This window comes from Vigna unguiculata, chromosome 3 (genome assembly GCF_004118075.2).
Source record: "Vigna unguiculata cultivar IT97K-499-35 chromosome 3, ASM411807v1, whole genome shotgun sequence".
Lineage (NCBI taxonomy): Eukaryota > Viridiplantae > Streptophyta > Magnoliopsida > Fabales > Fabaceae > Vigna > Vigna unguiculata.
Genome location: NC_040281.1, coordinates 60,785,967 through 60,849,659, shown reverse-complemented (window position 1 = coordinate 60,849,659; position 63,693 = coordinate 60,785,967). Strand labels below are relative to the sequence as shown.

At 31.5% G+C, this 63,693-nt stretch overlaps 3 protein-coding genes and 1 non-coding gene across 6 annotated transcripts; 3 read left to right on the top strand and 1 right to left on the bottom strand.

Moving 5' to 3' along the window:
- The first annotated feature begins 8,330 nt into the window (after window positions 1-8,330).
- On the top strand, window positions 8,331-13,515 carry LOC114178360 (sucrose synthase). Its single transcript, XM_028064205.1, has 13 exons — window positions 8,331-8,428; window positions 9,420-9,548; window positions 9,913-10,039; window positions 10,146-10,297; window positions 10,387-10,579; window positions 10,808-11,239; window positions 11,326-11,499; window positions 11,588-11,704; window positions 11,794-11,960; window positions 12,035-12,259; window positions 12,353-12,916; window positions 12,995-13,133; window positions 13,233-13,515. Exons 2-13 carry the CDS (start codon window positions 9,451-9,453, stop codon window positions 13,260-13,262), a joined length of 2,418 nt encoding a protein of 805 aa, XP_027920006.1. The 5' UTR covers window positions 8,331-8,428; window positions 9,420-9,450; the 3' UTR covers window positions 13,263-13,515.
- Window positions 13,516-14,628: 1,113 nt separating this feature from the next.
- On the top strand, window positions 14,629-14,700 carry TRNAD-GUC. The gene has a single exon. It is a non-coding gene; the product is annotated as a tRNA-Asp (tRNA).
- Window positions 14,701-20,222: 5,522 nt separating this feature from the next.
- Window positions 20,223-33,974, bottom strand: LOC114175094. 3 transcript variants are annotated; one of them, XM_028059852.1, is made up of 12 exons: window positions 32,991-33,974; window positions 31,755-32,031; window positions 31,398-31,583; window positions 28,795-28,947; window positions 27,962-28,116; window positions 27,658-27,877; window positions 24,174-26,549; window positions 23,850-24,049; window positions 23,607-23,762; window positions 23,023-23,257; window positions 22,015-22,322; window positions 20,223-21,110 (listed from the first exon to the last, which is right to left on the bottom strand). In XM_028059852.1, the coding sequence occupies exons 1-12, from the start codon at window positions 33,680-33,682 to the stop codon at window positions 20,813-20,815; spliced, it is 5,256 nt and encodes a 1,751-aa protein (XP_027915653.1). In that variant the 5' UTR covers window positions 33,683-33,974; the 3' UTR covers window positions 20,223-20,812. The 3 variants fall into 3 exon arrangements, with proteins under 3 accessions (XP_027915653.1, XP_027915652.1, XP_027915654.1); XM_028059851.1 differs by having other exon boundaries at window positions 27,658-28,116; XM_028059853.1 differs by lacking the exon at window positions 32,991-33,974 and adding an exon at window positions 32,136-32,225 and having other exon boundaries at window positions 27,658-28,116.
- A 20,869-nt stretch (window positions 33,975-54,843) lies between these two features.
- Window positions 54,844-55,467, top strand: LOC114179187 (auxin-responsive protein SAUR78-like). Its single transcript, XM_028065428.1, has one exon. The coding sequence runs from the start codon at window positions 54,933-54,935 to the stop codon at window positions 55,296-55,298; it is 366 nt and encodes a 121-aa protein (XP_027921229.1). The 5' UTR covers window positions 54,844-54,932; the 3' UTR covers window positions 55,299-55,467.
- The last annotated feature ends 8,226 nt before the right edge of the window (window positions 55,468-63,693 follow it).

Below are 63,693 nucleotides of genomic sequence, written 5' to 3'. Positions count from 1 at the left end.
ACGACAACTAAAATGTCAGTGAAAAGAGTTTTTTTTTTTTTTATCAATCTGATTTTGCTTTTCTGAAACGCACTGTGCTGTTAACAGCAAGAGTTGAAAAGAGGATGGGTGTTGAAAGGAAGATGAGTGAAGTTTTAAATTTGTTTAGGTTTATATATACATGGTGTGAGATGGAGTAGACACCCTGAATTAATTTCAACATATAGAGCAACACTTTGTTGCAACAAATGTATATAAGAATGGCAACATATATGTGATTTCCTCGATCCTTAAATCTATATAAGTTGAAAATGTACGTGATTCTTCCTCAATCTATAAAAGTATTACTTTAACTCATTTTAACTCACTAGGATGATAAGATTAGCTCTTGTAATAATGTAGTTATGATTTTTGTTGTAATATGATGTATAAAAGTAGTGTAGACTGATTTTATAGGATCGAAGATTTCATATTTAATTAAAAATAAAACTAATTTATAAAATATAAGTATGGCAAATTTTATTAAATAAGTCAATTTTGTGATGGTGAATTAGATTTATCTACAAGACTAATTTTGCAATCAATAAATATTGTAAATCACTTTAACTCAAAATAGTTATTATCTCAAGTCTCAAATATAACTTAACACAAGTTAACTCAAATATCACAATCATTTCAAATAATTATCAGAGAGTCAAAACTCCACCTTAATCCTTAATACAATATATACTATACATATAAATAAACTTGAATGAAGTAGATGTAATTAATTAACTTGACTTATTTTTAATTGAGCATGCCTTTGTAATAATTCCTTGATGGATAGATAAAATCTAACTATCACCTGCATAACCAATATTTCCTCTTTAGTCAAACCAACAATATTATTTCCAAATTTTCAATGTCATAAGAAGAGAAAAAAAGAGAGATTGAATCACAACCATAACATCATCATTTCCATTAATGAATATACATATAACTCAATCCAAATACTAATAAACTGTAATTCATCGTCCATTACATTATAATAATATTCAAATACAATATATCAATATAAATTAAAAATTAAACTAATTTTATTATTTAGAAATATTATGACTTTTTTATTGGAAAATTGACTTATCTTTCAAAGTTTTCAAAGATAAACCATATTATATATCATTTAGAAATATATAATAATTGACTTTTTGTATTTTATATCCTTTGCCAATAATAGATTAATTGGTCCTCAAGATAAATAAAGTCAATTTTATTAAAGAACTAAATTAGTTAAGAAACATTAATAAAAATATTTAACACTCACTGTTATAATAATAATATAAACAATGATTTATTAAAATCTTTCAGTTATTTTTTAAAATAAAAACTAGGAGATAAGATTATTAAAAAATTGAAGTACAATTAAGTTGCACAGAACATTGATACTGTCGATCTAGTACCCAAAATGTTACTATCCTTGGAGACAAAGTGGACCCACCGCAGGTGGGACTGGTCACCACCACAAAATTACCCTCCCACCCACTCCTTCCCCACATCTTCTCTTATTACTCTTCCTACCAATCTTATATTTACAACACTTCTTTTATTAAGTTCTTACAAATCAAGTTTACTAATATTTAAATTTAGAATAAATAATATTCTCATATGAATACTATTAAATTAAATTATTTCACGTCTTATCAAAAAGGTTTATTTTTCTTGTGTTTTTTCATTTCGAAAAGTAATTTTGGTTTAATTATTTTCATTTTTAAAATTTATTTTTAATTTTCACTCCAATAAAAACTCAACTAAAATTTTAAATTAATAAATTCTTTTAAATAAACACTCAAGCAATTTTATAAAATATGCATAATCTGTATATATTATTTCCGTAATAAATATAATATAGTACATTAAATATTATATTATAATAAAGATATATACATATAAAAATATTAAATTAAATAAAATATAATTTGTCAATTAATTATATTAAACAAACATAATTACTATTTTATATTTTTTTCTTAATTTATTCTTTTATGTTTTTATTAATTTGAGGGTCAATAAATTTCTGGAGGTGATTTTTTTCTCATTTTCGAATATATTTTATTTTATTAATTAGAGAATCTTAAAGATCCTGATTAGAGGAAAGAGGGTTAGTCAGGAACATTAAACAATGTGCGGAATTGATGAGCCAAAAGAAAATACAAACAAAGGCAAAGATGGTGTCGGTGGTTAGTGACACGTCAGAATAGAATCTTGGCCACTTCATTAAATTGGGACCCACCAAGACACACGTGTCATATGTGTAAGATGAAGAAGATGGGACATGAGCATATCTAATGCATGGATGTTACTCCAAGGAGAGAATGACACGTCATTGTATTGTATGGAGTATTTTGCAAATTTATTTATTTTTTCATTAATTTAATCAATTTATTATCTCATCATCCTCTCCACTGACTGCATCTACCTTCTTTGAATTCCTTCCATATCTGGTTCAGCTGCCAATTTCAGTAGTTAATGATGATATTTTCAATCGTTCACATTTTCTCAAAAAATTTTATGCAACAATTTGTGTAAAAATTTATTTTCATTCCTATTTTTATATTTTAGTGTTTCACACCGTGGTTGTATATGTATATTTTTATATGTTATTTATTATTATAAATATAAATATTAACTATTTAATTTTAGTTTATGAATGAAAATTAGAAGTACTCGATGAAAAATATATTTAACTCTGTTATCAAGTATTTAATATTTAAATAAAACTTTTTTTTTAATGTTAAATAAAAAAAATGTATAATTATATAAATAGTTAAAATGATTAGAGGTGTATGATAAGAATAAGTAATCAAATTAGATATTTAATATAATATTTTTAATTATTTAATAAAATAAAAATACAGCCTTATTTTTATATTCGATTTTAAAAAATATTATCTATACCTGTACTCATACTCTATTTTTGTTAATGAATACAAATATTAATGAATACAAATAATTTACATAGATCTTGTTCAAAAAAAAAATTATCTACAAGAATGATTGCCATGTGTATATTTTATTAGTTTTTTGCATTCTTATAGTGTTTTATTTATTATTAATTTAATAGTTTTTCACATATAAAATTTATACAAATGTATAATAATAATAATAATTTTGCTTTAATGTTTTACATACTATAAACCATTCACAATAAAATTGAAATAAATGCATGTCTGGTTTCATTTGAATATTCTCATAATCAATTTTTAAAATCAATTTGTGTTAATAAATTATTTAGAGGCATCCAAAATTAATTTTTAAAATCACTTGAAGATGTGAAATTCACATTAAAATATAAATCGTAAAATTCTAGAAAATTATATTTTAAGAGTGATAGTGATTTAAAAATATTGAGACTCGATTATTTTAATATTAAAAATTAGTAGTATAAATAAAATTGTTATAAAAAAGTTTTATTATTTTAAAACACAGTCTATCTAGAAACCACTTTTCTTCTAAAATTCTTTGACTTTTCTCTAGGAGTTTTGTCTCTTTGGTCGCCTGATTGAAAAATCGAGACCATAGAGTTGATTCTCTCGGCGAGCTCTTCAATTTGGACCGATTAGTTTATCTGTTTTGCGAAAATTGAGTTTCCATAATCTTTTTTGTCTATTTCTGTTTTCTGCTGCATGTTAGCTCTCTTATAAGTTTGCATGCGTCTTTTTAATCATCACTATGAGTCCTTTATTGATAAATAATCATAACGGTATGTCGATCGTTCTTGTGATGTTTCTATGTGTAGATAGAGCAACCTATGGAGTTATAAGTGTTTGACATTTATAGAGCTGTTTAAACAAGATAACAATTAAGGGAAGCAAGTTAATTGCACTTTTTTTAAAATACATACATGATTGAATTACTCATTACATTATTGTATTGTGATTTGCTAGCATGATTTAGTCCTATGATGTATTTTACCGGTTGAATTTGGGGTTAAATCTATCGTTAATTGAAAAGGTACTTTTCGTCAACAAGAAGATGTGTTTAGTGAGTGGATTAGAACCTTAAGGTGTTAGCTGACTGATTTATTATAAAAACTTTGTATGTTTTCTATATATGAATATTAATGGAATTTGAATATATGTGAAATTAAACATAACAACACTAGTGCAGATTTGATAATTTACCTCGCCTTATAGGTCTCGGTTATGGCGGAACCGAAACCTATAAGGAGGCGGTGGCAATTTTGCAATTTCAGCAATCTATATTGCTTCGGTTCTACAAACAACCGGTGCCGTAAGCGGCTTTAGGCTCCGGTTCCTTAAGAACCGAAGCCTATTAGGCAGTCCAGAAATGAAAATTTTAAAATTGGCGCCAGCAAGAACACATTTGGCCTCGGTTGCTTTTTGACCGAGGCAATATTGGACAGTTTTAGGCCTCGGTTGAAATAGAACCGAGGCCTATAACCCTGCCCAGAAACCCTAATTTATAAATTTCATCAGCGCCGCAATTCACCCCTCTCTCTCTCTCTCTCTCTCTCTCTCTCTCTCTCTCTCACTTCCTCCCTCACCAATTCGGCCCCCACGACCTCCTCTCGTCTTCCACTCCCCTTCTCTTGGAAACCCACCACAACGCCTTAACTCTTCTCCCAAACCACACCGTCGACGATGACGACGCCCTCTGCAACTCTCCTCCCATGCACCCTACATCGCCTCCCCTTCTGGCGTCGCCCTCCTCGACCGCCACGACAATCTTTACAAAGGCTCTTACTTGGAATTCGCCGCCTTTAATCCCTACCTCGACCCCGTCTAGGCCGCTCTCGTCGCCGCGGGCAGCGGCGACTACCACGACATTGTGGATGCTGTTTTGGTGGAGAAGGAAGACGCCGCCGTTAAACAGGAGCATACGGCGAGGTTTGGGAGCGTGAAGATGAACTCTCGATGGTGATGGCAGCGTGAAAGCGCGGTGGTGATGGTTCAGCTGCAAGCGCTGTGCTGCGGTGGCTGCACGTTGCAGAGAACATGGAAAAGCGGTGGTTGCCGACAATGGTGGAACGTGAACTGCCATGGTTGGTGCGCGAGGAAGCTTCGCGGAGGCTGCAAATTTTTTTTTTTAAATATTGAATCTATGGCTTCGGTCTCTCTGCAACCGAGACAGAAAAGAGATCTATGGCTTCAGGTAATGACCGAGGTCAAAAGAAGTGTCTTTTGGCCTCGCTTTAATATGCCTCAGTTCTTAAACCGAGGTAGAATCTCGAAAATAACCGGGGCCAAAAGGGGGTACTGCACTAGTGCAAAAATACTCGATCTATCTCGCACTTTGTCTTGGGGACTAAGGGATCAACTTGCATGACCGGTCCCACATTGTCATCTCTAATAAAAACCACTTACAAAACTTTTACTAAATAAATTATTTTCATAATATTTAAATGTAAAACACTTAATCATTAAATTAAATTTATTACATGTTTTCTAATATTTAAATGTAAACATTAAGTGCAATGCAAGGTTAGAAGTAAGTTATTCAAATAAAGAATCTGAATTTGAGTTTGACATCTAAAAATATATATTAAGAAAGGAAAACTTATTAATTAACATGGTAATAAGTACAATTCTTCGACAGATTGGTAAACTAATAAAATCAGTAAATATTTTGTAATTATAATTATACAAAAAAATTTACATGATATATTTGTTACCTTTTACACTTATTACTTTAAACGTAAGATAAATTTTATATATGTATATAATACACAGAAACTAAACTCAAACTTTTAAAATTTTGCTGTAAAGGTTAAGAATGTTTTATTAAAGACTGGATAACCATAAATAAAGCTTTTATACGGTAAGTATATGATAATTAAGCTTTATTTTTATCTACAAATGTAAAAGAACGACCATATATACATCTTGTCCAAAAAAAAAAAAAAAGCATTCGTAAACTGACGTATGTCTTTCTATTGATTAATACAAAGGAGAAGAACTTTTATTTAAATGCGTAAGAAATTCATCACTATAACAATTTCTGTATACAACTTTTTAAATGACATTAGTTTACGACACCTTTCTCAATAAAACTTGCCTTCACCAATCTAACTTATTAAATATTTAATTTAATCGCTGTACTGTTTTTGTAGTTTATTGTTTTGACTTAATAAGTAAAAAAAAGTAATTTTTTTTTTCAGAAAAACAAATTTAATGAATTTCAGTCTTCTTGTTAGAACTATTATCAACGGTTACGATTTTCTAGTGGCATAAATTTTGTTTAGGACGTTCTATCCATTCTTACACATAAAGTCAATGAGTAAAGTGTAGAAAAACACAGGAAAAGAATAATAATTCAATCATCATAAAGTTAACCTAATTTCAGAAACGAAATGAATTTTAATTAGAAGTGATTTATTTTTCTAGAAACATTGGTAAGACTTGTCTTTAAATAGCACCATTGATGACACTCGTTTATTATTGTAACATAAACAATCCCATCAGCAGTTTAAAGGATGCGACAAGAGCATTGAGTCAAATACTACAGGAACCACATAATACTAAAGGTGATTAAAGAAATGAATTGTTTATTAGGGCTGCAAAATTAGCACATACTTAGTATAATATAATAAGAACAAAAGAAGTGCTGGGTACGAACGGAGTGGGGAAAAATGGATAAGGATACGAGTTTAAAAACAGAGACGATGAGTCGGAGAGAGAGAGTGCAAGAACGGTAGCTGTGACAGACAAAAGTGGTTTCTGAAAACAACAAATAAACCACACCAAAGTTGGCATGCTAGTAATAATGAATGGTTCTTTTCGAGGCAAACTATAAAATATTATCAAACACTACTGTTTCTTTCAAATGGTAAATTTAGGTGAATTTTGGAACTCGCTAGAACCAACAAATCCTTTTCTTTTCATTTTAACACATTTCTTGTTTTTCTGGCCAAATTCTATTCTTTTCAAATAATAAAAAGCAATAATAACAGCTTTGTTTCCTCCTCCGAGTTCTGGCATTTCAAATGCAAGTTGCCATTTATAAATGGAAACACGTATATTATTTACAACGTCAAAATTTGGTATTTTCGATATTTGCATGAGGTGAATTGTCATATAGTAATCATCACTGGCTACTCATCTGACTTTTTTTTTTTTTAATTCAGAGCATATTCTTCATAAGGTCTACCTCATCATATATAGCTATTTTTATTTTTTTATTTTTAGTTTTATTACAATATTATTTATACACACATATAATCGAAAAGTCTTTTCTATGTTGTGACGAACATCACAATGCACCCACCAATCCACCGTAAGCACCGTTTCAAACTACTCACACCTCACGTGACACTTCATCCTTGCAATCCCACGTGATCCGAGCGCAACTTTTCAATTTTATCCATACCCCAAAATTTTATAATATTCTAAAATTAATCCATTTATTACCAAACAAAAAGGTTTTCACGCTTAATTTTCATTGAATGGAGTAAAACGTATACAACACTCTCATAACATGAGTTATGTTCTCTCATGATTTTTGATTTCTTCATGTCTAAGCACTTATGATGATTAAATAGCTAATATTTGGTCCACAAGATAAAACTTATCAATCACTCGTTTTAATTAATTCCTTGGGCATCAAGAACCAGAGTAAATTACATTTATTCATTATTACCCCTTTTTTTTTTTCTTTTTTAATTTGTAACATTTTACATTTATTTCATTTTAATGGACAGGTGTACGGATCGTAGTTATCGGGGATGCAATAGTACCCTGATTTGTTGCGCACACGGTTTTTTGAAACATGGATTTATGCATTCGAAATACTTATGATCCTGAGACCAACACAAAGCTTGAACTATAATGACATTAATTTGGGCATAATTTATTACACATTTAACGTTCTCATTAAACAGTCACAGCTATGTTCAGTTACTGCACTAACTTTCAAATAAAAATAAATTAAAAAATGTTCTGTTCTCCATAAAAGAACGCCTTATTGCACGGAAAAAAAGCCACATCTCGTACAGTTAAAAGAGTATAATGATTGTACCATAAAATCATTCTGATCCAGCTCAACAGATGAAATATAGCGCAATAATACGATAGTATAAGTAAAAAAATACCATAAAATAAAATAAAAGGCTGACGTGGCACAAAGTAATCCCTGTAAGAATGCATATTCTAATAATTCTATTTATATTTTGCAGCAACACTAAGAATATACCTTTATTATACCCTGTGCATTTTTACTCAACCACCCTCGGTGGAGTAAGAAAGAAGATAGATAAAGTTTTTTTTGACCTTTGGTGAATCTCTTACTTAATTAAAGCTTTTATTTAATTTATTAATTTATTTCGCATATGTGAAATTCCCGTTCTGCTTGGTGCTCCTCTTGTCTATAAATTGACGCAGCCACCACCTCAGTTTCCATTCATTCACTTCTTCTCTTTGTAACCCCCTCTCTATTTTGCGTTCATTTTGTTTTCGTAAGTACTGTTTGTTCTTTTTCTCTTTCTCTTTTCTCTTTCGTGTTCCTTTTTCTTCTTTCTTTTTCTTGTTCTGTCCCTCCCCTGTTTCGGTGCTCTGTTCACCGCTTCCACTTTAGACCGATTTTCATGTTCTTGCATGTTCATTCTATTCTAACCAATGGATCAGACACCATTCTCTGATAAAGGGGTCTCTAATAATGCCATATAATATCATGGGGTGGTGCGGTTACACCAACTCTGTTTCTGGGTCTACTCTGTTCAATTTTACTCAGAAAAACTTGTTCTTAGATTGTATTCGGTTTGTGAGGAAGATGATCCTGTCGGTCTGTTTTTTTGTTATTCCTTAACCTGTTACTAGGATTAAATTCTTGAATGCGTGTTCTGTCTTAAAAAAAACAAAACAAAACAAATGAAGATAACACTGTGTACAGCCTGGCCTCGAACCCAGGATTTCTTTGTTGGTTTCTTATTATTAAAAATTCAAAAGGAAGTCTTCTTTTTTCTTCGGGATGAACGGTTGAGACTTATGAGAGGTTTAAGCTAAGCCTTGAGTGGAATATTCAATTTATGTTTAAAACAATAGTCCAAGCACAGGACTTTCTTTCAACCACTTTGGTGGGTTGTTAATTGCTATTCTTGTTCTAATTAATTAATGTAATTATGATTTAAAAGGACAAGTTGGTGACAGGGGAAAAAGAAAGTGCATCTTGCAATTATTCTTCTGCAGCACTGTTTAAGGTTGAAATCTCAGTAGAAAAAAGTAGAAGATCTGGTATTATATTTTTTTGGACAGTTGGTTGGTGGGGGTGGGTGGTATTGGTCTTGAAATCCAATCCAGTTTTGTAGAATATTTTTTATGTTTTTATTTATTGTTTGATCAATTGTTTGGGGGTATTGACTTTGCGATTACTCGAGATTAATGGTTTTTCGTGATGACATGTTTTGTATATCCTTGATCCGCGTCTTACAATGCTTTTTGTTGTCGCAGTTGAAGTCTTTCCCTGTGATCTTCCAAGCCAATGGCTACCGATCGTTTGACCCGTGTCCACAGTCTCCGTGAGAGGCTCGATGAAACCCTGTCTGCCAACAGGAACGAAATTCTGGCCCTTCTGTCAAGGTAAACTCATCATTTCAGTTTTTGGTTTAAGAGTTCTTTCATGGTCAAAGGGTTTTACGCAGTGAGTTTGTTTAAGGTTGCATAATTTTTGTACGTGTGTTTTTTCTCTCTTTAAAGGTGGTGGAAGGTCTACTAATTATGTTTAGACAATGAGTTTGTTTAAAATTGTTCAATTCGTGTATGTGTGTGTGTTTTCTCTCTAGTGGAAGTTCCACTAACTGTGTTTAGACAGTGAGTTGGTTCAAGGAAAGCTCAAGTTATGTTTGTGTCTGTGTTTGTGTCGTAAAAAGGTGGTGAAAGTTCTACTACGTATGTGTCGGGAAGCAAATCGTGTAACACTAACAAATTTACGGAATTTTGACAGGATCGAAGGCAAGGGCAAGGGGATCTTGCAACACCATCAGGTCATTGCCGAGTTCGAGGAAATCCCCGAGGAGAGCAGACAGAAGCTTACCGATGGTGCTTTTGGAGAAGTCTTGAGATCTACTCAGGTAACCAATTCTTTTGAGTTTTGTACATGAGGTTTTTAGCTATGATGTATGGTGTCTGTTTTGCTGGTTTTCTCATTTCGTTGTTTATTCTCTTTGTATGTTGTAGGAAGCCATAGTTTTGCCACCATGGGTTGCTCTGGCCGTTCGTCCAAGGCCTGGTGTGTGGGAGTATCTGAGAGTGAATGTGCACGCTCTTGTTGTTGAGGTGTTGCAACCTGCTGAGTACCTGCGCTTCAAGGAGGAACTTGTTGATGGAAGGTGAAGAAAATGTTCGGAGTTTGTGTTAAATGGTGTACTTCTTATGTTGCTTACACTATTTGTAAACGTCTTTTTCACTCTTACTGCAGTTCTAATGGCAACTTCGTGCTTGAGTTGGACTTTGAACCCTTTACCGCATCCTTCCCTCGCCCAACTCTTAACAAGTCAATTGGAAATGGCGTGCAGTTCCTCAACCGTCACCTTTCTGCCAAACTCTTCCATGACAAGGAGAGCCTGCACCCGCTTTTGGAATTCCTCAGGCTTCACAGCGTCAAGGGAAAGGTAGGGATCTATTTCTGGCCTTTAATTTAAACTAGAGTGATATGCATTAGGCACATTCTTCAGTAGTTCAATGAGTTGAGTATCTGCATCCATGTTTGTACCATGTCTAGTAACCAGATCTGGAGTTGAAATCTATTATGGTTGTGGAAACAGTTTCTCTAACATGTTAAACACAAGGCATGTAGTTAGTTGGTTGTTTTGCTGACTGATTATGTTGTTGGTATGCAGACTTTGATGTTGAATGACAGAATTCAAAACCCGGATGCTCTTCAACATGTTCTGAGGAAAGCTGAGGAGTATCTGGGCACGGTGCCTCCTGAAACCCCCTACTCAGCATTTGAGCACAAGTTCCAGGAGATTGGTTTGGAGAGAGGGTGGGGTGACAACGCTGAGCGTGTGCTGGAGTCAATTCAACTTCTCTTGGATCTTCTTGAGGCCCCTGATCCGTGCACCCTTGAGACTTTCCTCGGAAGAATCCCTATGGTGTTTAATGTTGTTATTCTTTCTCCCCACGGTTACTTTGCCCAAGATAATGTCTTGGGATACCCCGACACTGGTGGTCAGGTTGTTTACATCTTGGATCAAGTTCGTGCTTTGGAGAATGAGATGCTCCATCGCATTAAGCAACAAGGATTGGACATTGTTCCTCGTATTCTCATCGTACGTCCTAGTATACGTACATTTTTGAAGTCTTATTAGTGCGTGTGGGATATGTTGTTCTTCTAATTGATGCTTGTTAAATGCAGATCACCCGTCTTCTCCCAGATGCAGTAGGTACTACTTGCGGCCAACGTCTTGAGAAGGTGTTTGGAACCGAACACTCTCACATTCTTCGAGTTCCCTTTAGAACTGAGAAGGGAATTGTTCGCCAGTGGATCTCAAGATTCGAAGTCTGGCCATACTTGGAAACTTACACCGAGGTAAACTTTTTACCTCATCATAATTTTAACAGCGGTTATGCATTTTGTTGTGTTTTCACTTCTCTAATCGATTGTCTCTTGTTAACAGGATGTTGCTCATGAGCTTGCCAAAGAGTTGCAGGGCAAGCCAGATCTGATCGTTGGAAACTACAGTGATGGAAACATTGTTGCCTCTTTGTTGGCACATAAATTAGGTGTCACTCAGGTTGGTCCACGATTATCTTGTTAAAGTTGTGATAACTATGGATATATATCGGAACTCAGAGGCCTAAGATTTTATGTTTACCAATGTAGTGTACCATTGCTCATGCACTTGAGAAGACCAAATACCCTGAATCCGACATTTACTGGAAAAAACTGGAAGAGAGATACCACTTCTCTTGCCAATTCACAGCTGATCTTTTTGCCATGAACCACACTGATTTCATTATCACCAGTACATTCCAAGAGATTGCTGGAAGGTGAGTTTGTTGTTTTGTTCTTTCACCCAATTTTCTTACTGATCGACTTACCAAATCTCTTGAATCGTTTACAGCAAGGACACTGTTGGACAGTATGAGTCTCACACAGCCTTCACCCTTCCTGGACTCTACCGTGTTGTGCACGGTATCGATGTGTTCGATCCAAAATTCAACATTGTCTCTCCCGGAGCCGATCAAACCATTTACTTCCCCCCAACCGAAACTAGCCGCAGGTTGACCTCTTTCCACCCCGAAATCGAAGAGCTTCTCTACAGTTCAGTCGAGAACGAAGAACACATGTTAGTGTCTCCTCTCACTTCCTTTGTCTTATCTAATCATTATATGATGCAAGGTTTTAATTAATGAAAGTGTGACGACTTTGAATTGAACAGATGTGTGCTGAAGGACCGCACGAAGCCGATTATCTTCACGATGGCGAGGTTGGACCGCGTGAAGAACATCACAGGACTGGTGGAGTGGTACGGTAAGAACGCGAAGCTGAGGGAGCTGGTGAACCTTGTGGTGGTGGCCGGAGACAGGAGGAAGGAGTCGAAGGACCTGGAAGAGAAGGCGGAGATGAAGAAGATGTATGGCCTGATCGAGACGTACAAGTTGAACGGACAATTCAGATGGATATCGTCTCAGATGAACCGTGTGAGGAACGGAGAATTGTACCGTGTGATCTGTGACACGAGGGGTGCGTTTGTTCAGCCTGCGGTGTATGAGGCATTTGGTTTGACAGTGGTGGAGGCCATGACTTGTGGGTTGCCAACATTCGCAACATGCAATGGTGGACCTGCTGAGATCATTGTTCATGGAAAATCTGGGTTCCACATTGATCCTTACCACGGTGACCGTGCTGCTGATCTCCTTGTTGACTTCTTCGAGAAGTGCAAGGTTGACCCATCTCACTGGGACAAAATCTCTCAAGCTGGTCTCCAACGTATTGAAGAGAAGTAAGCAAAAATTTATGAATCAGAAATCAGAAATCAGAAATCAAAAAGTTAACCTCTTTCTTTGTTCCTCCTCCACAGGTACACATGGCAGATTTACTCCCAGAGGCTTCTCACACTCACTGGTGTTTATGGTTTCTGGAAGCATGTTTCTAACCTCGATCGCCGTGAGAGTCGCCGCTATCTTGAGATGTTCTATGCTCTCAAGTACCGCAAATTGGTATGTTTATTTAGTATGTTACATATTATGTATGGAACATTATGCAATGTCTTTCAACTTGTTAATGTTTATGTTTTCGTTGTTTTTTTACTACCTCAGGCTGAGTCTGTGCCCCTTGCTGTTGAGTAAAAAACTGAGGATGAAGAAATGGAGGAACCGGCTTTTTCTTTCTCATTTGGAGTTTGTCGTACTTGAGTTTCATAAATAATGTCCATCATGTTAATTCTGTGATTAAGTTTCGATAAGAAGAGAGAGAGAGAGAGAGGAAAAAAAAAGCTCTTTTGTTTTTTTTCTTTTTGCATGATTTGGATCTTTGATTGAAAAATCTTGGAATTGGGGTGTTTTGCCCATCAATTCAGTTTTTTTAAGCCGTGCCTTCTTACTTTGTCGTGTACATCTTATCCTTCCCCTAACTTTACTTTCATGCTGTCTTTAATAAACTCAAAACAAAACCATGGAAAAAAAAACATCATCATAATAAGTATAGTATTTTGTAGGACTAAAGAGGGACCCTCGCCTATGAATACGAAAAAAGTGAAAATTGACGTTGGAATTTAAAGATTTACTTGTCCTTGTCAAATCTCATTGTTGCATAAGTATATAATTCTGGAGTAGCAATCGGTGAAGCAACTCCTTTTCAACCGGGCTTATTTTTTTGGTCACGAATATTTTTCGTCATGCGAAGGATCTACCAATTTATGAATAAAATCTTATGAGTTGTTGGGAATGGACGTGAACGTCAAATTTTGTAGCTTTTTTTGGGCCCTCTCATCAACGGGCCTAGTTCAAAAGAAAGTTAAACTTAACCCGTAAATTACTAACTTTTTTGTTTGCTTCCTTCTTGTCTTACACATACAGTGTGAACTATTTTGTCATCAAATTGGATTTTTCTGGAAAAAGATTTGTATTTTTTTTCCAGCGGGAGAAAATGGCACATCAATAGTATTTTTTTATCATCCAAAGAACTTTACTAATCAACGAAGATCAGAAGTAGTGATGACAGACATCACCTTCAGTTATTAGAATATGTGAGAAAGAACAAATTTGTGTAACAACTCCTTGAAGGTGTGAAATATCTATTTAGGATGTTGTATGCTTCCGAATCTTTGTTTGTTTGAATCCCTTGAGAATTAGTTCCTTCACTTTTTTTCTTGTCATTTTCTGAATCCAGGACGAAATATCCATATCTACAGAAGATTGAAGAAAAGAAAAAACATTTTAGTTTTAATCACAATTCAAAAGTAATGCTTTATTACTGCTGACCATCCATCGGCAAAAGGAAGGAAAAAACTAAATGACAGCATGAAAACGACAATTCCTTATAACTAGTTTTAGCGGTAGTTACTTAAACAAAAACTAATCAATAATCTGAACAATTACACAGAAAGCTGTTCAAATTTAAGCAGGTAGCCATTAATGCTCTTCAACGAAACTCACTAAAAACAAGTGTAAGCAATTGTTCATCAAGGTATTTTTCTAACCAATCAACATACAAGTCGTTGTAGTATAGTGGTAAGTATTTCCGCCTGTCACGCGGACGACCCGGGTTCGATCCCCGGCAACGGCGTTTTATGGTTTTCTTTTGGCTTACCGAAATTTGAATCTACGTTAAATTAGCATTTGTTTACGATTATATATAATTATTAAAAATAATATTATATGTTGCCCCCAAATTATGTTTAGACAATATGTGCCTAAATTTTCGATATAATGATTATTTCCGTAGAAAATTGATAAGAGTTGATGACAAAATTTAGAAAGATTATAAGAAAATAAACATTTAAGGACAATAAAAATTGTTATTAATAAGTAATACAAAAATATTTACTTATTTAAATCTTCAACATCATACCTTATTATAATATTATCAAATCTTTACTTATTATAAATCTTATTATTTTTTAAGAATAATTTAGACTATTTTTATCATATTTACTAGTTATAACAAAAGTAAAATAATAAATAATAAATAATATTAATATTGTGAAAATTTATTTTTATTTATATTTTAAACCACTATAATAAAAATAAATTTTATTTCAAATTGTATTGTCAAATTAATTTAAACTTAAAAAAATTGGTGTATTCTAAAACCCTTGTAGATTTTTTATTTAAACTTGAAAGGAGTAACAAACTCAACAGAAAAAACAGAAAATAAACCCATGCACGTAACCATGCCCCATGCATAGGCCCATACACATTGACTTAAATCTCAACATGCCTCCTTAAGTCAAAATCGAACAATTCCCAGAGATTCTCTAAGTTTACAAAATCTAGCGGCCTTCAAAGGCTTTGTAAAGATATCTGCATTCTGATCTTCTGTGTTGCAGTGCTCTACTTCAAGCTTCTTGTCATTAACCTGCTCTCTCAAAAAATGAAACCTCATCTCTATATGTTTGCTTTTGTCATGAGCTGATGGGTGTTTAGCTAAGTCTATTGCAGACTTATTATCAGCAAACAGTATTGGTGGTTGGATCAAATCTGCATTCAGCTCCTTCAACAGCATCCTAAGCCATGCGACTTCACACGCAACCTGCGCAGCAGCTATATACTCTGCTTCACAGGAGGAGAGAGCCACCACGGGTTCCTTGACTGAATTCCAGGATACTGGTCCTTCGCCATAGTAAAAAATGTGACCTGCAGTACTTTTCCTGTCTTCCCTGTCACCACACCAATCTGCATATGCAAATCCCACCAACTTCATCTCACCCCTGGCTTCTTGCATGGAAAGATTATACCCAGGTTACACGTTCCACGCAAATAACGTAAGATTCGCTTCACGACATTCATATGGCTAACTTTCGGGCTCTGCATATGTCTGCTAACAATGCCAACACCATAGCTCAAATCGGGTCTGGTGTTACATAAGTATCTCAGACTCCCAATGATTCTTCGAAACTCTGTGTGATCAACATCTTCTTCCTCAGTGCACCTTTCTAATCTGAGACCCATTTCCGTTGGAGTTACTGCAGCATTGCAATCCTTCATCCCGAACCTGTTGAGAAGATCACGTGAGTATTTCATCTGATACATAATAGTTCTAGCTTCTGTGAACTGGAACTCAATGCCTAGGAAGTAGTTGAGTCTTCCCAAATCGCTCATCTCAAATTCACTAAGCATTTGAGACTTAAATTCTGCAATAGCTTCTGGCTTGCTCCCGGTCACCAACATATCATCCACATAAAGACATACTATTATTTTCTCTTCTCTATCTTGATCTTTCCAGTACTTGGTGTACACCCCTTGTTCAGAAACACATCTCACAAAACCAATCTTCTCCAAGAACTGATTGATCCGATGGTTCCAAGCTCTAGGAGCTTGTTTAAGCCCGTAAAGTGCCTTATTAAGCCTGTACACCTTGTGCTCTTCTCCTTTGACTATGAAACCCAATGGTTGTGTTACATATATTTCCTCCTCCAAATACCCATTCAAGAAGGCAGATTTTACGTCTAGTTGGTGCAAGGACCAACCCTCCCACGTTGCCATTGCAACAATGATTCTAACAGTCTCCAATCGAGCCACGGGAGCATAGATTTCTCCATAGTCAACTCCTGCTTTCTAGAGAAATCCTTTGGTGACCAATCTAGCCTTGTACCTCACAATTTCACCCTTAGGATTGGCTTTTATTTTGTAGACCCATTTCAGAGAGATTGGTCTTCTGTTTGGTGGTGGTTCAACCAGTGTCCACGTCTTGTTTTTCTCTATGGCTTCAATCTCTTCCTCCATGGCTCGCACCCCGAGTGTCTCGAATAGCATCATCGAATTCTATCTGATCTGCCTCAGCTATCAGGGCGAAATGCACGAAATTTCCATTCTCCGTTACCGCTAGATCATTGAAAACTTCATAATCTTTGAAACGTGTAGGTGGTTGAGTAACACGCTGTGATCTTCTAGTTTGTTCATGAGGCTCCTGCTGCCCTGTTACATCACCTACAACATCATCAGTGAGTGAAATTGTTGGTGATGTACCTGATTGAGTTCCTTGACTCGTTTCTTGCCAGTTCCAACACGAGCTTTCGTCAATCACCACATCTCTACATATGATTACCTTTCGAGAGTTTGGATCAAACAATTTATAGCCACATGTTACGTGATAGCCAATCAAGACTGCCATAGCACCTTTGTCATCAAGTTTGCTCTGTGTTTGATCTGGAATGCGATGATAACAAAGAGAGCCAAAAACTCTCATATGAGTTACATCCGGTTTCTGACCAGACCAGGCTTCCTCTGGTGTTATATCATCAAGCTTCTTTGTTGGTGAACGATTCAAAACATAGGCAGCAGTTGAAACCGCTTCTCCCCAGAGATATTTTGGAACACCCTTGCTTTTGAGCATGCACCTTACCATGTTAAGCAGCGTCCGGTTCCTCCTTTCTGCAGTACCATTATGCTGTGGCGTATATGGTGGTGTTGCCTCATGAGCTATTCCATTTTCAGCACAGAAATTCTTGAATTCAAGAGAGTTGAATTCTCCCCCACCATCAACACGAAGCCTCTTCAACTGTTTGCCGCACTGATTTTCAACCAGTGACTTGAACCGCACAAACACTTCAAACGCTTCACTCTTCTTTTGCAAGCAATACACCCATAACATTCTCGTGTAATCATCTGTAAAAGTAATAAAGTACTTGCTACCCCCAGCTGTTTCAACCGGCAATGGACCGCAAATATCGGAATGTATTAGCTCAAGTTTCTCCGAAGTTTTCGAAGGTACCCCTTTCTTGAATTTTCTCCGTGTTTGCTTGCACTCCATACACTCTCTACATACTTCGTCTGGAACACACATATGAGGAATAACCACTACCATTTTCTTCTGTCCAAGTTCTCTCAAGTCCCGCAAGTTAAGATGTCCAAACTTGAGATGCCACAGCCATTCGCACTTGTCACTGACAGCAGCAAAACATTGGTGCTTCAATGTATCCATCTTAACCTGAAAGGTCCGATTAGAGGAAAAACCAGCATGTATAACCAACTTCTGAGTTTGATCAAAGACACGTAAGGATTTATCTTCAAGCGTCATCTTGAAACCTCTTTGCATCAACTGGCCCAAGCTTAGAAGGTTTGATTTCAACCCGGGCACATATAGAACGTTTTCAATTATCACGTCCTTGCCACCACTGTTTCGCAACACAACTCTACCAGTACCTTTTGCTGTGAGAGAACTATCATTAGCAAAACGTATATTTTCTTGACTTACATCCCTTATTTGCACGAACCAATCCTTCTTCCCGGTCATGTGTGTGGAGCACCCAGAGTTCAAGTACCACAAATTTTCCCCGTCAAGCTTCGCTTCTGTCTCAGCCATCAACATGACAACCTCTTCATCAGAGTTTTCTTCCTCTGCAAGATGAACACGCGCATTCTTCTTTGGTCTGTTCTTGGCTCCGTCACCATCCCAGCAGTCTCGTGCATAATGCCCGAACTTTTGGCAATTATAACACTTGACCTTTTTCTTGTCATACTTCTTCTCTTTATCTTCTCCAGAATTTTGTTTTTGGTTATTGTTCTTCTGCTCATCCGACTCTCCCTTCTTCTTTGTCTTAGATCCTTTCTTGGAATCTTTTTTCTGCTTTCCATTTGTTCTTGCATGAAGAACCTGCTCTTGATAGGATCTCCGCTCAGACATGCGCAACTCGTGGGCTTCAAGCGAATGTTGCAGCTCCTGGAAGGTTAGGGCATCCAGATCTTTCGTCTCTTCAATGGTAATTACAAGATGATCGAATCTTAGAGGAAGTGACCACAACACCTTGTTCACGATATGCTGTTCAGACACTTTGTCACCGCAACACCGTTAACAAGTTCTTGAATCTTGTTGAGAAACCCAACCACCGAGTCACTTTCTTCCATGATGAGGAACTCAAATTGCCTTCACAGAGCCTGCAGCTTCACTTTCTTATGTTTATCCCCCGCACCATACGTAGCCACCAAGATATCCCACGCTTCTTTGGCTGTGCCCGCCATGGAAATCCTATTAAAGATCGGTGAGCTAACACATTGATAGATCAAGTACCTTGCCTTGCCATCTAACTTGTGTTGAATCTTGTAAGCCTTCTTATCATCATCAGTAGCCTTCGCACCTGGTGGTGAAACACCATGCTCAACAACTTCAGCCACATCTTGAAAGATGAAGATCGCATTCATCTTAATCTTCCAATCGTTGAACATGCTACCATCAAAGATAGGTAGACCCCCTTGTATCATCCCACCCATATCAGCCATGCTACACCACGAACCAGATCAAGAATGCACAGGAACCTTTCTTGATTACGAACCAAGACACCACTCCTTCCACTTTGCACTCTCACTTAACTGCACTATACACAACTTTTGATTTGGTTGCAGGCACACACAACTCACGTCCTTGGACGGTAAAGAGCTCTTGATACCATGTAAATGGGAGAGCTACTGATAGAGAATGAAGATTTTCTCATGTTATTGAAGTATGAAAACAATGGTGTTTATATACACTGAAAAAGGAGTAACAGACTCAACAGAAAAAACAGAAAATAAACTCATGCACATAACCATGCCCCATGCATAGGCCCATACACATTGACTTAAATCTCAACATCTGAGGAACGAGAATTATTTTCAAGTAGCTTATGCAAACGCAATACCTATGGACCATTATAATGTTTTGTTTTCATGGCACTTATGATGTGGTTTAAGCAATTTCTTAAAAAATTAATTAATTCATCACTAGTACCTTTGGCAAAATTATTTTACTATTAGCGTTTAATTAAGAACTGAATTATCATAGTTTTATAAACAAATTGAATAATATATATATCCTTTTCCTTTCTCATCTAATTGTATATATACCCTTTTATAATAACAAGTCTATATCTACAATTGAAAGAAATTGATACTAATTTTAAGCTTTTTGTTTAAATTTAAAATAGTGTATTACTTTTTTAATTGAAAGGATTTAGATTGAATTTTCAATTCTTTAAACAGTTTTTCTTTAACTCATGCATATAGAAATCATGAAGCAGGAACAAAGTTAAATGTGATTTAGGTTTTTCTAAACCCATGGCAAATGATAATAAAAATAGACATTTATTAGGAAGTGCAGTATAACACGGAAAATGATATTATGACAAGGATACATTTAAATTTTTTCGCAAAATCATTGGATACAAGTATTACAATATGAATATGCCATTGAAAATGGCAGACATAGGAGAAAGAAAACGAAAACAGCACTTATATCTACCCGAGCTATCTATATATATCCTAATTCCTGTGCATCATATTGTGTTGTGATAAAATAGTGATACAACTACCAAAACTTACACTAAACCTACTGTACACTTTGATTGGATGATGGACTACAAAATATAACACAAAACATATGTACAAACTTGTAGCTTTTCTACTTTCATCTTCTACATTATACCTATAATCTATAAATCTAAAACCCACATCATGATTGGTGCCTGCCACTAGGTTCCACATGAGAGTTTTACACGGTACTCAGAATTGAAGCTTTTAAGGTTCCTAAGTTTTATCTTTCTTTGTTGGCCGTCAATTGCTGTCTTCTCATTCTTTACTCTCCAGTTAACAGTACAGATATAGTACAATCGAAAATGGCCATTGGCCACCTCCAATTTTGGCATATTAACACGATAGCATCGCCAAATTCAAAATTGTAGTGATATTACTTCTAAATTCTTTACCTATTCCTGAGCTTCCTTTCTTTGTAAAGTGTGTCTGGGGTAGAGAAGTATAGCCAATGATAAAGAAAATACCAAACCAACTAAACCACTAAACGGTTGAAAAGGACTCCCTATTATCCAGAGAGGAAGGTTGCAGTTATTATGATATGTTAAAAAACCACCATTTTGCAGCACATAAGTGGATGCCGTCATTCCTGTGCGTAGCCCGATGGGGATGAAGAGGCTACCTCCGTTTCTCTGTCGGGCACCTGACAAAGACAAAGCTAAAAGCCAAAGTCCTGGTATTGATTGTAGAGACCTGAATATTCCATAAAAGAGAAGAAAAGATTTTGACAGAATGAGAGTGGATTATACACAAAGCTAGAAAAGAAAAAGGGGATATTTCATTAAAAGGACATATCTCACTTCAAAAAGTGGAGAAGAACTATACATAAGAGGAGAAAGTTTAAGAAAGAATGCTTTGACCCACAGGCACAAATGGAGAAAGTTTAAGAAAGAATGCAGTCACCCTTGGCTCATCTTAATTAGAGTCTTTCGATATATGACTTAAAAAGGGCTTATAAAACTTAGAAAAATTCACCAAATAAACTAGTTTTGTAGATTGAACAAGGACTTAATGTCCATGAGTTTGTCTATGTTTTGTATTGAATGCAATTGGCTGGATTGTTAAGATGTATGATAAACTATTAAATACAGTCTAATGAGACTTGATCCTTAAATAGATTAATTAGGGACCGAGAGCTGAACCAAAAACATAATTAGCTTCCAATACTTCTATGACATTTAGTATATAGAGATGTAGAGGATTATATTGAGTTAGGAGAAAATATTTTGCTGAAATACAAGATCTTGTAATCATTATGAGTGTGGTGCCTTAAGGTACTAGACATCTATCATTACTCTACGGGTAGAGTTTTCTATATATACTTAAGTACTGTTTAGTCAATTCAATAAAGATATTTTTCCCCTCATATAGGTAACCTTTTCCAAGTGATAATAATTCACAAATTGTTCTTGTGCATACAACTTTTCTGTAGTCGTCACTGCTATTTAGCACAAATTGGTTTTCATTCAGGTGCATGAACCTTTTTTTAACAAATTAGACAAATTGCGAATCTATAAATGAATCAGGCCTTACCTGTTTAAAAGATGGAACTTATTAATACAGTACACAAATTTTGATTCCGGAAAAGAAGACATACCTCTGCAAGAAAGAAAATGCCATCCCTGAAATGATAATTCCATGATGGTATCCAAGATCAACTGAAATTTCCTGGGGCAACCATGATCTAAAAAGCAATTCTTCCACCAGTGCAATAGTAGTTGCCATCACAGTTCCTTGAACAACTACCAGACCCATATGTCCATACACTTTTAGCCGAGTTAGGGAATCTAAAGATGTTGGAATATGAGGCCAAGAGAAACTTGCAAAACCAAGAGATGCATTCACAGCATGGATTGAAAAAATGAAGATGGCTCCACCAACCAAACCTTTCAAGAACTCAAATAGCTGCAGCAAGGATTTAAAAATAAGCTTGCTTTAAGAATCAAGTACACAAATAATGCTAATGAATAATATATTCAATAAAATTTCCTATTTCCTGACGCTCTATTCCCATTCAAAAATTGGAGAAAAAAGAATGTGCCAAAGGGGAACCAGAGCATTAATTCCAGCTAGAGACAAGCAACACAGGAAGAATGAAGCCAAATTGACTTTACAGAAGGGAAGAATGTTGCTTACTAGTCTCTTATACATCATGTTTCGCTTTATTCTTATCTCTTATTCTTTTGCAATTTAAAGTAAAATGTAAATGTTGGGCATTAACAATAAATCACATCTAAATTAGAGCAAGTAAGAATCACTGTAAATGTTTCAATGAGTATCATCTTAGTTTACCTATTAAATGCACACAGCAGAACCATTTTCATATCAATTCCCATTTGCTACATTCTAACATGTAGTTATTACAAACGTAACAAGGGTTTCCTCAACTGTCCCCCACCCCTCAAAGCAAATTCTAGCATATTGTTAATTGTCATTTTCTACATCATTGTAAAGATTATCTATGATATTGAATTAATGCTACACGTAATTTCAATTTTAACATATATATTTCAAACAAAAAAGGAAAGCAAAGGTAAAAACAGGAGTGAAAACTTAGAAGTAATATCCAAGGACTTGTCCATTATTTTTTATCTCTAACATTTACCTTTTGTGGTGATTCCAAGTTCAGCCCATACTGCTCAAATGCATTTTCATATCCACGGATTCTTTTCCCCCATAACATAACAAGTATCACTATAGCAGTGTACAGGCCGGCAATGCAAGCAAACTCAGCTATTTTGGATGAAGTCTTTGTGGTCCAGCTCTGAACAATTGTTGGAAGTAATGGAATGGCAACAGGAGACCACAGAACAAGGATCATGCCAACAAACCCAAAAATCCTAGAAGAGAAGAAAAACGCAGAGTTTGAGAGTTATATAAAGATAAAAGTTCACACTCTTAGCTCTTAACCATATAGATAGCAGAACCTAGGGAAGATATACATTCCTACTTGAGTGCATGTTAGAAAGAACTACATTGGATGCTTTTGAAAAAGCTGCAGTGAATAAGAAGGCCTTCTCTAAATTTTATCTTTTCTTTAAATCTGACCCTGTAATTCAACAGGTTATGATATATTAAATCTAAGCAGCTTCCATTTTCAACCAGCAGTAATTCCAAAAATGGAAAGGCTGGAGTTATTAGCACTACTTAGTAACATAGGATGAATTGAACACTTCCAGTTCAAGTTACCTCTGAAATAAAGGGCGTTCAGCAATACGTAAGAATGAGATAAGCCTGTCTGTCAAACTCATTGCTCCACGTATACCACCCCACAGCAAAGCAATCTTTCCAACAAGCCTCAACAATCCACCTCTCTGTCCTAAATCAGCTAGCATCGCAACCAGTCTGTCAACAGAGGGAAGTCATGTTAACTCTGCATAGAACAAGAAAAGCAGTGAAGCACTTGGATGTTGTTAAAACGTGTGTTCAGACCTTTCTTGATCCACTTCACCATCTTCTTTAGTAGGTACAACTGGACCAGCAACTGACATGGCTTTCTCAGCAAGGCTTGTGACTATGTTATTCTGGTTCTTCTCAAAGACTTCCTCCTGAAGCTGATCTGGCTCCTTTTGATGGGGATTTTCCATTTTCAAAGCTGAGCTTTCAGCAGTTACATTTTCTTGTTGGAAATCCTGGAATAGAGCAATTTTAAGTTTGAAACTCTCACAACTCTACTTAAATGAAACTGGCAGTTCAATTTTAAAATAGCAAACTGTTATTCATCCCATTTCCATCTGAACCAATTGAAACTAATACCTTCTGTTGCATAAGTAAAGCAGAAGCCCCAAGAGCAGCAGTAACAGCACCAACCATGACAGTATTTTTGCTTGTATCTGCCGATGCACTTTCTACATCTACTGTCACTGTCTGAATAGGATGGTCCAAACTAGTTTTCTCTTCAAGTTCTCCATCTATCCCTGTTGCACCTCCAATGCCATGGCTCTTTTTGCTAGGTTTTCCCCCATCTTCATGGATCAGAGATCTTCTCTGATCATCATGAAGTGTAGTTACATCAAAATATTTCCTCAAGGAAGCTAAGATGGACCCAACAATAACACCAAGAGGAACAACTTTTCTCAGACAGTTTGTTTTCTGAACAGAGGATGAAATTACGCTAACAATATGCTCCCCGTCAAGAGTACCAACCTTTTCTATAGCACCCTCAACATTTAGACTTTGACTTTCAGTATCTAGTTGTTGCACCATGCAATGAAGAGCAGCCTGTGAAATTGTATTTGCCACATGTTCCAGATCTTCAGCAAGATCTGACTTCATTTCTATCATTTCTGCAGCATTCAGCTTGCGACCAACTTCTCTCTTTAAAGAATGTAATACCTTCTTTTTCACAAATTGTATCAATTCATCTGACCTATCAACACTGGTATCTGTGACTCTGTTCTCAGTATCTGTTGTAATGAACTCTTTGACAGGTTCTTGTTGCTTTTCAGAATCTAATATTACATATGGTTGTTCAATATAATGCTCTGCATTAGAAGATTTTGAAGATGGGGGAGCCTTCAACTTGGGCCCAGCCTCCTCACCAGTTTCAGTATTAGAAGAAGCAATGCCCACGTTTTGTGGTTGTTCAAAGAGTTTCCATTGACCTTCCTCTGGAAAATAATCTAGTAGTAATGCAGTCGTCGTGTTTAAATCAAGTGGTTTGATAGGAATCTTTGAAACTAGATATTTGCTGAGGTTTTCATTGTAAGGAGAGCCCCCGTATGAACCTGCAGCTAGGAACTCTGGCACCCTACCCACCTGTCTGGGTCCAGCCCATTTATCAATAAGTAATCTTTTGTTAACCAGTTGAGTATGTCTGTTACTTTCCTTTTGGACTAGGTGCAGGTTAGACTTACAACTGTGAGAATCAAATACACCGTTCCCACTAATTTCACTGACATTTTGAGGTTGTTGTTCCTCTGTATGACAAGAACCATTATTCAAGTACATTTCATTATGGTGATCATCTACTGAAGGATCAGCAGATGTGTTGGAATCCTTTCTTTGGCTATTAGTCTTTTGTTTTTCTTCTATCTTGTGTTCAACATCTTTTCCATCCTTGACTTCTTCATTCTCTGAACTCTGCTCAAGCTGAGATATCATATTTTCTATCACACCAAAAACACTATTAACAGCCACTTGGGTGGAATCATCTATCCCGGCCAAGGCATCTAATGCTTGAGAAACACTGAAGGCCGGGGCACTAGAATCTAAATTATTGGAGTTGGTCTGAGGTGCAACATGTGCATTCTTGTTATTATTTTTCTCGTTGTCATTACCTTTTCTTTCCATTGCTGGGACCTCAGAGGACATAGAAGGTGAAAGGGGTTCTTCTTTTGCGTCAGTTGAAGTATTTTTACTATGATTGATAGAAAAGTCCTGATTTTTCTGTTCATCCTCCAGGGAATTATTTTCCCCCGACATAGAAGGTGAAAAGGGTGGTTCTTTTGAGTCAGTTGAAGTATTTTTATTATGATTCATAGAAAAACCCTGATTTTTCTGTTCATCCTTTAGGTCTATTTGAGCGATTCCACTGTCTTGGCTATTCTGCTCGCCCACAGATGCTGATTGAAAGCCACCAGCTCCATCAGGATGGCCAGGATTGTAAAGTGTAGAACCTGTTTCAAATTCGTTCTTGCTACAATCAACAATAGGAACAGCTTTTCCTTTCAATTCCTCATTTGGGTCATTATTGTCATTAGACTCATTTTCTTTCCTGGTAGAACTGGAAGAACCAACTTCATCATTTAATGCTTGAGACTGGGCTAAATTTGTAGAATTTGGTGTCTCTATGGGAATAACTTCTGTTTCTGTTCCTTCAGCAAGCTCGCCAATGCTACCTGGAGCATTATCAGAGCCATCCATAGGACTAGCTTTTTTCATCTGATTCACAGAGGGCTGGTCTTCAGCCATAACTTCTGCATCTAATACTCCGGATTTTTCTTGGTTCTTTTGCCCTTGTAATGGTTCAGGAGACTGAGAAACATTCACAATTCTATCTACCTTCAAGTTAGAGCCCTTTACATGCAAAATTCCACTCACTGCATCTGTCAACTTTCCACGGACATCTTCTGGAACAGCATCCTGTAAAGCTTTCATAAGTGTCTGTCCTTGACCCACAGCAGTTAATACCTGGAAGTTTGTAACAAATGACACTATAATTACAAAATTCTAAAACTAGCAAAAGATCCAGATAAAGTATTTCAGATGTTACATAAAAATAGAATAGTGAAAACCAAGTAGTCGCTTACCAAACATTTAAGCATAAATAAAGCCCAAATAGTGAAAATTGTAACTATTATTTTTACATATTCTTAACAACATGAAACAGACACAGTTCACAGAAATTGAGAAGCTAACAACTTATATAGAAAATGAGAGCCTAATTTAGTTGATTCTCAACAATTTAACAAGCTTTGAAATTTCATAAAATAAAAAAGTGGAAAGAGTTTGTTACATGCCCTTCAAACAGTGGCGTAGTACCAAAGTTTTTGTTAAAATGCTTGATAAACAGCAAGAAACAAACTACCGTAGTCATTTAAAATGTATCTGTTATCCGTAAAAGAATCCGTACGCATAAGTTATTTTGACAATATTTTCTTCTAAGCCTTAAAACTTTTACCTGAGGTTACATCTTAGATAAACCTTGCATCTAATCCTGGCTATTTCTCTATTCCATTTCTATAAATATTTACAGGTTTTGAAACCCCACAGAAGCCTTAAAACTTTTACCTGAGGTTACATCTTTTAGATAAACATTGCATCAAATCCTGGCTATTTCTGTATTCCATTTCTATAAATATTTACAGGTTTTGAAACCCCACAAAAAAATTTCTTTAGCAACAGCTGCTACGTGATTTAATGTAAATAGGTACAGACTAATCCAAATTATAAATATTGCATTTTAAAAATTTCTTTCTTGACAAACTGACACAATAAACAAGATTCCTGGAAAATCCCCTCCCCCTTAAAGCAAACATTCACCAGGAGTATAAGAACAAGTTGCTGAGAAATGAATTATAATCCATTTTAGAAAATTGAAATATGCGAAAAAAGCTAGTATTGTAGTCCTCAACCCCACCCCCCGTTCCTGTCACCCACTTGTTGTTGAGGGCATACCTGCAAGTTCTCCCTCTGTCTTGTTCTTTTAGCAGAAAAGTCAATACGACACTAAGAAAGAACAGGAAACGAGATATCCAAACCTGAAAACGACACCTAGCAATAAAACTATATGTTTTACCTTTTTCTTCCTCTCTTCTGTTAGAGTACCAGGCATGGTAACATCCAGCATATTTATTACCACTTGTGCTGTCTGTAGAACTTGAACATTATCTGCTGAGACAACATTCTGCTCTTCAATCAAATCTGCTTCACTGGAGCTAGTCTGCTGTGATGGACCATCTTTTACCTGTAAGCTCATATCATCCTGCTCAAAGTTCCGTTGTAGACGTTGTTGGGACCTAAATTGGAGGCCAGTGTTATTCTTATTTTCTTCAAGCAAGTCACTACTGGGATCAATAGAGTATCCATTAAATGCATCTGACCGAGTAAGATTCAACAGTTTGCCAACTTCAGCATCCTTGTTTGACCTTATTTCCTCTACAACAACTAGTCCTTTAGAAGGATTTATGGTAACATCTATATCTGTCAGAAGAGGATGACGGCCCTTCAAGAGTCCCAACTCTACTGCTGTAAGCCACTACATATATAACTTCTCAGGTTATCACTTGCAAGAATATACTCGAAAATCTCACATTCAACACAAGGGAAACAAAAAATTAATTATGATAAAAGCAACTTCTACCTCACAAATTAAGGGAATTCATACCATGTTAAAAGAGAGAAAAGAGAGGCATAAAGTTGCTCAATCTAAGTGTCTGAACTACACAATAGATTCCATTTTATATAGGCTAATTGCAATAAATGCAAATACCTACAGGAGATTTATTCCTCTGTACATGATATGATTTGCCTATAAATCTTATTCTATTAAGATATGTCTATAATTACAAAGATCCTAATTAGGCAAACAAACCATAATAAAAGAAGAATAAATCTTAAAAGCTCATCTAGGATACTCTGGGGATACTTGGTAGTAAGAATAGAAAGAAGAGAGAGGTGGGTTGTAGATTTGAATCTCTCCACTTAACATTTGGTGATTCCAAAAAATCCTAGGGTACCGCAAAACATTTGATATAAAAAAGATATCATCATATATTTATCATATTTTCTAACAAGTCTAACTGGTCAATCCAGTCTAATTGTTAGAACCTGTAAATAAATGGAATAAATATGGCCCTGACAAAGACTTCCACTTTTAGGATTAAAATTCCCAATTTGAACAGCCACTTCCTTAAATAGATAGAGAAATAGTTACCTCAATTGTTAGAAGCTGGCACCATGACAAAGCAGACATGTCAGTATCCGTAACACTAGGCACCAAACAAGAACATAGGAGCAGACTTGTGAATGGATTTTCAGCAATCAGGTTCCTTGGAACTGAGAATATGGGAACCATCCCATTATCACTCTGATAAAATATACCTCTTATAAGACTTTTTGCATTTGCATGTATGCATAAAGGAATTAATAATAGAAAAAAAACTAATATGAAAATGCCATGATTAGCACATAACATTTATTCGTGTTAAACAGTTAAAACATGTAATGAACGGATGTCTATAGATTATTAGTGATTAAGAATCCTACATAAAAGGGCAAGGGAGCCTAAAGAAGCAGAAGCTAGGCAGTTACCGTATTTGCGGAGACAAATTTATTTAGCTTTGAATAGTGTCACATTCAAGTATATTATCTAAAAAACAAGTCTAAACTTTTATATAAAATAATGACAATCAGAGCCATTCAATCAAATATGCATTGTATCAAGAGCCTAATTTTCTCTCTGCTGCAAATGCAAATGGAATGTCAATGGAATCACTTCTGTTATTTCCTTGTTTGTGATCTCCCTTGTCTGGGTTTTGCCTAGTCTCTATCTGTTGTTTGGGTATTATCTGATCTGAGCAATCTTTTGGACTATACACAAATCTGGTAGAACTTTTTCATTACTTAGAAATTTTTGGTAGTATCTAAATTTTGTGTCACTAGGAATTAGAATTTCATTTTCAATCGGTTGCTACTGAAAGGAATTATGAGGGCATACAGATGTCAATGATCCAGTTCCAACAGAAGACATAAAAATCTGTTCCATGGAAAGTCAAAGACTATTGGATTATTGGGTTAATAATCAATATGTTTTAAATTTACACCTATATGAAACTACAAAAACAATGTGAGAATATTTGAAAAAAGTTTATTAATCAAATGAATTGACTAGATGATTTCAATTGGAGTGTAAAATGGCACACGGGGGAAGCAAGTCTATGTCAGAATATTTCTGGTTTTAAAAATTATGGGCTAAATTTTCAACCATTGGCTGTGTTATCGGTCTGGAAGTATTCTTGTTTTAAAGTCTTATCTGTTCATGGGGTTCGCAAATATGATAAGCTTTTATGAAGCTGCTATGAGATCACCCACAAATACTTAGGATTCCATTCAGATGTCTGGTCCTTCACATGAGGGATGTATCAAATATCACATATTGTTTAAAGATATGACTAAAATGAAGTATATAAGTGCAAACCACATTTTAGGAGCAAGTTCTGCAGGATCGAATTAGGCCTAAACCTATACATTCTAACAGTTGGTAACATCACCTATGACTTTTTTGGCTAAAAAGGAAAAGATACAAGAGTAGAGTTTATTTACAAGAATTATAGTCACATTGCTACAAATTATATCAAGTTATGCAAGCCAGAACATGACAACAAAAGGCAATTTACCCCAAACTCGTCAGACTATTCTTTCCAAGTTACTATTATGTATTGCTATTCCTCAGCTTGTAAGTTTACAGCTAGGACCTCAACTACTTTTACAGTCAACAACAATGTTGTGCCAACAGTTTTTACTACTGATATGGTGCAACAAATGACTATTTTCATTCATCTAAATCTTGGCTTGTTGGTTCTGTGGCACTAAATCTTATGACTAGCTCAGTGAATTTGCTGAAAACCTTAAGAAGCCCATGTCAGATTAAGCAGTCAGCACACATCCAGATAGTCGATGGAACACTATAGAATTACTACTGTCAGAGATATCAATCAAATTACCAACACAATGGACTCCATGAGAATCTTCTCTCAGTTGTACAATTAGGGTACAATAATTCTAATATACATTTTTCTTGTGATAATTGTTTGTATGGAGGAAAAAGTGCCAAATAAAGTGATTACAAAGGAAACTAAAATTGAACTTTTATTTCTGCTGCATATTTCTATGAGCTTAATTTTCATGCATTGTCAATGTAAAAACTTTTACATAATCAAATTAATCAGAAATCATCCCGAGTATGACTAAAGAAATTAATATAGAAGCCTACAGATTTAGCATACGTAGCAACATGTGATGGAATGACAATAATTTTTTTTTTACACTAACAATGTATGCTAATTAAATTCTATGTCTATTCGAAATCATGCTACTTCAACTCGTTCTAGTATACCTAAATTTTCCAAATTGATCTCATTCTAAATTCTATACTTATCTATCTACTGAACAAAAAATACAAACAAACGCAATGATGCCATTCAATCAAAATTGTATCAATGCTTATAATATATTTCTTTTTCTAACCTTAATGCCCAAAGGATTACAAAAATAAGTCATGAGGAACTAAATAGGAACTACACCTGACGTGATTTGCATAGCTATTTTTGTTATCCACTTTAGTATTAATTCAATGATGTTGCAATTGCTTCACTATCCTAGTAGCCATAAGCACAAAAATACGATTGCAGACAATTCTGCAGCGTGTTGTGAGTAACTAGGAGTATACTATTTTCTCCCAAAATAATACAGCTTTTGATAAATTAAAACTTAACAACATGCAAAGGATGCCATTAACTGAGATAGTGGCATGTGTACCTGTATAAAGAGAACAGGGATTTTAACATCCCTGATCATATTTCTTGTACTGGATTTTGAATAAAAATCTTCTATAGCCTCAAACCCAAAAGATACCATAGATATTGCTTCTTCAAAATCACGTACAGACTTTGACAAAAGAGCTTTTTCAACATCAAAACCTTTGGTTTTGCCTTGGAATAGTGCCTACAGAATCATTACGTGCGTAACTAAGTCATAATTGCAGTCATTAAGAGTATTTCAAGTATAACAGATAAAAATATGTATGACCACAAAAACAGATTGCACGCGACATCTTGATGCAAGCTGGGTGAAAAGGAGGCACAGGTGGGTGAAGATTGAAAGCAATTAATCTACCTTATTGGTTTGTAGAATATCTATCAGTCCATTAGTGAGCTTCTGATCGGTAACAATATGATAAGGAGAGGACCTTGTAGCTTCATCTAAATCAAAAGGATTGTCTATACATGTGGCAGCTGTCAATGGTGTGCTTTCTCCAACCTCAGCAAGGTATTTTGTTAGCATGTTTGCACCATATCCCCAGCCAACACCCATCAAGGTTGTCCACGGTCTTGCATTGCTGATATACGTTAGAGATGTGCAGATATCATCACTGTCAGCGGCTGTAAATAACCTACAGAAAATGAAGTAGTTAAGAAGTCGTCACCATTGTCCCACAAATCTGTAAAGAGAAAAAGGCGGTCTGGATGCATTATAAGTCAAACAAATTCCGAATACCAGGATTGGAGAAAGACGAGAAAGAGGGAGAAGTATATAATCCTTTAGTTGGATGGGAATGGAAGATGAAAAGGAAGAGTAGCAGTCCCCTGTCCCTAAGTGTAGATCCTATGAAGGATTTAGCGTCCCTATCACATTGTAAAGTGAGGGTACACTTTATTAAAGGATAATATTAGAGGGGTTATAATTATTGATTAGAAAATCAACCATTACATTTGTGATTGAAACACACATATCTAAAACTATTTAGCGGTTAAAATCCCAATCCGTAATTAACACATTCTTCACTGTTAAGCCTATGAAAAAAACTTTGTTATCTAATAAATGTTAACAACTTAACTCTTTAATACATTCTTTTAAGCATACAAGATCTATGTCACTTACTGAAATTTATTGAAAGTCACAACGACTCTCACTTCATACTTAATGAATCCTATTTATGATTTTTAGTTTGCCATAAGCTTTAAAGTAACATGGAGTATGCCAGAAAGAGCATCAGCGTGAAGTGTGCCCAACACAACAGTGAAGTTGTGTCCTCGTGATCGATTACCAATGGGTTTTGAATAAATAAAAAGTAGCCTCTTTGTATATTTCAGGGCAATGTAGCTTACCATGACTCTCCCACATATCTACGCATAGCGAGAAGAGAAGCCTTATAACACTAGAGTAAGCTAGTTTTTTTCTTTTTACGCAAGAAAGTGCTAGAGTAGAGAGGGTGTTGCTATCACTACTCTTGTTTTCAACCCACTAATTCCTAGATGAACCAGCCTTCCAAATAATATAACTAGAATGAATAATTTCTGAGCAGCCTAACCTAACAATACTTATTTAAGAAAAGAGTGTTGTTAATGTTACCGGGGAGTGGTGAGAGGAGAAGCGGCGCATCCTCTGGGATTCATGACAACAGGGAAGTAGCCCCTCTTCAGAGCTTCCACCACAAACAACCTAACGTCGGCGTCCATACTACCCTGCGGTGTACCGGGAACAAGCAAGAGAGTGGAGTCCAATCCACGCTCCTCTTCCAAGTCCAAGTTATCAGGCCAATCCAACGAAACCACACCTCCATCAGCACCACTCACACACACTCTCTGATACCTCAGCTCCTCCACCAAACCCTCCCTCTCTCTCCCCTTCCGCACCTCAATCCTCCCCCTCACGTAGTGCCTCTCAGTCGCGTCGCTCCCCTCGAACACCAACGACGGGCACCGCAGCAGCACGAAGCGGTTGAACGGAGTCGGGGCCGCGAAGAGGATCCACTCGCCGAGGTCGGAGAGGGAAGAACGGTGACCACCGCCGGCGATGGATTTGGCGCGCGAGGAGAAGAAGAGCGCGGCGCCGGAAGCGAAGCCAAGAGCGGGAGTTATCAAATCCAGCGAATTCACGGAGGGATAGTGCGCGATTAAGCTGCGGAAGAGATTCTCGAAAGGAGCGGGTGAAGGCGGAAGCGAGGAATTGATTTTGAGCCTTCTGCGCCTGTACACGCGAAACGCGCGCCGTGGAAAGGGTTTCGCGGGTACCAACGAAGTAACCGCAAGCACCACCATCATTAACTAGTAATAGTAATAATCATTAATGATGAAATGGGAACGTAACACATATATCATGTAGTTCCGGTGACGGTCATGGTATAGTGTATTTTATTGAACGAGGAGAATTTTGATTACATATGGTTCATTCCGGTGAGCGGCGCCGCAACGGAGGGTTCAACGGTTGAAATTGTGTTGTCGGATAGTGTGTTTATTCCACCGCCGTTACCTATCAGTTGCTATCTCCTAGATTGCTCCATTTTTAAATTTTATTTCATGATAAAGATAACACATGCACTTCTTTAGAAAAATTATGGTTGATGTCATCACTGAAAATCAAATTAGTGCAAGACTCTACTTCATTCATCATAATTAATAAAATATTTGAAAGACTGAAAATGATGGCAATGACGTGGTTTAATTTAACAAGAGTAAGAATGCGAACTCTCATCGTTCTAGAAATGTCCTTTACTTTCTAATAATGTGGCATGATTAGCAAGTAATCATGCTGTCAAAGTCAACCAATGTGGATCGTTAAAAATTGAGTCACTCTAATCTAGTTTTTTTTTTTCCTTTGTGTCTGGATATTTAGGGTTTCTACTTGTCATTGCATGGATCAACATCAAGGAGTGCAAAAAGTAGGAACAAGTTAAACATCATTGGTGTCCACAATTTTGTTTTGTTCATCGTTGGTGTTCACTTTGGAAAAACAATCACAAAAATGTGTTCTGGAAAACAATGCGATCTGAACTTGTGACTTATGACGTGAATACAGCCAAAATGTGTAAAAATCAATCTGGAATGTATCTAAAATGTATTTAACAAAATTTTGAAATGTATACCAGTTATTATCAGTGAAGAAAATTCTGGAAATGCCTTAAGTGTACTCCGAAAATTCAAATCAACGTCAATTGAAAAAGAAGAAGACAAAGAACAGCAGGCGTAATGATTGTAACAGTGAAAGATTCAAGAAGAACAATGAAGAATGAAGGACAAAATTAGAACATCCAAGATGAATACCATTATTGAAAAATAGGAAAAAAAAAATGATAAAGTTTTCCGGAACCTGGAAAGAAGGAAAACAGTAAAGAAATGTGTGTTCATTTTTAGTCTTGTACAATTATTTTGAAATTTTAACTGTGAGAACCCGAGTGAAAATGGTATATTTTTATGTGAATTAAAATTATTGTAGTGTATAACTTTCCCCTTTCATCTTACTATGCTCATTTTAATAAATATTAAAATATTAAAAAAAACAATATTAATAGAAATAGTGTTTCAAAAAAATAATTATGGAAAATATGATTTAAGCCATGAAACATTAGCCACATAGCTGAAGTGAGTGCAGATATTTAACCGTTCTGAAGAATAAAAAAAATAGGAGTATAAGAAATAAATAAATAAAAGTTTCTTATAAAATACCCAAAAGGAGGTGCAAAAAGTACATAAGCCATTACAAGAAAGAAACTGAAAGACCCATTTTTATCTCCAACGTTGCTGGTTGCGGCCCGTCTTAAATTTACGTTTTTCAAATTTGTGAAATCTTAGCCCACCAACACTACGCTTATTTTGTGAGACTATGAATTTGAGTTATAAAGTTGAGTTGAATTAAATTCAACTAGAGGTAAAATAAAGTAATTTGTTATAGTTTTAATTTAAATTTGAAATAAATTATGTTCCTGCGAGAAGAAAAATTATTAAATACAACTAACGTAAATACAGGCGCTACACATTTTTTAAATTTGTATGATATTATATTAGTAGATGATGATGATATAATGTTATTAAGTTAATATACAAATAAAATTATATTTATTATAAATAAAATGAAATATATCAGAAAAGATAAGAGAACAACTGTTGATAAATAAAGAAAAAAAAAGAAACAGAGATAAACGGTGTTATAAAAAATTTATAAAAATAATGGTTAATTTTTAAAAATTTAATAAATCATTATATTTCAAAGGGTAAATTTTATATTTTAAAATATAGACAAAAAAAAAAATATCTGCATATTGAATGAAAGATAAAAGTTGGTTTGAAATTTTGGAACTCAAATTTAAACACGTTTTTATTAATACGGTTGATTAAAAGAATATAAATAATAATAATAATAATAATAATTCTGCCTTAGTTTCACTTTTCTTTCTTATCTAGGTTCGTTGCAATTTCATAAAAAATATAACATCACACTGTTTCATATATTTTTTGCAACACACGTTTTATTATTTATTGAATAATACAGGGATTATGAAATCTTTTTATCTTAATTTTAATATAATTATTATCATATAATTCTTTATGTATTTTAACCAATAATAATTAATGTATTAAAACTATATTAAAGAGTATATTATTAGCTAATATTCTTCTTAGAGTACGTCCCACAAGAACTATATAAACTAACTTACAACTGCAAACTTAGTCGATAGTTAACAGATTTAATTCAAAATTTATTTTTTTCTAAATTAGCTTATTAAATCACATTTATCTGGTAATATTATCTATAACTGATAATTTTTAAGCATATTTTTTAATTAATTTTAAAATATGATAAAAATAAATAAAGATCGAAAATTTTAATTTCATTCGTCGTTTTTAATATTTAATTTTTTTTTTCTAAATATATATTCATCGTAATTATGTATATTCTCTTTGTCCATGATTAAATAAACAATCATTATTTTATTCCTCATCTCATTTGTTAGTTTCCAGTAAAACACATCACTAATCTTTCAAAAAAAAAATGGCATGATTAAAAAATAAACGAGTTCGACTCCACTAAATCGATTTGTAAGGTGAGATTTGCACCTCTATATATTATGAATTGACTTTATCTCTAATCGATATGGACTTTCAATATTTTTTATTATTATTATTATTTTTTAAATATATATATATATATATATATATATATATATATATATATATATATATTATTGAAAATAATCTGCCAATTATACTCGCTACATAAATCAACTGTGTAATCATTTTGAAGATGGAAAAAAACAAAAATTGGAGAAAAAACTCTTAAGATATCATTTTAAGAAATTAAGTAAATTTACAAAATTTAAACAATAACTTTTTTATAACAAGAAAGAGTTTAAATTTTTTTTTTCGTTTTAAAATTTTTTACAATAATGGTTTTTTAAAATAGATAGATCTGATTTTTTTATTATGCAGAATTTTGAGATGGGAAAATTTGTCACGAGGAACTGATTTCAGTGTTAAAGTGACAGCTGTAATATGTGTAATGGTAATGAATGAAATCTTTTTGAAATCTGATTCATCTGAATCCATGGACGACATTAAACTAATTAAGCTCATTAATTTAGCAGTGATCCATGCGCAGATTCCCATTTATGTCTTAATCAAGCACATGCTCTGTTTCAGTCATAATCTCCTGCACAAAACACTTTTTCATATCCTTTTTGTTTTCTTTCTCTTCTCTCTCTCTCTCTCTCTCTCTCTATTACGCATTCCTTGTCTTCTTCATAAATATGCAGTGTTTTTTCACTGCAAACTTCATATCCAGATTCAGAATAGAATGAATCTGCACTGGTCATTGTCTAAACATGGTAATATAAATTTGCTTTGGAATCACAAGAACAAGACAACACCACAACCACCCAAAAAAACAATGTTAAATTATATTACTATGTTGTTTGTCTTATTATCTTCATAATAGTTCTAACTTATCTAAAGCATCCATCTTATCTTAAAAGTGAAGTAAATAATCTCATTCATCGTGAGAAAACCAATAAGAATTTACATTAATTATATCGAAAAGATGTGCTGATCAAAATAAGATTTTACAACAAGAATCAACACCCAACATATTTCTGAAATCTTATTTAAGTATTTTTATTTTTTTTGTGAACGATAAATGTTCAACTACAGCCAACGATCCGTTTCGAATAGTACTGTACATTTTGAAGTATAAAATTCTATCGACTTTTTTTATATATTATATTATAGTGTTAAATATGTTTTTGATTCATTAATTTTCAGTAAATTTTGAAATTAGTCCATATCGAAATTTTGAACCAATTTAGTCTTTCATCTTTTAAAATACGTGAATTTAATCTTTTTAATCATATTTTGTTAAGTTTATTTGACATTTTAAGTGTGTTTCATACTAGTATTTGACTTAATATTAAAGCAAAAATATGTCAAACAGTATAAACAACATAAATACAATCTTGAAATGCGTACGAAACATCAAATAAACTTAAAAAAATTTAATTATAAAAACTAAATCCACGTATTTCAAAAAAATGAAAGACTAAATTGGACCAAAGTTTTGAAAAAACATTTTATCTGTTATAAAAAATCACAAATAGTTATAAAAGAACATTTTATCCGTTATAAAAAATAGTAACGAGGAATCCGATGAAAAGATTTTCTCAACCACTGACATGATATAATGTATGATATAATGCGTATATATAATTAGCATCTTTATATTATGTATAAATATACTCGACTCCAACCATATATAATACATGTTTTTAGAAGCATTATTATATAACTATGGTGCCTCCACAACCCTGATTATTGGAAAATATTTGAATTCATAAAGGTGAATGTGTGCTACCAAGTGAGCATGTTGTAGCTATGCTGATTCTTTGGCAGCATTATCATGCACATGGGAAAGAGATTGCTAATCCAACAATGATCCCAATGTCATGCCAATGGATATGATATGGGTGCATTGAAACCATCAAATTTTCAATATCAGTTAGTCTTTAAAACTGTAATTTATTGAGTTTATGATGCTTAATTATAGTTCTTGATTTAAAATTTTGTTAACCATTTGTGTTAGGTAAGTTTGGCTTTTAGTTTAAAGTTTAAAAAGCCATGCAGATGCACATGATTCGCTCTCTTGGAATGATAGTGCTTAATATTCTTCACTTCTTTTCTTTCTGCATTTTCTTCAAATCCTCATACCTTGTCTCTTTATACAAATACAATGTTTTTAATGTTGGTACCATTGATTAGGACTATTCTTTTGAGAGAGAATAATACAAAACTGAAAGTAGGTTAAAGCATGAATTAATAATTGAAAACTAGATTGCTGTTATGTTCCATGGGAGAACCAAATTAGCTTCTTTTCCTGACTCTGATTCTGACAAAAATCAAATTGTCGCTAACCTCGTGGAGTTAGACTATAACTAATTATGTTTAGATATAATAATTATGTTTAGGTTTTGTGGCACATAATTATGTGGAGTTTCAATAATACATGACAAGAAGAATCTATGTGTAATAATATGCATATGAACATTCAGAAACTTCACTAAACGTGCGCATGATTTATTTTCTTCTTGGTTTGTGACTTTGAACGTTGTGCCATGCTTATCTTTCATTGGCCAAATGCCGACACAACTCAAGAAAAATACTATTCTTAGGTATTTCTAATTTCCTTAATAATTATCATTTGGAGTTTAGTCACATAAGATGACAACGTTATGTTCGGCGTCTTCACAATTCATCACATCAATTTTTCTTTATTATTATTCATATTGATACTATTTTTTATTATTGTTGTTGGATCAAATTTTACTACATGTCAAACTTTGTAGAATATTATTATTTTTTATAAATGTAAATTTTATCTCTTTAATTATGAAATCGTGTAATAGTGAGTGCATGAAACTCAAAGCACAAAGGAAAAACGTCTAATAATCCAAGAGTGCGTTAGATGGTGAAAACAGCTACATGGTGAATCCAAGAGTGCGTTAGGAATGTCAAATATAAATTTTCAAATGATATATATTTTTTCAAATTTTTAAAAAAGTAAAATTTAATTATACGATAAAAAGTAAAATAATAAATTTAATAAATAACAAACTTCCTTAAAATATGTTATAATATTCAATCAATGTAAAACTTCCAACAACATGTAATAAGAATGTCAAATATAAATTTTCAAATACTTTTCGACATTGAACTTTAAAATTTGAGGCAATATTACTAATTGTGCGTTCATTTTTATCTGTTTTTTTAATATAAAGTAGACACCGCATAACTATTTCATTTATATTATTTATCTAGTACTTTAGAAAAACAACTTTATGGCACACAAAAAATTGAGGAAGTACCGCTGAGAGAAAAGTGATAGTTATTGTGTAGTAATAAATTTTAAAGGTCGTTATAAGAATAATAATATAAATTAATTGGCGATTTTTAGATTCATCACTTTAAATATTTATTATTGCAAAGAAAATAAAAATAATCGCATATAAGGGAATTAATTTTTTTAGTCACGATACTAACTTATCATCTGTTCTAATAGATGTTATGTGACATGATGAAGTCATATAAGCATATATATATATATATATATATATATATATATATATATATATATATATATATATATATATATATATATATATATATATGAAACTATTTGTTATATGAGATAAATTTTATAGAAAAGAATATAGTAGCATTTGAAGAATTTTGGCACCTGAATTTGAAATTTGCAAAAGAAAATGTAGTTGTATGAGTTGTACAAAAATCACATGAGAATGAAACCATGAATTTTCACGATTCATGGTATATTCAAGTCAACCATATGGAACACGCTGAATCCATGTGTTTCTCACATGGTCTGCCCCTGAATGCCAAGTGTCACTGTCAATCATTGTAAAAAGTACTGTTTCTTTAACCCAGCATATTTAAGCTGTTTTAACTGAGAAAACAAAAATCTGATATATTCACTTTTTGGTTATATTTGTCATGCATTCATGTATTATGCGTAAAATTTACCCAACTAATTATAATTAACATTAATACTCTACCAACATGATTAATGTTTGGTCCGGTAAATTAAAAAAAAATGTAATAAAAGTGTGGTACACAAACTAATATCTTACAACAACGGATGATAATTAAGAAAACATTCTTATTTTTTTTTAAATGTTTAGAACAATCAAACGAACAAAACATGTGTTTCAAAATACAGAATGAATTTCTTACCTAAATTAAGAAATTTAATTTTTTAAATGAGTAATTAAAATAAAAACAACAATAATAAAATGTAGAGGGAAATTGAAGAAACAGAGAGTCACCTCAAAGTGACAATTCTTTCTCAAAGTGACAATTCTTTCTTAGTGTACACAGAGCAGAACAAACGATATTCTTTATCTTTATTCATTGTCCAACATTTTTTAAGTGTGTTAGCATTCTATTTGTAGATCACTTCAAATTGAGTTTAAATCAGTATCTTACCAGTGAGTATGAGAAAGAGAAAATGAAAAAATATTTCATATTCATCTACAGTTAGTAGTTTGATATATGTCATGGTGCATACAAGACTAGACATTTTTTATATTATTAGTGTCGTTAGTCGTTTTCTTGCTAATCCTGGAAAAGAGCATTGACAAGCTGTGAAATGGATACTTAGGTATATCAAAAGTACTTCTAGAGTTTGTTCATGCTTTGGAAGTGGTGAGCTTGTGCTGAATGGTTACACAAATGCAGACATGACAGGTGATGTGGATTATAGAAAATATATTTCTGGTTATATGATGACAATCCAAACTACAAAAATGTGTTATCTTCTACAAAGACAGAATCTTTCAGAAGTTGCTAAGGAGCACTTATGGATGCAAAAATTCCCGCAGGAGTTGGGATTATCATAAGAAAAATATATTTTGTATTGTGATAATCAAAGTGCAATTCATCTCAACAAGCACTCAACTTTTCATTAAAGGTCAAAGCATATCGAAGTCTGATATCATTGGATACAAGTAGGGCTGGGCAAAATAAACCAAACTGCATTGTACTACCAAAAACTGCATTGAACTAAAAAACTGTTCGCATGAACTGCACTGAACTGAAAAACAGTTCAGATGAATTGAACTGAACTGTTATTCTTAAAAATAAACTGGACTGAACTGCACTGCACTGCATTATGATATAAATTGAACTGTTTTATGAACTGCACTATTTTTGAACTGAACTGCACTAATTTTTAACTTAACTACACTGTTTTTGAACCGTTTTTGAACCGAATTGCACTGATTTTGAATAAACTTCACTATTTTTGAACTGAATTGTACTATTTTTGAACCGAATTGCATTGATTTTGAACTGAATTGCACTATTTTTGAACTTAATTACACTATTTTGAATCGAATTGCACTAATTACATATGATTGTACTACGCAATAATAATCTAAAGTTTATAATTTGAAAGTGCTTAGGAAATAATACTTGAAATATGCATCATACTTCAATACACCAATTAACATTTTTATAATTTTTTTATTTATATTAAAGTTTTCCGTAACTTAAAATGTAATTAATATAATAAATATAAATATCGGTATTAACTTATTTTTTATATTTTAAAATCTTATGTAATATTACTTTTTAGTTTTACAATGTTTATTATGCTGTGTCAAATTTTTTAAAAGGATTTATTTTAGAAAATTCTCAAAATTAATATTTTTTTTAACATTTGTATTAATTAATATTTGTGTGAAAAATGTTCTAGAAATTTTATGAAGTTTTAAAATATATTTCGTGAAGCAACGAATCAATAACTTTTTATATTTTTTAAGAATTTTTTAAAATAAATTCTCTTTAAAAAAGTTGACGCCACATAATAAATATTTTAAAACTAAAAAATAATATTACATAAGATTTTAAAATAAAAAATACGTTAGTACCAATATTTATATTTATTATACTAATTTCAATATATAAGAATATAAATAAAAAATTATAAAAAGTTAGCTCTCACAAAATTTAATTTTTAAAATAACTTTTGTAAAATCATAACATAAAAATAACATTACATTGTAAAAATCATTCAAAATAAAATAAGATCTTGAATTAATTTATAATTTTTTTAATAAATTAATTATAGATATTTTATATTTTTCTCAAAGAAAGAGTAAAGAAAAAAATTAAGACAAAATAAAATAAATATTTCAATATGAAAGAGAAAGAATAGAACGTAAGACACAAAATACATAAGTCAAGTTCTTATCTTAATACCAATATTTTATTTGAGGTAGTTTGCTCTTTCAATTTACTATAATTCAATAGTCAACTTAGTTAACTTAACATAAGTTTAGTTTCTTAAAACTGAACTATTTTATAATACAATTCAATTATTATTATGAATAGTTTAGTATATTTTAGTTTAATATAGTACAATTAACTATAGTTTAGTATAGTTTAGTAAAATATGCCCAGCCTTAGATACAAGTAGCATTACAGATGAAATAATTCTCATTAGAGAAAATTCATACATGAGAATTGGTCAGATATGATGACAAAGATTTTACCTGCAAGAAAATATGCTATTTACAAGGAGAAAGTCATATTGGTTGACTATAACCCCAATTAATTATTGAGAGAGAGATTTGTCAAGTGGGTTGTGACGATCAATTTTTTTTTTGTTACTATTATTTTCTATATTACACTTATAAAATTCTAACACATAATTCTACAATAACATATAACATACTTAAAATATTCATATATACATATATTATTTATATATTTTACAGTCCTATATGCATCTTATATTTACATCATTTGTTACATATTATATTTTCTACACTAGAAGATGAAGGATTATGATTTATTTACAGTTTCCCCCTCATATACCGGCTTTCAAACATGTGGAGGAAAAAAGGTTATGAATAGGGTTCACTTATACTATTGGGGGTAAATAGAAGGTGACTTCAATCTATCCTTCAAGGATAATCGGTGCATTTGGAGCATTTAGGAAAGTGATGGTAGAATTTCTCGTTCTTTGAAATGTTACCGAATTATTTACTGCATTTGTTTGCCATGCGTTTCCTGGAAAGACAGCTACGATATCGACAAAGAATGGGTCGGACATTTTAGCGGCAACCATATACGATGAGATTATAAGATTTTGTTTTTTTTATACACAATCATCAAATAAGGAAGTGAGACAAATATCACATAAAAATATAGCATATCTCAATAAAATAAAATAAAACAAAATAAAACCTCTTGCAAATTCATGAAATTGGATTTTTATCATACTTTATAAATATTTTGATTAATTTTGTAGTGACTAGTCAGGATAAATGAGTTTCATCATGACCAACAAAGTATCCCAAAAACATCTCATCTTGAGTAATATCCACTCATTTCCATTCTCAAGGTTATACCTCCAACTATAATAATCAAATCTTTATTTATCAATAAATTTTATTTTGATATTAAATCATATAATTGTATAAACAAATAAATAAGACCAATACATAACTGGAAACAAATATAAATAAATGAGAAGGACCAAGGACCAGTATGTAATTGGAGGTAAATATAAATAATTAGAGAGGATTAGTACGTTATCGAAAGTAATTATAAATAAATAAATGAGAGTAAATATAAATTAAATAAATAGGATAAATGTACAACAGGAGATTGAATATAAATAAATAAACATAAGAACTAAATATAAATTAGAATGAGGTTAGAAACATCTCACTTAAGTTAAATATAAACATAATCAAAAAGACATAAAAATAATAAAAACAAAAAAAAATGATAAATATCCCCTTGTCCTTACCTCAAATATCAAAAAGTATATGCATAAAAGCATGTTTCACTCTTATTTCCTTTTGCTTTTTACCCTTATGTTTCCTTTCTGTTATGGTTACCGATCCTTCTCCTTTTATCTAATCTTCTCCCTATTTTTTTTTTTGTCGTTGTTTTGTGGTGCACCATGTAAGTGATAAATATTCTTTCCTTAATTACACTTGATTCTATCCAAAGATTTGCGATCAAAAGAATTTCATTAATTTAATTCTTATCTGCTAACTGCTAACTTCCTACAATACAAACGATAAATTTATCTATATGCATATTTAAAAAAAAAACATATACATTATATATTTTTATATAATATTTATAATATTATAATATATATATATATATATATATATATATATATATATATATATATATATATATATATTAATCGGATATGTATTTGTTAATATACTTGTAATTATATTATTCCATAATATTATTGTCATTCTGATGGTATGAATTTAATTTTTACAATACTAGTATTCTGTATCTTATTATTTTTACTAAACTTATTTTATTTTATTTATTAACTATATATATATATATATATATATATATATTATATTATATTATATTATATTATATTATATTATATTATATTATATTATATTATATTATATTATATTATGTAGTTTTAGTTATAATTTTAATACATCGTATATGAAAAATAATATATAATAAAATTTTAGATATTATTATACTGAAATCGTTGTAGTATAAATTGGGATGTTACATGGGTCTCCAATTTATTTAGTCCGCACTAATTTAATGAAAAAAATAAATAAAAATTAGGTAGTTTTTATGGACTTTGAGTCTATTATGCAATTTAAAATATATTATCTTTGCATCATGTTATGTTTTTTTACTAGAGAAAATAGTGTGAAAAGACAAAAGTTGTGAGTGCCTCTAATGAGAAAAAAAAAAGAATTCATCAGAGAGTGAAGAAGAAAAAAAAAATCAGTTTATCCAGTCTGTACAGATAAGCTACCTTGAAAAAGAAAACGTTTTATTACTCATATCATATATTAAGGTTCCTTCTCTTGTTTATTTAAAGTACCCTTTGGCGTCGTTTGTTGTCCACTTATTGGTGAAGAGAATAATGTTTTTTTGATCTTTTGAATCTTCAAGAGAGTTTATGATGTACCCTTTTACTCGATTAGTTCTTGTAGATTTTTCTTTCATATTGATGTTTTTTCATCTTATAAAGTGTTGGTGTTTGTTGATTTTTCCCTTATCTGTTTTATGTATTTTATTATTTTACATATTATTTATTTTAAAAAAATTGATATAGATTTTGTTTTCGTCGGTTTATATGTTAATTTTGAAATTTTTTAACATACATGGGTTAATGTGATTTTTAAAATTATTTTCAAAATTCGCTAGCTACTTGTAAAAGTTATCTGCAATATTAATACATAGCTTGTTTAATTCTAAGAATATTCCCATTTAATAGATAAAACGTAAAATTAAGAGAAAGAAAAAAAAGTTGATTTCGTGAGAAAAATAATCTTCATACTGTGTTGGATTTTCTTACATAGATAGACCAAGAAACTTGTATTCATAACATACTCATATAGTTAGAGAATTGTTTTATAAAATATGAACACTTTAGCTATTAAAAAGAAACTCTTTTATCATGAAAGTTGAAGAAATAAAAATTATTTTATTTTTTCTAAAAACAAGTATTGTTCCTTATTTATTTCACTTGTTTAATAGAAATAGTATCTTGGAAGACACTGGTGAATGATATATTTTTGAAGTAATTGATTTTACAATAAATAATTGTTTTAGTAACTACTTTTTTACTATTATGAAAAATTCAATGAATAAATATATTTTATTGATAAATGTCACATGTTTAATATTTCAAAGTTTATATTTACGAATATTAAAAAAAATATTATTACTTAACATCTAATTTTCTTTTATAAAAACTACAAGTTTTGGTACAGTTTTTCTGATAAAAGTTGCAATTACACAATTATCCAAATCCTTCTTATATACTAAAGATATTTATTGACTTCTGATATCAATTTTCAAATCAACTAATGAATCCCTATTTAAAATTTAATATCATATTGAACCATTTTATATTTTTAACATCAAATTTTATCTTTTACTAAAATTATCATTGATGATTAGGATAAAGAAATTTAAATATTTTTTTAATTCTTTTAAAAATTAACGTATCCTTTTGTTCATCGTCTATAAAAAAAAAATGTGACTTAAGGATGAAAGGGATGATTTTTTCTTTTTTGAGAACAAAGACCATATTTGACAGTTTTATTTGATGGGAGATAAAAAAAATTTACTTTTCAAGAACAAAAACCAAATATTATCCTATTTGTTGAAGACATTTTATGTTTTCCTTTGGTATGAAACATTTATTGTGTTTCTTACTTTGAAGTCTTTTTCATAAACTGTTTTTGTTGATTTTATTTTTATAAAAGACTCAAACTAAAGAGCCAAATGTGCTAAGTTGGTGAAAAAAATAAAAAGAATACTTCGTTTCATTATTTTGTAATTTTACCATTTTAAACAATTATAAAATTTATCCACCAAAATCAACTCAATGATTAGAAATTTGTGTAGTTTGAACAATATGTTAGGTTTTTAATATATAAATGAGTCAAGCTTTTGCACCTACAAGAAAATAAAATTTAATGCATTAGAGTGGAAGACACTATCTAAATATTTTATATTTTAGAATCATAGAAGCAATCAACAAATAAAACAATTGGAACAAGAAATAAAAAAAAAAAAGCTAAAATAACCTCTAAAAAGTAAAAAACAATAGTAATATTTTAAAGGACAAACACGTAGTTTAGTTTTATTTTATTTGCTCCTTTACCTGCTAGGCCCACCCACGTGGAACTTGAACAAAAGTTTAAAGAAGAGTCCAAAAGTGAAGCCAAACCGAAAAAGGCAGATAAGAACTTGTCATAAAAAAGGTTTAATAAAAATTTTAGATTATGATATATATATATATATATATATATATATATATATATATATATATAATAATAATAATAATAATAATTCACAGCTCATTCAATGTTTTAATACAACTTTAGAAATTAGTAACCGGGAGTGTATTTATAAAATCAAGAAATTTAGTCTATATATTAATTCACGGTTCATTCAAGAAAACAAAACATAACAATCAATTTCTCAAAACAACCTTTTTATTAGAGAGAATATAGTTTTAAAGAAATAAAAACTTATGAAAAATGAACAGCTATATCTTTCGTTTATGATAGTTTTAATTAGTTTGTTCATTTCCTATTTATTTTAAACTCTTTTCTCTAAACCTATAAAACAGATTTTACACATTATAATAAAAATTGTTACCAAATCAACAAATTTAATAACAAACAATATACAATACCTAATAATTCTAATGATAACGACAACTTTAATGACAGAACATTAAAACTAGAAAAATTATTTAAACTTCATGTCGATAAAATTGATATCAAAACATAAAAATTATTAAGGTGATCCAAACAATGGTGGGAGGAAGAGGTTAGAACATTAGTGAGAAAGGAAAAAGAATTTGGATTTGTATAGTCTCAACATGATTGGAGACATGTCTTCGTAAACCATAACATTGTATACTACGTTATGTATGAGTTTAAACTAATACAAGAACACTTTATAAACATTTTTATCTTTTAAATTGTCGATATAATTTTCTAACACAAAATTATAATAAATTCATGCTAATACTTTCCAGTAATAATTTTAAGCATAAAATTTGTATTAAAAATCTTTCATTTTTTTAATATAGAACAGTAGTACAAATGAATAATCATTGTTAAAATACCCATAATATATTTACTTGAGAGAAAAGTGTTGTTCTAATATAAAAGGCACTTAAAATTTGTTATTAGAGATTCTAAGTTAATTTTTGATATCGATTAAACATGAATAAAATAAATAACATATAACTAAAATATTGTTTTAAAATTTTGAGTTGAAATTTTTTATTACGCATTTATTCACAACTCATAAGTACTCATTGAAAAAACCTATGACCTAGTACATGTGTGGTTATGAATACGTTTTAATCGTAATTGAGTAGTCCTAGGATAAAATGCAACATTTGTCAAACCAATTGATCCAATTTTCTCTCTGCCTTGTCTCTGGGAATCATTGTTTTTCATTTTGAATGTTTATGAGTCACATTGAAGTTGTTCCAACTAAAATTAGTGAATTATCCCTTTTATTAATTATTAATTATTAATTATTAATTATCTCCTAGCACAGAAAGCGACAGACATGTGCAAATATGTTGCCAAGGTCTTCAACCTATTAACCTATATTATCTTTTTCTAATCAACCACCTTGCACTCCACAATATTTTCTAAGTATCAAAGACCATATTATATATCATTTCTTTTTTTTTTTACTCTTTTATTTATTTATTTATTTTGAATTTTACATTTATAAATTGGGATGCAAAGATAATGACAGAAACAGTACAATGCTTTATTTGGGAGTGCCAACAACCAAACGGTTGTTAACTACCATCTCCATTTAAATTTAGCAAGCATACCAAAGGAAGCACTTATTTTTGCTGTTCGAGAAAAGGTAGTGCATGCATATTCGTTATATTTAACCGTGTAAATAATTTAAAATGTTGTAAAGTACATTGCCATGTTATGGAATATGAGGCTATTTATTAATGTTATAGTACATGTTTAAATATTCACGATAGAGATGAATCAACAAACAAATTCCTCAACCTACTTTATCAAACCCTATGTTCCTCTTTTAGGAGTCTTGTCATTTGTTGCAATTGATCACTTATTTGAAAGTTTTATATTGATTAAATATAAGAATAATTTATAACATATATCTGGGTGAAAACCTAGTTTTATAAGTCGATTTTATAAAGTTGAATTAGACTTAAAATTCATTTTTTAATATAGTATCATAATCATGAGTTAAAGTTTATTTTAATGAGATTCGTTGTTTGTTGGATCTATTGGTTCATCCATTATTGGGTTGCTATCAGATCATCCATTAATATCTAGTTTCATTTGAGATGTACATGTCTTAGCATGAAATGTGCTGGAAGTCTTAGATTGACTAAAGATAACGACAATTTATAATATATAAATGAGTGTAAATTTCACCTTACAAGTTGATTTGATAAAGTTAAGTTAGACTTAAAATTCACTTCTTAAGATCACTGATGAATTTTTTACAATGACAATTAAACACTAAAATTACAAATTTGGTATAAATTTTGAAAAAGTTATAACTAAAAGTAAGTTATGTTCATATAACACCAAATTTATAATTTCAATACTAAATTATCCCAAATTCATAAAAATGTGTAGATCACTTGCTCAAACCTAGTAGAATTTCATGAAGCATTAAAAAAAATAAAATGATATTTAATGGAGGTTATTTTACGGAGTTATAAAAAAACCACATAAACTAACATGATTTAGAAGGGTAGAGTGGATTGCCTAAAATGATAATAATAGGTGTTTTAATTATTTTTTAGAGAGATTTATAATTTACACAAATTATAATACAACATTTACTTTTTTTCACTCATTCCCTCCTATTCTTTTCTAAACCTTCTCCATTTTCTTCAACACTGTTTAAAATTTCTTTCTCATGCTTTCCGGTGGAATTCCTTCGCGTTTTCTCCCACAAAGTTCATCACTGAAAACCTCGTTGCTTCACTTCACTGACCATCATATTTTTATTCACTGTGCAGAGGTATGCAAATCGAACCTGATTTTAGTTTCAAAAATTGTGTTTATATCGAATAATGTTGTTGGTCTTTCATTTGCATCAAATCTGAAATTGTTGTCTGTAGGGTTCATCGATACTTCTAAAAATCTTCAATTTTCAAATGTAGGGAAAATTTTGATTTAAGAATCCAAATCAGTTTAAGTTGCACATTGACTAAAAATGAGTAAGTAGAGCACTACATAAGCATAAAGACCCATAAATTCATAGAAATAAGAAAGTAGAGTACTACATAAGCATAAAAACCCATAAATTCAATGTCTTAAGATTTTGGGTTGAGAGTGATGTCAATGCTTTATATGGTTGAACTCAAGATTTATTGGTGTTGTATCTCTCCAATGAAATATACAATTTCAAGATCAATTAGCAACAAATATATAAAAAGTCAACTTTTTGAAAAATTATTAGACAAGTTAGAAATGTATGACATTCATTTACCAACTTGAGAGAAATGTTGATATAAGATATTTGGTTACCTAAATTATATATTTTCATTATATAATAAAATATTTTTAAATCGACCTTGATTTGTATACTCACTTATTTAGTTATTGATTTGTAGATATAAAATACTATAAAATTAATGTATATGTGCATTAAAAAGGAAATAAAAAAAATTATAAAATCATTTTTTTTCAATTAAGACTAATAATAAAATCATTTTGGATGATAATAAAATTGTACCATGATTAAAATTATTTGATGAAGTTTATTTATATAAATTTTAGAATTTTCTCCAATAAAATAAAGAAAAACATCATATAAATTAGGAAATATAGAAATATTATAAATTTATTATATAAGTAATATAACTCATTTTTCTTATTATTAGGTTCGTTTGGATAAAATGATGGATTCCAGAGTGAAAAAAAAATATATAACGTAAATGAGATTGTTTAAATTGAAAACAAAATGGAAATTATAGAAAAAATGAGTGCAAAGTTAATAAATGATATAAAAAATTTAATATAAGAAATACTTTTAGAATTATAAATTAGAATTAAAATAAATTTAAACTAATTTATCACTGAAAAATATTAATAATTTTTTTTGTAATAAAAAATTAAAAAAATTTCATAAAATATAAAAAAAGTATTTAATTTATTATTTAATTATTTACTTATACTGTGTTTCTCCCACTGTTATAATGTATTGGAAAACTTTTCAAAAGTTACACATAATTAATTTGGTCAGAGTAAAAATATTTGTAGTATACTTATTTAAAATATAATTGATTACATATACATTTTTTTCACAAATTTCTTTATTATTGTGAAAAAAAGTTGAATACATAAAACATTTGTTTCATGATTTTTAATATTTATTTTCTTAGAATTTTAAACTTTCTTTTGGTGACATTCTTTCCTTTTTCTAATTTTCCAGCTTAGATCCAATCAGAGGGTAAAGTTTGAACACAAAAGACATGTTCTCGCTGATGGCTATCAAAAGAATGACGACGTCGTTCAGATTATCACATTAGTTTTTTATGGTAGTTTCCATGTAAAACGCTTTCATCTTTTAAAACATGTATTTTTTTTTTATTAACCATGATCAAAGCCATGAACAAATAGATAATGTTATGTTGCTTTTAGAAACTTTTAGAAAAAATTTGGATTATTTTTTAGTTTTTTATGTTGTCCCTTTAAATATACAAAATACACTGATGTTGATAAATTAAAACTTTTTAAAAAATATTTTAAAACTTTAAAAGTAATGTATATTATTTTACTTTATAGGTTTAACAAAGAGAGAAAAAAAACATAGAAGGGAAGAAATGCATTGACTCATCAACTATGATGCCACTTACAGTGATAATTTTAAGATTTGGTCTGATTGTCCAAATTAGTTTGGTCTTTTGTAGTTAACTCGTGAAATTGGGTATGTCACACAATGTAATTTTCATATTTTTGTTGTTTTTTCCTTTTTCGTATAAAAAAATTCCTTTATTATTTTAGGAGTAACCATTTCCTCATCGTCTAAGCATTAATTAGTTTATTATGATTAATATTTATGTATGTCTCCTGGTACAACAGCTGAGATATGAAAAGTTTGTGAAGAAAGTTGTTTCCTTTTGGTAATTGTGAAAATTACTGACAACTTAGTTGTGTGGGCCACGAATGATTTTTGTTTAACACTATCTGAGGCACTGCGACATGTCTATCTGTCTCTGACTCTTTTCTATATACTAGGTACCACCCTCTATAAACATATCATTCCTCTAATTAATTTTCACCTTTTAATAAAGGTAATTAGTTTAGTTAATACCATTAAATTTATCGATAAGTAAAAGGTTCATAAAATTATCACATTAATTTTCTTCACTCATTTACTTTTTCCTATCATAGTCATCTTCTCTTATATAAGATACAATAAATGAAATTTTAAATATTTAATGTATTGTGAGGTTTAATCAATTTCTCAGTAACTTACTAATTTATTCGATCTTATTATTATTAACGAGATTATATGGTAATTATTTACATTTTCCCATCTAATGATGACACATCAAATTGAAATATTTTTTAGGCACGACAAACTTGAAATATAATTTTTGAGAGTTAAAATATAATTTCGTGTTTATATATTTACTTTTAAAAAATTAAAAGCGAAAATTTTTAGGAGTTATGGATGGAGATCTCTGTGTTCCTTTACAAGATTCGTCACTATTTTTATTTCTAACTTATTGATTAATTCGTGCATTTTTATCGTTATTACTTAGTTTTTGCCAAATTTTATTTATCTTTCAGTTTTTAAAATTTAAAATCCATTTTTTCCTCTGTAAAATAATAAATTTTTAGTTTCGTGACTGTAGAAAGTTTTTTTATTTTTCATCTCTCCAAAATGTAAAAGCAATGTCTTTAGGTTATTATTGATTATTTCAAGGTAAATAAATAATATTTATTTTAGAAAAAATGGATATAGTTACATTCTAAATAACTTTTAGGGAGAAAAATACAAAATAAAAAAATGTAACAAGAAAAAACTTTGCAAGCAAAAGAAGTCTTGCATGCAAAACAAAAAAAATAACAAAAAAGTGGTTGAAACTTAACTTACGAAAAAAAAAGATTGATCGATTTAAATTGAAAGTTTGTCGCGAAAATTATTCCTAAGGTCATAGATCTTCAACTAGGTAAATATGAAGAGGAGAATCCTTAAAAAAAAACTTATAGAACTCTAGAGAAATGAAATGATTTATAAAAAAATAATATATTTTAAAATAATAAAACTTATTTATAACAATTCTATTTATTTATATTTAAACATTTTAATATTAAAATAATTAATTCTTACACTTTCAAAACAATGTCTTTTAGAGTTTTACATTTCTCTTCTTGAATTTTATCTTTTATTTTTATTTTTGTTTTATACAAAATTTTCATTAAAGCCAATATAATTTGATAAAAGAATAAATATTTAATTATTTAAGTTCACATTGATATATTTGATATTTAAATAAGTTAGAGTATCTCTAACTGTTCTTTTAATTGCAATTTTTTTAATATAGGAAAATTTTAATTAAAAAGGGTTGATCTACTTTATTTTAGAAAATGTTAAAAAAAAAGTATTTGAGGTGGTAAATAAAATTTTTGTCATAATAAGGTATTGGATAAGGGATTTTAGAATTTTTAAAACATTGGATTTGAACTAATTTAATTTTAAATTATTTTAATTTCTAAATAGTTTCTCTGGATAAGACATTCAAATTTAATGGGTTTTAATTGTGTTGTTTTGGTAAAGTGTTTTAGTTGTTATTAAATAAAAAAATTATTTAAATATAAAATATTTGTTAAAAGTTAAAAATATCAAAATTAATTATATTTTGTACTTGATATGGGTTAATGTTAATTTTCAAATTCTTTTAATTGATATTTATAAAAACTTTTTATGTTATATTATTTTTAGTTTATGTCAAACATATTTATTTAGACTGACACTGAAAAAACTATTTTTATAATGTCGATAATTGAGGTTGTTTGTCAATTTTTTTATCGATACGATTAAAATATTTTACCACTTAGTTGACATATGGTAAAAAGACAATCATAATTAATGTTCGCAAAAGAAGTTTTGCCATCAACATTAGAAAAAAGAAGCCTAACAAACTATTGGCAAAAGAATAATGATAAAAAATGGCACTACTTATAAAAAAAAAAATTATGATAGATATCAAATGAAAAGTATTTCATTCACATATGATAGAAAACATTCTTTCAACATTGGTTACAAAACTATAACTAATATCAAGCAAAAAAACAATAGTTGTCTATATCAATAATCCACATCATTTGAAAAGCAGTAATCCTAACAATATCTCAATCTTAATAAAAATAATAATATATATCCACAATCAAAACCGAATTCAGCTAAAAATGTAAAAAAAAAAAAAAAATTCTTATTTTCTATAAAATAAAATTTGAGATTTTCTGATTTTGAACAATTTAATTAATCCAAACATGATATTTTATCATAAAAATTTCCAAATTTTGCAAGAAAAAAATTATTATCGAAACTTAAAATGATTGATGGGGATAAATGAATATAGAAACACATCACAAAAATACAGAAAAAGAAGTACAGGAAAATGAAACCAATGTTGAGTTCAGGGCCAAAATTAAGACCCCTCCATCTCTGCCTTTGCTTTTGACCATTATCTTACTACACACACAAACACAGAAGAGAATTCTCCACTGTTAAAAGTGGGTCCCACACAAGTGGCCCCCACTTCTATTCCTTTCTCTGACCATTTTACCCCTCCCCACCCCTTTATATTCGCGCCTTCCTCCTTCCTTCCTTTTCCCACATGCACTCTCTCTCATTCTCACTTCTTCTTTCTTCTTCTTCTTCTTCTTCTTCTTCTTCTTCAATTTCAATTTTTCAATTTCAATTTTCACGATTTGACGTAATGGCGAAAGGTGGAAAACTAATGAGGCTGAAATCAGTGCTGAAGAAATGGAACTCATTCGGCAACGGCAGGCAGAGCCGCCACAGCACCAGCGCCGTCGCCGACGACGAGTCCTCCACCAGATCGGATCTCCACGCCGTCTACGTCGGCAAGTCCCGCCGCCTCTACCGTGTCTCCTCCGGCGTCCTCGACAACCCCGTCTTCCGGGAACTCGTGGAGAGGTCCCGCGACGACTCCGACCACCAAGACGACACCATCAATGTCGCATGCGAGGTTGTCCTCTTCGAACACCTGCTCTGGATGCTCGACAACGCCGACCCACAACCCGAGTCTCTCAACGAACTCGTCGACTTCTACGCCTGCTAAGCCAAATGCTAATGCCACATTAAAAAAATCGAAAAGAAACAAGGAACGTATAATGTTATGTTTTGTATCTACACATATATAATACTTGCGTCGTCCATTCGTGACTGTAATTTGATTAGTTGTAATAACTAACATTCATCCATAGATATGTTGTCAATAATTTAAGTAAGGTGGATCCATTAGTAAATATCGGTTTTATGATAGGATTTAGATTTTTGCGAGATATGGTGGGGATGGATGTTGTGTTGAGTTGAGTTGGTCGTAGTGGTTTGGTTGAGTTGATGATGAAAGGGAAATTGTACGCAGTGTAAGTGTAAGTGAAGTGGTTAATTAATTGTTCATTTGTTCTTGAAGGGAAAAAAATGTGTGTTGTTTTTGTTTTTTATTTTTACCTTGGATGATGTTTTTTTGTTAGATAAATGTTATGTTATGTTATGTTGTGTGAGTGGTGGTGTCAGAGTAGAATGTGACTGGGACGACACCGAAACTTTTTTTGTCCACGAATCATCATGTGTCGCATTGAAAGCTTCAATTTTGGAAGCTCTTCATCAGATTCCCGAAGTGGGTGTTTGGTTATAACAAAAGAGCATTATTGGAACTGCTTACAAATTGGTCGAGAGAGACTTATTTTGCTAATTAAAGAAAATGGAAGCTGACATGGTGACTACTCTCCTACTTCATCAAGATACCATCACACTTTTCATCCATTGGCCCCTCACATATTCATCACTGCAACAGGATCAACCTGCAAACTCTTTCATCTTTCCAAAATTCAACTGCACAAAACCCAGATCATTCACTAGTTACATCATCTACAGTTTAACTGGGACAAGGTAACATGCGTTGTGCACAAAGTACAAACAGTTCCAACAGGTATATTTATGACACAGGATATTCATACCTTCATTTTCTATAGTTTTTTCATTCAAATAACAAAAGTAACGTGTCAAAAAACAGTAAACTATTATTGTTTACGCTGCCTTAATTTTACAATCTTAACTCAACCCCACAATTAAAAGTTTATGTCTTTTCACAACCCAGTTGCTGCTGGTAACAAAGTAATAGTTTGAATTAAAATGTATAGTAGTTTCCTTATATACTAATTAAAGAATTAGTACATACTATATATATAGATATATAGATATATACTGGGTCTAGGGTAGGACCCCCCAATTAATTAAAATGTTACCCAACCAGACATGAGTGACTTTGGCCTTGCGTCATGATTTCTATTTGAAATTGAAGAAGCTACGTCCCCTCCTGCTGAAAAATCTGAAATTTTGCATTAATTACAAGGCACTGCACCAAAACATTCATGGGTTGGTCAAGGAAATAAATTTCTGTATCTTGGTTGTTAGCTGGGGTAGAGAACATGGAGATGCATCTAAGCCAATAATTCCAAAAAATGTTTTATACATAAAATATGGGAAATCTGCAAGCAGAGGTAGTTGCAGAAAAAAAAAAAGTTCATATTCTGAGACAGCAGTGAAGTCAACCGCTTTTAAGGGTGCAAACAGCAGAATTCAAAGGCTTTGCATTCAAAAAGTGGATGAGCTTAATATATAAATAAAGAGGGTCTGAAAAAATGTTGTTAAACTAAGGGTTTTAAGGAATAGATATAGCACTGTGTGGCAGAGATACGCATACTTTTGCATACAAATGATTGGGTTGTTAGAGATGCCTTTGTTTTTCTCATTACATTACGCTCTCACACGCTCCCTGTAGGAAATTCCTGACCTTAGTGAACCAAAAAAGGGAAAAACAAAACATAGTTTTTGGTTATCTTCATTCAGGACTTTAAATCGGACATTAAGTGGATGACACGAAAATTTGGTCGTTTATTTATAGTAGTGCACGCATCAGTGTCTGTAATTAAGATGGGTGAAACGCGTTGCCAAGCTGCCATTGCCACCCAACAAAAGCCCGTTTTCAGTTACAGCCTCACCATAACAATATTGCCCATATGGTGTTTCATGAAAAATACATTTATCTAATTTTTTAAATTTAAAACAAAATACATCATAGTACTTAGTTATGTTACATAAAAAAATGGTAGAAAATGTTTGGAATAGTTTAAGTGTAAGTCAAAGTCTCATATCAGATAAAATAGACAAAATTAAACACTATACAAGATGAAAGACCTATAATCCCGTTACCTTCAAGTTTTGGATTACAAGTGGTATCAAATACTTTATATATGTAAGACTAATGAAATCACAATCTTTTAATGACTACAACCCATATGATAAAATATAACCCAACAGAAACTTGATGAAAATTGCATATCAACTATATATAAGATAAATTTATAGTACTTATAAGATCGTTTTGTAAGGTTAAATTAGGTTTAAAATCAATTTTGAAGATGATTTCGGAATCATCCGAAATTTATCCTAATGTGATTTTTTGTTTGTTAGATTAGATCTATTGTGTCATTCTTTATCACATTACTCTTAATGTCTAATCTTGTACTCAGAATATATATCACTCGACTTAAAATATGTTGAAAATTTCGCATCAACTAAGTTATCAATTTGATTAATTATAAAATCAACAATTCATCTATGATCAAAAGTTTTAGCATGAGAAATTAAGCAAGAGAAATTGGGTGATCAACCTTTCAAATTCTTACATGTGTACATATCAATTATATATCATCAGTGGGTCTAGTTTACTTGTTTTAAATAGAAAGTAATTTAGATAAATCTCTAATTATCGTACTTAAAATTGTATTTTTTATATGAGTAATGGAATTAATTGTTGGCATTTGGCAGGGTCATGTAAGGTTTATATGTTTTTGGGGTTGTGGAAAGGGTGGGGTTTGAAGTTTGAAGATGAAGTAGTTAGCAACGTGCCAGCTATATTGTATCTTCTGTGTTTGGAAACTTTAGAATTAACAACACACCATTAGAATACTGAATAAGGAAAAGCAAAAAGGATAAGGAATAAACAAAAGGGAGAATATGAACATAAACCAAAGGGGAAAACAGAGTTGGAACAAAAGGGAAAGAGGTAAACTAGGAACATGTTTGGAGTTAGCTACTAAATAATGGTGTTAATTAGATGGTCAGCATATTTCAAACCGGCAGTACAATTAAATATATTAATTTATGTGTTCAACAATCTAACACTATCATAATTTTAGCTTGTACGCCTAATTTTTTAATATTTATTTAAACCAATGTAGAACTATATGAATTATATATTAGAATAAGAATCATAATCATTTTTAGAGTGGCATATTAGTTATGTCCTTGTTCTTTAAAGTAGAGTTATTTATGAATTTGAGAATTATCAAGAGTTATACTATATGAATATGATATGTGAAAATAATGAACATGTCGATTATGTTACAAATAAAAAGTATTGATGAAAAATTGAACGATCACGTAGAGGAAATAATATATAATAGGACACGAATTCTGACCTGCAATTCATGAGTATTTTGCTGGAAAAAATAATATGAATTTGGTTTTTCGGTAATTGAATTTGTGCTAGTTTTTTTTCATCTTTTGTCTTTTTTATTTATTTTTTAAAATAGGGAATGAAAAGAATAATAAACCAATAAGTTGATTAGAGGAAAATTGTGGTAATAATATTTTATAAGTGTGGTATTTATAAGTTGATAAAAAAATAAAATTGATTAGAGTCCTATATTATCTAACAAGAAGAAGTTATAAGAGTCAACCAATTCAAAGTCATCACAAATTAGGATTCAAGATGAACATCTGGCAGAGAAGATTAGCAAAGAAAACGTTTCCATTACTAAACTCTAGTACACACAATCTGGATCAACGATAATAAATCTGATACCTAAAGTCACTAATTACTTTTTGTTAGTAATTAATATATTAATAATTGATTTTCTTTCACTACTTGCACGCTCCATTGTTAGATGCATATTAATGTTTTTTTTTTTTGTTTTTTGATAAATTGTAATTGTAAGGACAACAATGAAAGGAAAGACTTACTAAAAGGATTAAGTTATAAATTTTTTTTTCAAATACATTTGATTTTAAAATATATTATTGTTTTCCGATGATATTTTATTTAATTGGAATGAAAATGATGGTAATATTTTAAGTAGAAGAGTTAAATAAAACAAATTCCATATATTTACTCTAAGATAAGTGAATTGTATTATAAAGGTTTTAATTCATACACTAATTAGTTTCTTTGTAAAGTTTGTAATACTTTAATCTTATTTTTTTACTATTCTAGTTTAGTAAATAAAGTAATTCTTTTGAATATATTTTTTTTATCGACAATTCTTTTGAATATGATTATTATTATTTGATTTATGTCATCATAACGTAGGCATGACTAAGTTCTAGACGAGGATAATATATATATATATATATATATATATATATATATATATATATATATATATATATATATAAAAGATATAAAATTATAAAATCTCTTAATTAGAATGGGCTGATATGATATAACAAAATATGATTTTTAATTTTTTTTTCCTTTTAAGATTTTTTTTTATCAACAATCAAATAAAACATTATTAAAAGCGAGATTCTTACATATAATCTTTGCTACATTGAAGTAAAATTACAAAAATATTTTTAAAATTGACGTATAAATAATAAAATTCTTCACAGAAATTAAAGTAAGATATTATAAAATAGTTGTAGCGGCTCACATAATAGTCATCGCTCTTTAATTGTTAGCAGCTTTAAGTTAAAAATATATTAACGTCATTACATAACCTTAATTTTGACAACTTTAAATTAGTCAAAAATAAATAATCGTAGATATCTAAAAACAATAAATGTTAAGTATTCATTAATATTTTATATTCACTGAGTAATAAATGTTTTTCCGAATAAAGATTATTCATTATTAGATTATTAGATGATGCTACCATTTTCTGAGTTACTTTTAAAAAAAATACTTTCTTAGTCCTAAAGTTATTATTTTTACCTTAAAGTTAAAAATAGCCATTAAAATAAAATTGAGAATAAACATTTCTCAGAAATAGGAAAACTTTCAACTCTTATAAGTGTTGAAAGTTTAATTATGAAAAGTAGGATATCGTATAATTAAAATTGACTAATTTAATTTGAATTATAATTTAATATATAAAAAATAATCCTAATCCTGATGCACCTATTATCATATCATTTAAGTTAATTAAGTTAATAACTCAGTAAAATATAATGACACATAATTATAACAATTATAATGAATGTGGAAATTTATTTTTCTGATAAGAGAAAATTGATCGCATTTTAAAAATGTAAGTTATTTGTAATAAGACATATTTGTCTTATTATTTATTTTGATACATTTTCATCGACTTTAATTGTACATGAGTCTTGATGGAATCAAGATAACTTAGTAGAATGTAAAAGATTGGATCTTTAGAGATAATTACTGAAGATATACAAAATCAATGAGACATAACCTCAACCCCACATAAGGTTTTGATAGAATCTTCGTCTTTATATGATGTTCCACTTTTTTATTTTTACTCAATGTAAAACTTAGACTCACACTTAAATTTTTAACAAATATCACTTCTAATATAATAAATATATACTTTTGTTTGAAACAACAATAACAAATAAATTAAATAGAAAAAATAGAATTAACCTAAACTAAATAATAATAAAAAGTAAGGAAAAGAGGAAGAAAAAAAAATCCATAAACCAACTTTCTTGTCGACACTTCCCTCTATAAAGTCACCAAAACAAAACCTCCAAATATATGTTGTCAACATACACCCTCTTAAGCAAACAAACATAAAGTTTTACTCACATTGATATCAAATATTTAAAATCGTTTTATTATATACAAATACGAAATAAACTCCTTCTGTATCCGTAAGTTGAACATAAAAAAAAAAAAAAAAACTTAGAATAACTAGTTAGGTTAATTTTATTTTTGAGGTTTTAAAATCAGTAACAATATAATTTTCAGAGGTATTCAATTGGATTGGTTGACACATCCAAAATTATAAATGTCGTAAGAAGTTTAAAATTAAAAAAAAATGAGTTGTATATGTAGTAGATGCAGTGAAAAGTAATATACTGTAGAATGAAAGAGGCAATGTGCTTAAAGATTTGAGGAATGGAAGTGAATCTCATTATATATCCATCATGTACAACTCACACAATGTTGACAAAACCACTCGTGTTTTGACCAACAATAATGATTGGAAGGAACCACTAAAAGTTAAAGCAAAAAAGAGCATTACCAAAGTGTTAGGCAGAAGCGAAGAACCCCAAGTGTTTCAATTCCATTGGTTAATTAATTCATGTATTACGCAAATAACAAACAAACCATTTCACGCAAATCATGCTAAAGTACTGGTGTCACCAGTTGTCCAATTTTGTCTCCTATTATCTACCATCTTCCTTCACAATATCCAATCCACGCATGCCTCTTATTCCAACCAAATCAGCAAACCTAAAATGTTATCAAATATATGATAATCTCGTATTACTTAAAGAGTCGATGTCAATAAAAGTTAAATATATCTCATACATAATAATCGGACCGTAACATAGTTGAATATATTTCGAATGCATAATAATTTATCTTAACGATATTACTGTTAGGTTTATAAAGGAGTATTATTGAAAAAATACAACACTAATGAGACCTGAGTCCAATCACATAAGGTATTGACAGCATTTCAACCCAAAATCTTAAGACAATGAGTTTATGGATCTTTATTCTTATATAGTGCTCTACTTTCTCATTTCTAGCCAATATAAAACTTAAAGTCACACTTGGATTCTTAAAAATTACTTGATAAACTTAAAATTGAAACAATTTATATAAATAAAGAAGAATATGCTGCTTAGTTATTTTTGAAAGTAAGATTGAAATTTAAAATCAAATTATAATTTAAGAATACTAATCCTAATTTAAATTTTTGTGTTTAAAACATAGATACGAAAGAGCACATCAATCATGTTAATGAATGGAGGTCAATGTCATGCACCTATAAAGAAATTAGTTTTCTTTCTATCAAACCTATTATATATATATATATATATATATATATATATATATATATATATATATAAAGAATGACATTAATTCTTGGTCTATTTTGATATATCCTTGACACACTAATTAGCATTGAAAAAAGGTTGTAAAGATGGTATGAATGGATGATCACAAATTCTCCATATTGTTCACACCAATGCCAACTTTGTGATTAATGTAAACTGAACAATGTTGTTAGTTAGATTTGCCTTATTCCAACCAAACCTCTACCCAATATATAGGTGGCATTCAGACAGTGTACTATAATTTAGAAATGAAGTTTGCTTCCACATTGCCCGCAGAGTTTAATGTGGTTTGTGAGACATTTCACTGCTTTTGGCAACTGAGCTGTATCCTTATTCTGTATTTTAGGTCGCAACATATTCCATAACATATGGTAGATATGCTCATCTCACACTTCCCATCGCCCAATGTTTGCTAGTAAAAAGCAAATTACACTGCAACATAGATAGATAACCAATCTTTTTCTTTTCTACCTTACCTCGTGCATATATACACCACAGCCACAACTCAATTCTCAAAAGGAAATTTTTCTTTAATGAGAATAAGTGTTCGCATAAACAATGGTCTTATGATTCTCAAACGTTGTTTGAAACAAAAACAAGTGTACTACGCGGTTCACAATTTCAGAGAGTTAGATGGATCATTATACGATTTAATAAATGATAGGAATCCAAATGTGAGTCTAAATCTCACATTTAGATTGAGGGGTGACAATGTCTTATGTGATTGAACTCAAATCTTATTGGTTTTGTATCTCCCTAGTGAATTATCGATTGTGATGAACAAAAAGTAACTTCAATATCAGAATATTTTTGTAAATACCTCACCTCTAAGATAAAATGGATACTGAGAAGCGACTGTGAGCCAATCACTTCCATTCCAGACAGAGGAAGTGTAAGATGTTATCTTAGATTAATCAGAAAGAAACAAAAAATAAAGACTTGATGTTACCTTGGGCATGTAAGAATAAAAGTTGTGGATAAGAGGAAGTGAATGTGTAGATATGATAAAAAAAGAAGTGGTGTAAAAAGAAAATAGTAGTTTGTTTTTGGATAGTAGAAATTGAAGACAATAATAGTAGGTTGGTGGTAGGGATGAGATGGAGACCGGTGAGAAGCGAAAACGACGAAAATGGTGAGTGAGAGAGCGCGTTTTACGGGGTTTGGTGGAGATGCCCCCTACCACTCACTATATATCACACACTCTATTCACTCATCCTTTCTTTTATAAAATTGTCTTATTTCCGATTAATCTTGAACTTTTAACCGTCATCATCACCATATCCTACTCTCGTCTTTTCACACCCCCTCTCCCCTCACATGCCTCATCGGAATCACCTCCTCCTCGTGGAGGG

Coding starts and splice junctions, on each gene's coding strand:
- LOC114179187 (XM_028065428.1), top strand. CDS start 54,933: ATGGCGAAAGGTGGAAAACTAATGAGGCTGAAATCAGTGCTGAAGAAA.
- LOC114178360 (XM_028064205.1), top strand. CDS start 9,451: ATGGCTACCGATCGTTTGACCCGTGTCCACAGTCTCCGTGAGAGGCTC. Junction 9,549..9,912: donor ATTCTGGCCCTTCTGTCAAG/GTAAACTCATCA, acceptor GAATTTTGACAG/GATCGAAGGCAAGGGCAAGG. Junction 10,040..10,145: donor AAGTCTTGAGATCTACTCAG/GTAACCAATTCT, acceptor TGTATGTTGTAG/GAAGCCATAGTTTTGCCACC.
- LOC114175094 (XM_028059851.1), bottom strand. CDS start 33,682: ATGATGGTGGTGCTTGCGGTTACTTCGTTGGTACCCGCGAAACCCTTT. Junction 31,584..31,754: donor ATATTCTACAAACCAATAAG/GTAGATTAATTG, acceptor ATGATTCTGTAG/GCACTATTCCAAGGCAAAAC. Junction 28,117..28,794: donor GCCAGCTTCTAACAATTGAG/GTAACTATTTCT, acceptor TTATATATGTAG/TGGCTTACAGCAGTAGAGTT.